The sequence below is a fragment of the Gossypium arboreum genome, chromosome 6 (assembly GCF_025698485.1).
Source record: "Gossypium arboreum isolate Shixiya-1 chromosome 6, ASM2569848v2, whole genome shotgun sequence".
NCBI classification, from domain to species: Eukaryota; Viridiplantae; Streptophyta; class Magnoliopsida; order Malvales; family Malvaceae; genus Gossypium; species Gossypium arboreum.
The window spans coordinates 16015400-16087488 of record NC_069075.1 but is presented as its reverse complement, the minus strand read 5'-3'; the positions used below and the strand labels follow the sequence as shown (position 1 = coordinate 16087488).

Sequence of the window (72089 nt, the reverse complement as noted above, 5' to 3'; positions counted from 1 at the left end):
AAAGATATTATATGCAAGTGAGGAAAATCCCATTTGAACCTTAGGAATAGTTTTGGATATAAGTGACATGTCACTAGGAATTTAGAAATTCGAGCTCGTTGAGTTAGTCCGAGTTCGTGATATATGTGAGAAATCTGAACTTATTGAGTTTGTCCAAGTTCATGATATATGTGAAGCATCTGAGCTCATTGAGTTGGTTCAAGCTCATTATAGATGCGAGCATCCGAGCTCGTTGAGTTGGTCCGAGTTCATTATGGATGCGATGCATCCGAGTTCATTATGGATGTGTACATATTATGAGGTAGCTTTTGGCTACGTATGTATATATGGCACTTAGGTGCAAGTTTTCGCATATCCAATAGTATTCCGAATGTTCAACAGGTAATAAAATGAATGAGATGAAAGTCCCGAGGAGGACATATGAAAGAGGTATGGTTATCGATACTTTACGACGGGTACAGATATGTATGCTAAACCTATGAGTAATGCCTTGGTAAAAATCGGTTTATAATGAGCAAGTATATATGTGCGTATGATGAATAAGCGAAAAGGTTTAAATGATGAATACTCTTATGTATATTTTGCTATGTATTGCATGTTGAATCTTTACTATCATTTCATATTATTTGTATGTGGACTTACTAAGTTTTAATGTTTACTCCCCTCTCTTTTCATTCTTTGGTTCTGCCAAGCTAGCTCAGGGATTAGAAGTTGTCGGAGTATTCGATCACACTATCAAAAGACTATTGGGTATAGTGAAATTATTAATTTGTGTATGGCATGTATAGGAAAGTTGGTGATTTTGGGGTATGTGTCATGCTATTTGGCCAAATTGTGAAGGCCTATGATAATGGTCATGTGATATGGCTCATATTTGATCATTTGGGTTGTAATCTAATTACCCATGCATGCATGGGCTAGTGTTTTGAGGGTAGGATATATTATTGCTTGGTGAGTGCATGATAATGATGTGATATGTTGTTGATTTATGAATGTATAGTAAACTATAAATTGGGTGCTAAAGGATAAGAGATGACCTAATGGCTTAAAATGACTATAAGTATGAATGCACAATTTGAAGTCATGATAACAAGTTTAGTAATGCATGAGATTGGTGTGGAATGCCTTTAAATGATGCAACAAATGAATGTGCAATAGGATGGTATTATAAAGATGTGAAAGTGCCATGGTGGGAATAATTGAATGTCTAAATATGTCATGTTGCATGTTATAAAGTATGTTTGAATGCATGAGTGATTGAGGGTGACTATTGGCTTGAAAAATAACCTTTAAATGGTATACACGGGTAGACACACGAGTATGTGTCTAGGCCGTGTGTGACATACGGTCTGCCCTATGGGCATGTTAAATGGCCATGTGTACCCTGCACCTAAATGTTTAAGTCAGTATGCATGATAGTAAACACACGCGTAGAGACACGGCCGTATGTCTCAACCGTGTGGAGGACACGGCCTAGCATATGAGGGTGTGTCTTGGCCGTGTGCCCTTAAATGAATGATGACATCATAAACAGAATGTCCAGATTTTTGGACACGGACGATGACATGAGCGTGTATAGGCTGTGTGAGGGACACGGGCGTGTGCTTGGCCGTGTGAAAACGTCTGTAGGTTCAAAATGAAAAATAAATTCTAGAAATTTCACACAGGTATGGGACACAGGCGTGTGAGGCTTAAACTTAGAAATTTTCTTAGGATTTTCCTAAGTTCTCGATTTAGTTCTGGATTACTTTTAATGTATGTTTTCGACCTCGTATGTCCATGATAAGGACAAAATGATTTCGTTTGATCGGTTTTAATTTGGAATGAAATTTTATGACCCCTATTTTTTAGAAATACCTTGTTTATGTTCGGTAATGCCTCGTACCTCGTCTCGGTCTAGGGTACGGGTAAGGGGTGTTACAAGTTCAAAATTTCTAGCTTGGATTGCTAACAACTCCCTATTGTAAGTCATCCATGATAGGTACTAGAAAATCTCGTATAGTCCAGTTTTGTATTTGAGCGTTTTGTGGCAACGGTGGGTCATTAGCATTTTGGTGCTGCATTGGGGGTATGACTTCATATTTTCTTGGTAAAGCCATATTCCTTTGTTCTCGAAGTCTCCTCTGAATGGGTTCTTTCAATTTCTGGATCAAAATCGGCAATAAACTCCAAATTGCTTGGGTCATACAACACCTAAAATAAAATGTGAAAATAGCAACAAAAAAAAAGTTAGTAACAACTAAATATTATGAAATAAAACAAACAGAAACAAACATCAAACAAACACCATCCTCGGCAACGGCGCCAAAACTTGATCGGCTGTTTAACATCATGGTAATAATGTGTAAAGGTACACTGTCAATGCAAGTGTAGTAGATAGATATGAGATTGGATATCAATCCCACGAGGATGGTTGCCTTTTGTCTATCAATGTCAGTGCAATAAATAGATAGAAATAAGATAAATTGTGAGAGTAGTTGTTGAAGCAATAACTTGAAAACAATAAGATAAAATATGATAATGATAAATTGGGATCCCTAATGTGAAAATTCAACAGAATACTAAGTGCTCACAAGTTATAAAAGGATAGCTGATTGTTGATGCATTAAATTGCAATGAATATCTTAGCAAGCTTAACTCTTATATTTAATCTAAGACTTAAACATGCACATTAACCACACCTTCCGATGATGAAAATGGATCACTATTAAGAACAAGTGGATTAAATTCCTCTAATCCTTAAGCAACTTCTGTTGTCATGCTTGTTAGCTTGAACTGTCGCTGCAATTTCTAGTGTCAGTGACCGCAATAACACTTCCATGCTAAAAACATTCAAACCCAAAGATTAAACAGTAGAAGTAAGATTGAATAAAATAACATTTAACCTAGAAATCATGTATACTTTCGTACAAACATGAAATAGAAAGTAATCACTATTGTTTAGATAAGAAATATAAAAGCAACAAGTAGATAGTACTATTCCTAGAAAATCTCGACTTGATCTCTCAATTCCCTCTTATGTAGCACTCAAGCTCTTCGTCAAGAGCTAATTTGAATCCTTTTCATGTCAATTTACCTATAGAATGCTTAAGCCGCCATAGTCGAAAAGCTTTAAAAGATAGGTTGAAAAAGATAATACCCCTCAAAAAGCCCTCATTTTTTCCTTTTTCACGTGAATATTTATCCAAATAGCACATGCGTCCTTTCATCAGAATCATACTGCCTCTGTGCGTACAAGTTGGTTGTACCAGATTGGACAGCTCACACCTTTTGTTATTATCCGGACAGTTGTCAGGTGCGGCGACAATTCTGGGCACTATTTGGAAATACTGATGCAGCAACATTGGTACCAAAACATGACAAAATTAAGGATAGATAGGTTAAGATCCACTGATTTGTAAAATGCAATTTACTGAATTGAAAATGCTAAAATATGTGCTAAAGATAACTAAATAGGGACAAATTAACCAATAAGTAGGAAGAAAACATATGTTCTTTCTAGTACTGTCAGTTGACTTTGTTTTTCTTTTGTCCTTTTACTTTCTTTTACCCAGTAGCTGTCATGGTGCTCCTTGAGCATGATCTAGCTTTTTCTCATTGGTCTTGAGGCTTGCAACGCTGCTGCGGCATTGTTGTGGCATTTCATGGACTTCAATAGCTACCTTCAAGGATAAATTGAATATTTTAGCATGAAAATTAACCAAAAATGTATTATTCAATTAAAACCCTTCAATATTGAATACTCAACAGAATTATAGTCAAAATAGCTACTAAATAGTCATCAACTCCTTTTAACTCAATTGAAATATAAGCTTAAAAGTACTAAAAATAACTCTATATACTAGAGTTGTTAGGTATAGACATTTGATCCAAGGGAAATGGGGTGAGGAAGATGAGACATGGAGACATGCATGGTCATTTAAAGGACCACAATGCGTAAGGCAGTTTTTGTGGTTGGTCTTTCATGGAAAAATTCTAACGAATGTGTAGAGATACAAGCGTAGCCGCTCAGACGATCCTTTGTGCAACATTTCTGACAATTCCCACGTCTTGAGGGATTTGTTACATTAATGATTTCTTCTAGCGCCCTATTACTGACTGGGTATTGGCAAATTTGAGAAACTACAGCCAAGCATCCTTCCAAAGCTTGGATTGCCATATTGTTTTAGGGGTCCTATGCTGGTCGCAACAAAACCATTATATTTTCAACATGGAGGCTATTCTAGTGGTTTGGTGATTTCTAAATCTATAGCTATGGCAAGATATATTACATAGTAACCGCATAATGACAATACTAAAGGAGGATAAAAGTATGTTAATCAATTTTCTTTGCAACATCCAACCTTAGAAATTGATTTGAAGCTTCGATTCTGCACTCTGTTATCTGTAGCCCCATATTCTATCTCAAACAAGTCAAATCTGAATGAAGTTTTAGGTTTATACATATACGGATAAAAACATTACCATTGTTTTATTAATAGCCCCCTTTAATTTTTGAATAAAATGATAATATCTCAAATCAAAGAAAACTCTAGAGTAACCTATGATGAAGTGAAATAAATAAAGTTACCATGGTTATTTATTTATTAAAAAGATTTGAATGGTTAAATAATTTTTCTTTATTTTTTTAAAATTTTGATGATAGATTTTTAGTTAATGTTTAATTTCCCACCGTGAGTAAAACGATTAAAGTTTTTTTATGTAAACTAATAATATTATCTATTAATAATATATTATAATATAAAATTTAAGACATAATGTCAAATTTATCTATCCACATTTACATATTTTTCAATTATACAATTATTAGAAGTAAAATCAAATACTTTATCATTTAAAAATATATAAATAAGTACAATATATACTCTACATCATATATATATTTTTGTAGGCGCACTATTATTAAAATTTATTATTATATATATATCACTTATTAATAATCGATCGATATTAAAATTTTAAAAATATATTTTATCATTTAAGGCAATATGTAAATAAGTAGAAAAATCATTCGCGAATGGGAATTGTATTGAAAAAAAGAAGGAAAAGTGACAAAGTCACCAAAAATAGAAAGACTCATTCATTAATGCACACAAGCTCGTGAGTTAGCCATAATTTTTGTATTATGCTGTGATTTCCTACGGAGAAATAAGAAAGGTTAGAGAAGGAGATATAAGACGGTGAAAGGGTAACGGTCGCTAAGAGGGGAGAATAGAGAAAAATACAATGTGCCTAACTATTTTCGTGCTTGAAACTATTTGATGCTTACTGTTCTTGAATTCCGTACATGCCCTAAGCCTCAGAATGTTACAAGTCGAAAAGCCCTATGTGATCTAGGTAGTGTGACAGCCCTAAAGTGACCCTAGTCGGAAAGCGATTTCGGGACCGCTAAACCGAGTCACCAAATTATTTGAATGTGATATTTATTGTTTAAAATATGTGAATATGAATGCCCGAAAATTTTTAAGCTTCGATTTAGTTAATTGCATGTGAATGGAGTACATAGGACTTATGTGAGAAAAATTAGAAATGTGCTAGGCAAATGTAAAGTGGCTTAATAATGCATGTTATAGAAATGGTGGGTTTGCATGTCAAATTGCCCAATATTTGAGCTAATGGCCGGCCATGCTATGAGTGGAAACATGTCACAAACATGTTATGTAGTGATATATGTTAGGAACAATTAAATAATGAGTATGGGTAATAAAGAAATGGAAAAAGGAAAAGAATGGAGAGATGGTTTCTCCCCCTCCCCATTGCCGTGAGTGTAAGAAAGAAAACAAAAAAAAAGTGTCCATCTTTCTTCATAGCTCTTGGCCGAATGTTCTAAGGAAGGGAGAAAAAAAAAAACAAGTTGTGTTCTTTGGTTTTCCTTGGCCGAATAAAGGAAAGAAAGGAAGGGGATGAGCTTGAAACAATCGGCTATGGTGATTTGCTAGACTAAGGTATGTTTGATGTTGTCCATGAGATGCATGCATGTTTTAGTTGGTAGCTTGAGTTCTACCTAGCCCATGGTCTAAATCTTGCTAGGTGATGGAAATGACACTCGGCCATGGATGCATCATTCTTGCTTGGTGTTGATGTCATTTACATGCTAAAAATGAAGCTTTGTAATGATGCATATGAAGGTGGATTGATGACTCTTAAATCTTCTTTTTAGCATTTTTTTTTGAGTGAGACATTAAGTTCTTTGTTTAACCATGACCAAAATCGAAATGGTATGGTGTTGTGATGCATTCGGCCACGGTAGAAAGTAGAGGAAAAATATGGTTGTTGTTAGATGAAGTAGAGTCTAACAAATGAGCACATATGTGCATTAGTTGCTAGATGGAGAAGAATCGGCTAGCAATTTGTGTGCTAAGGCCGAATATAATTTTGTATATTAATGGGTAATGCATGTGTTGAATTGATGGAAAGGGAGAGGATGCTTTAAAAGTGTATATATGTGTATTAGCCAAGTTTTGAACTTGAAACAAAATGGTGTTTAATCAATACAAGTGACCACACTTGTAGAATGTATTAAGTGTTGCAATCGGCCTTAGCATGGATATGTATGTTCGGCCATAGGTAAGCATATTGATGGCTTTACCTTGACTTAGAAAATTCGGCTAAGGGGAATATTAGCAAATATGTTGAATTCGATTCGTGATTTCGTACATATGGGACTTTAATGTCTAATGTATATATGGGCTAATACCTTGAGCTTCTCTTTTGATGTTCGAATGAATTGTATTAAATTGCTTGATGTGATTAAAAATGCGTATGATCATTGTGTATTTGAGCTAAAAGGTGGCCATATGACCTATCAAACTCCTTGTCATATTCGGCCATAAGCTAGCAAAATGAGACTTTAATAAGTTAAATTTGTTTGAATTAGCTCAAGAGCTTAGAGGACTACAGTTGGATAAGGGAAAGGAAAAAGTGATCGAATAGCTGTTGAAATCGCTCGACTACATCCGAGGTAAGTTTTCGAGTAATGGAACTTAGATTATGATTTGATTAGATCATGTTTTAAGCAAATCAAATTTATACTCTTTGTGTGTGGCTATTGAGCCGAAATTGCAAGTGTGATAAGTGCCTTGTGTTTGAGTTTTGCTAATGAAAATGAAATACGAATGTGTCATGATTTAGTGATAAATGTGCATGGTTATTCGAATGATGTCCTGCTAAGTCCCAAGGCTTTGTGCTAAGTGACTATATCCGGACTAAGATCCGAAGGCATATGTGCGACATACTAAATCCGGACTAAGATCCGAAGGCATTTGTGCGAGTTACTAATCCCGGGCTAAGCCCGAAGGCATTGGTGCGAGTTACTAAATTCGTTAAGTCTCAAGGCATTTGTGCGAGTTACTATAACCGGCTATGTCCCAAGGCATTTGAACGAGTAGCTATATCCGGTTAAATTTCGAAGGTACGTGATTCGGGAATGAATGATCTTGCTGTAAAATCCCAACAATGAGGTATGTTTCGTATGTGCTTTGAATTAGTTGAGCCCTTACAAATAAGTATTCGCTCAGTTGATAAATGAGCTACCGGCCTTTGGCTAAGTTGATCTTTGTGTATGAATATAAGGGTTGGTACTGTGCAAGTAAGTGGATTAAGCCCGTTAACCCCTCGTGTCTGACTCCGGCAACGGTCTCGAGTAAGGGGTGTTACAGTTTTATTGGTATCAGAGCCACGGTTTAGTCGATTCTAGGACTACCGTAATACGTTTGGGTCTAGCTATACATGCCATTTTGTGATTTTTTGATAGTGTGGTGATTTCTGACAATTGAAAATGTGTTTATTTATAGTAATGGATCCCGATCCCGACCGAGTGGTAGCTGATGATCTTGAGAGTGTAGCGCCTGCTCCCACACAAGGGACAACTCCGGCGGACTCTCAACCTATTGCTAGTAATCCGAATGATGAAGCTAGACAAGCTTTTTATAGCGTGATGAATGATTGGTTCAACCAATACATTCAAACTAATACGGCTGTTCCACAACCTCCATTCCCGACAAACACAACCCCCGCACCTACCATACCTTGATATCGACCAAATAAGGTCAAATAAGCCCCAGCTGATGAATTTGAAAACACGGGCTCTTCAATTTAAGGCTACGGATAGCGATGATGCCGAGCAAGCTAAATTTTGGTTGGACAACACTATTCGGGTACTCGATGAGCTATCTTGCACACCCGATGAGTGCCTAAAGTGTACTATCTCCTTGCTACGTGATTCTGCCTACTATTGGTGGAACACGTTGACTTCTGTCGTGCCCAGAGAGCAAGTAACTTGGGAGTTCTTCCAAACCGAGTTCTGTCAAAGATTCATTGACCAAAAACAGAAGGAATTTCTTGAACTCAAACAAGGTTCCATGTCGGTTACCGACTATGAACGAAAATTTGTAAGGCTTAGCCGGTACGCACGAGAATGCATTTCCTTAGAAGCCGTAATGTGTAAACGTTTCGAGGATGGACTAAATGATGATATAAAGCTGTATGTTGGCATTTTGGAAATCCGAGAATTTATGGTACTTGTTGAGCGAGCTTGCAAAGCCGAGGAGCTCAGTATGGAGAAAAGAAAAGCTGATATGGGAGCAAGGGAGTTTCGTAAGAGGTCTTCGAGGAAGCCCTTCCCACAGTCATCGAAGAAATTTAGAGATGGCTTAGGCCGATCTAGAGACACTACGGGCCTTTCTAGACGAGATCGCGATCGACCCCTATGAGCACACGAGTCACTTGATCGCCGGTGTTGGAAATGACCGTCGAACAGAGCGGAATGCCGATTGTGGTAAATGGCATTCGGGAGTTGTAGGTTCCATGACCACTTCATTACAAGTGCGGTCACCACCACTTTATCAAAGATTGCCCGAGATTGTCCGAGCAGAATGTAAATCGAGTGGGAAACCGGTGCTACCACGCTGGTAGACCATCTAGGAATACGGCAATGCTAGCGCGATCGAGAGGATCTAGAGATGCTACCACCAGATCTGAGGCTCGTGCTCCTGCTAGGGCTTATGCCATACGCGCACACGAGGATGCTTCCTCGCCAGATGTTATTACCGGTACTTTTACTCTCTTTGATACTAATGTGATTGCTTTGATTGACCCTAGTTCTACTCATTCTTATATATGCGAAACCTTAGCATCCAGTAAGACTTTACCTATTGAGTCTACTGAGTTCGTAATTCGGGTGTCAAATCCCTTGGGTCGTTACGTGCTTGTTGACAAAGTGTGTAAGAAATGCCCCCTAGCAATTCGAGGCTTGATGCTTTTGCCGTTCGATGAATTTGATGTTATTCTTGGTTTGGATTGGTTAACCGTGCATAATGCGGTTGTGAATTGCAAAAGCAAGACTATTGATTTGAGGTGCGCAAATAACGAGATAATCCGAGTTGAGTCTACGGACTTAAAGCGGTTGCCAGCTGTAATATCAGCAATGTTGGCCCAGAAATATGTAAGAAAGGGGTGCGAAGCATACCTTGCGTATGTACTTGATGACAAGGAATTTGAAAATAAACCCGAATCTGTGCCGGTGGTTTGTGAATACCCGGATGTTTTTCCCGAAGAATTACCGGGTTTACCACCTGTTCGGGGAGTAGAGTTTGGTATTGAGCTTGTACCTGGGACTACGCCAATTTCGATAGCTCCATATCATATAGCACCAACCGAGTTAAAAGAATTGAAAGCCCAGTTGCAAGAGTTGACGGATAGAGGTTTCGCTCGACCAAGTTTCTCACCTTGGGGTGCACCAGTATTGTTTGTGAAAAAGAAGGACGGAACCATGAGGATGTGCATTGACTATCGTCAGCTGAATAGAGTGACGATAAAGAATAAATATCCGTTACCGCGTATTGATGATTTGTTTGATCAACTAAAGGGAGCCTCAGTGTTTTCAAAGATAGATTTGAGATCGGGGTATTACCAGTTGCGAATTCGAGATTCGGATATACCCAAAACTACTTTCAAAACGAGGTACGGTCATTACGAATTCTTAGTGATGCCGTTTGGGCTCACTAATGCCCCTGCGGTATTTATGGATTTGATGAATCTGGTCTTTAGACCGTATTTGGATCGGTTTGTAGTTGTGTTTATCGATGATATTTTGGTCTATTCGAAAAATGAAACCGATCATGCTGAGCACCTGAGATTAGAATTGCAAATTTTACGGGATAAGCAATTATATGCTAAGTTCAGTAAGTGTGAGTTCTGGTTAAGAGAGGTTAGCTTCTTGGGTCAAGTGGTATCCGCGACGGTATTCGAGTTGACCCAAGCAAAATTTCAGCCATACTTAACGGAAGCCTCGAGAAATATTACGAGGTTCGAGCTTTTTGGGACTTGCTTACACTACCGACGGTTTGTAAAGGTTTCTCGATGATAGCCACACCCATGACGGCTTACTTCAAAAGATGTTAAGTTCGAATGGACGGAAAAATGTCGAAAAGTTTTGATCAATCGAAAACTTATTTGATTGAAGCTCAATTTTAGTGCGGCCGAATCGGGCAAAGAGTTTGTCATCTATAGTGACGCCTCCTACTTGGGTTAGGTTGCGTATTGATGCAAGAAGGTCTAGTTGTGGCCTATGAGTCGAGACAATTAAAGCCACATGAGAAAAATTATCCGACCCATGATCTCGAATTAGTCGCCATCGTATTCGCCTTGAAAATATGGCGACATTACTTATTTGGTGAGAAGTGCCATGTATTTTCGGATCACAAAAGTCTCAAATATTTGATGACTCAAAGAGACTTGAATCTGCGACAAAGGCGTTGGCTTGAGTTGTTGAAAGATTATGAGCTGGTCATTGATTATCACCCGAGAAAGGCTAATGTGGTTGCGACGCCTTAAGCCGGAAATCACTTTATTTGCTTACTTTAGAGCGATGAATGTACACTTGTCCGTTCTACCCGACAATGCGTTAGTAGCGAATTAAAGGCCAAACCATTATTGATTCATCAAATTCGTGAAGCTCGTAAAGTCGACGATGAGTTGGTTGCAAAAGGGTGAATGTGTTCCAAATGTGGAATCGGAGTTTCAAATTGATGATGACGATTGTTTGAGGTACGTAAATCGGTTGTGTGTTCCAAGAAATTCGAACTCATTTCGATGATTCTCGAACGAAGCTCATTGTAGCCGAATGTCAATTCACCCGGGGAGTACGAAAATGTACCACGACCTAAGACGTCAATTTTGGTGGCATGGTATGAAACGAGACATTTCCGATTTTGTTTCGAAGTGTTTAATATGTCGCAAGTGAAGGCGAACATCAAGTGCCTCGAGTTTACTCCAACCGATCATGATACCGAATGGAAATGGGATCGAGTAACGATGGATTTTGTATCCGGTTGCCGCTTTGGAAAGTAAGAAAGATGCGATTTGGGTCGTTGTTGATAGATTGACTAAGTCGGCTCACTTTATCCCCGACGCATCGGATTTTTCAATGGATAAATTAGTTGAATTGTGTGTTTCTCAGATTGTGAGATTACACGGGGTACCTATTTCTATCGTGTCGGATAGAGATCCGAGATTCACCTCACGATTTTGGAAGAAATTGCAAGAAGCTTTGGGTTCCAAGCTACATTTTAGCACCGCTTTTCATCCACAAACCGATGGTCAATCCGAGCTGATAATTCAGATACTTGAGGATATGTTGAGATGTTGCATCCTCGAGTTTAGTGGTTCATGGGAACGGTATTTACCTTTGATTGAATTCGCTTACAACAATAGTTTTCAGTCAAGTATTAAGATGGCACCTTACGAGGCTTTGTATGGTCGAAAATACCGTACGCCATTGTTTTGGACCGAGCTCGGTGAAAGTAAAATTTTGAGTGGATTTGATTAAAGATGCTTTGAATGAAAGTCGAATAATCTGTGAAAGTCTGAAGGCAGCTACAGATCGTCAGAAATCGTATGCGGATTTGAAACGAAAAGACATTGAATATCAGGTGGGAGATAAAGTGTTTCTTAAAGTTTCGCCTTGGAAAAAGATACTCAGATTTGGCCGTAAGGGCAAGTTGAACCCAAGATTCATTAGGCCGCATTTAAATCTCCGAACGAGTTGGTCCAGATTCGTATAGATTAATTTTGCCCCCTGAACTTGAAAAGATTCACGACGTCTTTCATGTTTCGATGCTTCGACGTTATAGATCCGATCCGTCACACGTAATTAATCCATCAGAATTTGAAATTCAATCTGACTTGAGTTATGAAGAGGAACCGATTCGTATCCTAGCTCGTGAAGTGAAAGAGTTGCGAAACAAAAGGGTTCCGTTGGTAAAAGTGTTATGGCTCAAACACGGAATCGAAGAAGCAACTTGGGAAACCGAGAACTCTATGAAAGAACGATACCCAAACTCATTTCTGGTAAGATTTTCGAGGACGAAAATTTCTTAAGTGGGGAGAGTTGTGACACCCTAAAGTGACCCTAGTCGGAAGCGATTTGGGACCGCTAAACCGAGTCACCAAATTATTTGAATGTGATATTTATTGTTTAAAATATGTGAATATGAATGCCCAAAAATTTTTAAGCTTCGATTTAGTTAATTGCATGTGAATGGGGTACATAGGACTTATGTGAGAAAAATTAGAAATGTGCTAGGCAAATGTAAAGTGGCTTAATAATGCATGTTATAGAAATGGTGGGTTTGCATGTCAAATTGCCCAATATTTGAGCTAATGGCCTGCCATGCTATGAGTGGAAACATGTCACAAACATGTTATGTAGTGATGTATGTTAGGAACAATTAAATAATGAGTATGGGTAATAAAGAAATGGAAAAAGGAAAAGAATGGAGAGATGGTTTCTCCCCCTCCCCATTGCCGTGAGTGTAAGAAAGAAAACAAAAAAAAAGTGTCCATCTTTCTTCATAGCTCTTGGCCGAATGTTCTAAGGAAGGGAAAAAAAAAAAACAAGTTGTGTTCTTTGGTTTTCCTTGGCCGAATAGAGGAAAGAAAGGAAGGGGAGGAGCTTGAAACAATCGGCTATGGTGATTTACTAGACTAAGGTATGTTTGATGTTGTCCATGAGATGCATGCATGTTTTAGTTGGTAGCTTGAGTTTTACCTAGCCCATGGTCTAAATCTTGCTAGGTGATGGAAATGACACTCGGCCATGGATGCATCATTCTTGCTTGGTGTTGATGTCATTTACATGCTAAAAATGAAGCTTTGTAATGATGCATGTGAAGGTGGATTGATGACTCTTAAATCTTCTTTTTAGCATTTTTTTTTGAGTGAGACATTAAGTTCTTTGTTTAACCATGACCAAAATCGAAATGGTATGGTGTCGTGATGCATTCGGCCACGGTAGAAAGTAGAGGAAAAATATGGTTGTTGTTAGATGAAGTAGAGTCTAACAAATGAGCACATATGTGCATTAGTTGCTAGATGGAGAAGAATCGGCTAGCAAGTTGTGTGCTAAGGCCGAATATAATTTTGTATATTAATGGGTAATGCATGTGTTGAATTGATGGAAAGGGAGAGGATGCTTTAAAAGTGTATATATGTGTATTAGCCAAGTTTTGAACTTGAAACAAAATGGTGTTTAATCAATACAAGTGACCACACTTGTAGAATGTATTAAGTGTTGCAATCGGCCTTAGCATGGATGTGTATGTTCGACCATAGGTAAGCATATTGATGGCTTTATCTTGACTTAGAAAATTCGGCTAAGGGGAATATTAGCAAATATGTTGAATTCGATTCGTGATTTCGTACATATGGGACTTTAATGTCTAATGTATATATGGGCTAATACCTTGAGCTTCTCTTTTGATGTTCGAATGAATTGTATTAAATTGCTTGATGTGATTAAAAATGCGTATGATCATTGTGTATTTGAGCTAAAAGGTGGCCATATGACCTATCAAACTCCTTGTCATATTCGGCCATAAGCTAGCAAAATGAGACTTTAATAAGTTAAATTTGTTTGAATTAGCTCAAGAGCTTAGAGGACCACAATTGGATAAGGGAAAGGAAAAAGTGATCGAATAGCTGTTGAAATCGCTCGACCACATTCGAGGTAAGTTTTCGAGTAATGGAACTTAGATTATGATTTGATTAGATCATGTTTTAAGTAAATCAAATTTATGCTCTTTGTGTGTGGCTATTGAGCCGAAATTGCAAGTGTGATAAGTGCCTTGTGTTTGAGTTTTGCTAATGAAAATGAAATACGAATGTGTCATGATTTAGTGATAAATGTGCATGGTTATTCGAATGATGTCCGCTAAGTCCCAAGGCTTTGTGCTAAGTGACTATATCCGGACTAAGATTCAAGGCATTTGTGCGAAGTTACTAAATCCGGACTAAGATCCGAAGGCATTTGTGCGAGTTACTAATCCGGGCTAAGCCCAAGGCATTGGTGCGAGTTACTAAATTCGGGTTAAGTCCCGATGGCATTTGTGCGAAGTTACTATAATCGGGCTATGTCCCAAGGCATTTGAACAGTAGCTATATCCGGTTAAATTCAAGGTACGTGATTCGGAATGAATGATCTTCTGTAAAATCCCAACAATGAGGTATGTTTCAGATGTGCTTTGAATTAGTTGAGCCCTTACAAATAAGTATTCGCTCAGTTGATAAATGAGCTACCGGCCTTTGGCTAAGTTGATCTTTGTGTATGAATATAAGGGTTGGTACTGTGCAAGTAAGTGGATTAAGGCCGTTAACCCCTCGTGTCTGACTCCGGCAACGGTCTCGGGTACGGGGTGTTACAGGTAGACTTATTTATGAATTGACATCATATTAAATAATTGCATTTAAGATTGTTTTATTCTGCTAGGATAATCAAATTACCTATATAACTTGTTGATGGATCCCTACATTTGAAACCCTTAATGTTTCCAAGCTTCATAATATATCAAACTCAGGTGCTTAATATCAAAAGTGGTAAGTCAACTATATATCATGCCAAGATTACGTGTAAATATGAAATGCCTAGTCATGTGCTCCAAAACTAACATTTGTACCATATTTACTCAACTGTCGTCTTTTAATTATTGCTTTTGTTTACTTTGCTTAGGACAAACAATGACTTAAGTATGGGGGAGTTTGGTCTGTCGTAATTCAGTGTAGTTGATTAAACTAGTTTTCGTACTTGAGGAGCTTGAATACAAGCACTTTTACTATGTTTTAATTAAGTTTTCCTAGTTTCGTTTACATTTAATAAAAGCTGTAATTTGAGTCTTTTATTGACTTGAGGAGTCGAATGAGGCCTAAGGGTGAGCTAATATACTTTGTGAGTGTGTAAGAGACTATTAGAATGCGTCCCAACTCAGTACTAGTCGTTGTGTTGCAACACGGGGAGTTTGATGTCGCAACATAGGGAGTAAAGAGCAAGAATTTCAAAACTGCCTTCAGTGTCACGACACAACTAAGGGATGTCGCGACAAAACTTTGAAGCTAACCTGAGTACGAGCATATTGCCTTCGATGTCGTGACACTAGCACTAGGGTGTTGCGACACAGGTCATATATGTGAAATACTTACAAGCTAATGGTGTTTTGGTCTGCACAATTAAATATTAAAAACGAGAGTGTCAGTTGACCTAGGGTTGAGGATGACGACAACCTAACTTTATAAATAGGCACAATTAACACTTGTTGGGGGCAACTTTTCATATTGTGTAAGTTTTTTTTTATAGTTTTAGATTTTAGTTTTTTCATTTTCTTAATCTTTAAGTTATTTTTAGTTTTGCGTTTGTCGGGAGATTTGATTTGCAGAATTTGATCAACTCTTTATAGATTTTGTGCTTTAATTAACTACAATTCAGGATTCTCTTAAACCTTTGTCTCTTGATTTATTATTAATGTTCATATTTTACATCAAGTATATTATGTTTTTGAGATCCATGAGGAACTAATCCTCTTATGAGGGGTTAGTGAGTGGAGGTATGATTAATTGATTGTTATAAGAGGCTTTCTTAGTGGATCAGCTGTTTGGGAGAGGAAGAATTTAAAACCTAGGCTTGACGACCCTACGAAGTCATCTAGGCAGGAATTAACCCAAAATTGGTATGGCCTATCTGTGAACACCTTAACCCCAAACTGATCTGGACTGTGAGGTCGAGAGATAAGTAGTTCTTGCTGACTTGTTATTCTAGTGGAAGATCTAGAGATCCTGCTAGGATAATGACTAGTTGATTGAATAGGGAACCCCAAGCAACAGTTAGTTATGATTACCGAAGTGAGCTAGTCACCCATGCTCAGATCTGATTCAGTTTCCATATCACATTTCCAAAAGTTTTTCCATTTATATTATTTTATTATTTATTTATAAAAATTACCAAAAATCTTTCTTTATGTTTAGTCGTAATATAATTTATTTTAAGTGCTAATTAGCTCTATTTGTGCTTAGGTTAGGTTTAATTTAGTGCTCGCCTCCCTTGGGTACGATCCTCGGAGTACTCACCTACTTCGTTGTAACAATAATCTTTAGTCTGAACTGTCTTTAAGGCTTTCTTTTTTTCCTATAGGAAGTTGCTTTTTTCTATTTGTAATTTTCCCTTGCTTTTTTCAAATCCATGTTCTTAGCTTTAAAGATAGAAGATGAATTGTTTGACAGAGACATCTGAAATTGAATTTTTGCTCTTAATTTTCATAAATACATTACTATTTTATACAATAGAAGCCTTCAGATTCTTTTCTAGGATAGCTTCGACCTGGTTTAGTGAAAGCCAGTATTATCAAATTTTATTGTGTTTTAGATCTTAGACTTTTATTTTCTGGTTTGATTGCATTGAAATTATAGTTATCGCATATGGAGATTCAGAAGAGTGAAGAATACAGAGGTAGGAAAAAGGAAAAGAAAAGAAAGAAAAGAAAAGAAAAGAATAACAAAAAGAAAAAGAAAGATGTATGAACATTGGAAAAATTTTGGGAGGTTTTGACAAAAGAAAGAAAGGAGAAAGATGAAGTATAGGAGCAACCCGAAAAAAGTAAAAGAAAAATAAGAAAAGAAAAGAAAAAGGGGAGATAAGGGAAAATAAAAAGAAAAAAGAAAAAAAGAGGTACAAGAGGACACCAAATGGAAGCGTTCGATTGGTCAGTGTTGCCACATCAGCAAAAATTTAATGTCGTTAGTCTCGAGCATCAATATAGTGGACGGAAAAAAAAGTTTGGGTAGCAATCTGGGACAAAGGAAAATCATAAGTACCAATATGGGAGAAGTGGACAAGTTCGGGTACCGATTTTATATGTAGTCCTTTTTTATAAGTTTTTTTTTTGAAACTAAATCGTCCCTATATTCGTTTTATAACTTATGGATACTAATTGTTTCGAGATTTATAACTATCCTCCAAAGTTTAAACTCTCTCAAGTTCTTCCATTTGGAGTATTATGTGACTTACCATTACATTCAAGGTTTGTGCGTAACTATTTCTTTGCCCTCTCGCACACCGTCATCTTTAATGGACCCTCCACCACATCTTAAGCTCATCAATACACATTTCCTCATCGATCAAAGTTGCGCTCATGTTGTCTAAACATTCTTCATTTGGAATCTAAAAGGTTCGCTGATTAGCTTTGTATCAATTTCTCAAGTGAAGTTGGAGATATAAGTTGCTAATTTAACTGTGTTAATATAAATGATCTATTTGAAAAGTTGAGATTTAGTTAATAATATATGTTGTAAGTTGCCCCAGTTTTTTTCAATGCAAAACTTTTCACCACACAAATTTTTATTTAATAAGATAGGTTCTTGATAGTCGATTTACATAGCATAACATAACTTGCCATCTTTCCTACTTTTTCACGCGCAACAAACACTCATTGGAATGGTTGTTTAAAAGTCCTAGAAATAGAAAGGGATGAGAAAGGGGTATCACAACCAAAAAAAGAGGAGAGGTTCGTTTGTTTGCTAAAAAGTAAAAATGTATAGAAAGGAAAGGATATGCCGACCATATGCGTCTGGGTAGGTGGCTTTGCTTTGCATTGCATTGGATATGGTAAAATATGAATATTTATTAGCATTATTATTAAATTGGAGTGGGTGACAACAAAGACAAGAAAACCCAAGTCAAAAGGTTGTCGGTGTCATTAAAAACAAAAAGAGAAATATGTTACTTTATTTATTATTATAATAATACTAAATTAATAAATATGTCTTCCACAAGGAAAAGATTGTATGAATACGATGACGCCACGTCATACATATCACTTTCAATAGTTTTATCCACATCAATCTTTATCACGAATTTCGATTTTATCCTAAAAAATTAAATTTATATTAAAATATTAAAATTCAAGATAAAATCCTCAAATTCAGGATAAGAATACTGATGTGGCATAAAACTATTGAAAAGAGATACAGATGACGTGGCGTCACTGTTTCATACAATCCTTTCTCCTTCCACAAACCCTAACAAATCATCACGTCATGGACAAAAGAAAACATTAATAGATATTATTAAATGAATTATTTAAGATAATGCTTGCATTATTAAATAAGGAAAATAGTACTAATACATTCTTTACATATTAACTAACATCGCTAAATAGTAATTAATATTTTCATAAATAAATATAATCAACTAAGAACTAAATTCTAAAATTTTAAATTTCAAAATGTCTCAATTCAATCTTCAAATTAACATATCGTTTTGATAAAATCTTTTTATTATTTTGGTAATCATGTTAAATACAAAAGTCAAAGTTAGTGATGATGGCTCGACTGATGAAAAAATAGAAACTATGACAGTTTAGTTTGAAAGTTCAATTATAACATTTTAAAAGCTTAAAATCAATTTGAATTTAACACATAGTTTGAGTATGTTAGTGCAATGCTGTAACAATTGATTCTTTGAAAAATTAGTTTTTTAAGGTGTTTTTTCTTCATTTTAAATTTTTTATAATTTCATTATTATTATTCACTCAAATATTAAATTTCAAACACAATTAACTGTATATATCATATCATCTTCACCGATAATCCATATTAGTTAAATAATTTTCACCAAATAATTTTAGTTTGTTGTTAATATTTTCTTCTTGTTCTTTTACTATATTTATTGTAAACAAGAAGCATAAAATTTAGCATCATTTGCATTTCATCTCTTTTTTTGAATGCTCACCTCAGCGATGGGAGAAAAGGGAAAGAAGCTCAAGGTCAACGACAGCATTGGATGGACCTAATGTAATCCCATTATGCTATTGCGGATTTCCAGCTTCCTTATGTACTTTTTGGTCAAATAATAATCCTAGTACAAGATCTTTTAGGTGAAAAAACTATGGGGATTGATTTAGGACTTCTTGCTAATTCTTTAGCATGTTTGATCCTCCACTAAGTCCATATTCAAGAGCTCTTCTTATTTTTAGAAGGAAAATTGGAACAACAGAGAGGGAAAGAAAGAATGAACAAACGAAGTGGCTATTTTGTTTGTTGGTTTGCTTCTTCTTTGTTTGGGTAACGAAGTAATGAAAAAAAATTGAATTTACTTTGGGTGCTCTTCGTTTGGGTATTTTTTTTTTGTTTGCAATATATATAAAATTTGGGTTAGGTTTTTTGGAAATATTTGTTAATGTTTGCATTGTGTTAACTTATTTGAGTGTACGAATAAGAGTTGCAAGTTTGAACAGAAAATTGTCAACGTTATAATTAGAGTATTTTATATGAAATCCATTTCTTTGAATTGAAAATTTGAATCCCAATTGTCAATGTAAAAAATTGAAATTTCAAATTTCAAATCTCAATTTTAATATCAATGATATTCAAGAAGAATAAATGGGAATAAGTAAATTAAAAATAATGTATTTTTATATGTATTTCATTTCTTTAATTTATCATCAAAGTATTCAACATGAAAATGGTAGAAGTTATAAAATAGGTTAAAAGTTTGTATTTTCTACCATTTCACATTACATATATGACCAAATTGTTAACTATGAATGGTAACTTGACTGCAAACAATAACTAACCAATTTCATAGGTAATGTACATATACCTTTACCTTTATTGGACCACAAAATGGCTAACTAAATGGTACTTGTACCTATAATAATTCATGAACCAATGTGTAGTACCAGTGCATATACCATCACAAAAAATAACAAATAATACGTGTATTGCCAAAAAAAAATATTTAGCTGCAATTCATGACCAAATGGTACCTATACCTATGCCACAAAAAAGTAATTGCTCAATAAGCACATCTGTGTCCAGCCTTCAATCCATACTTGGTCTTTTTGAAGTAATTGGTTCTTGTGTATAAATGTGCTGTTTCAACATGAAGTTAACTGAAGCAAGAACTGAAAAATGAGAAGGATAATTAAAATCCATTAACCAAGCAATGCTTATATACATGACTTAAGCTAACAAACTCTAACAAATTTAGTTTCCTACTCCTACTAATAAGCTAATAATGTAGCAGTCCGATTTTGACCCTAGTCGGAATAGTGGTTTCAGGACCACATATCTGAGTCAAAAAATAATTTAATATTATTTTTTGTGCCTATTATAAGTGAATTGACATGTGTGAAAGTCTCATGTGAAAATTTAACTGTTTGTGTGTTTAATTTGCAAAAAGGACCTAATCGCGTAAAGTGTAAAAGCTGTGTGCTAGATGTTAAAAGTACCTATTTGATTTGGCTTATTTAAGTGAGGGTCCTTGCATGTTAATTATACCATTAATGTTAATGGCGGACAATTATGGACATGTTAGGTAAATTTTAATGATTTATAACTAAAGGGTATTATGGTCATTTGCATATTAAACATATGTTAAATAAAACATAACATAAAATAATGGCCATTTTATCATTTTCATGGCCGAATGAAGCAAGCAAAAGACCTAAAACAGGGTTTTGATATTTGGCACTTGTAATCCTTGATTAAGGTATGTGTTTTGATCGGTTTTTGATAATTTCTATGTTTTTGTAATCGTTGCTTCGTATACTATCGAACTCATGCTTCAATTTCTAATTTTGGTGATGATTTTGAAATGTGCCATCGATGAAATTATGAGTTTTGTGATGTTAGTAGATGAATTATGGAAGCTTGATGTTGGGTTTAAATGTGTTGTCTTTGAATTTTTGATGAAATTGAGTAATTTGGGCTAAATTGTAAAAATATTATTTTGAGGGACTAAAATGTGAAATAAATGAAATGTGCGGACTAGTCTGAGTACTAGGAGAATTCGGCTAAGCTTGTGAATATCAAATTATGTGTATTTTGTGATTTTGTGAAATAGGGACTAAAATGTTAAAATGTGAAAATGTGAGGGATAGTTTGGAAAATGCCCTAAATATGTGTTTACGAATTTAATTGAATTATTTGGTGAATAAATGGGTTAATTTTGAATACATATAGATCAAGAAAAGAGGAATTCGGATTTAGATCGAGGGAAGTCGAAGGTTATCGAGTAGACGAATCAAATCGATAATTTCGAGTACGAGGTAAGTTCGTACGTGATAAACGATGCTAAAGTTATGTTTTAATGCGATGATAATGCTTAAATTGTATAGATATTTGATTACGGTTTGTGTATGCTGATATTCGATTATGCTTGGCACTAAGTGTGCGGTTTAATATAGCTTCGACTACAAATGGCACTAAGTGTCCGAGTTTGAATAGCTTCAACTATATAAGGCACTAAGTGTGTGATACCGACTTAGCTTTGGTTAATTGAAATAGCACTAAGTGTGCGGAATAATTTTAGCTTCTGTTAACTTTTACAGCACTAAGTGTGAGAATGTAAAAGAAGGAATAAGTTACGGAAAGTCTTGAAATACTCAAACAAGAGGTGACAATGAAATTGAATAAGTATGGGAAAATCTAGGTATTTACGATACCTTTGTGGTAGATGAAATTATGTAGGTGAAGTTCATTGAATTGTTATGAACATATAGATTGGGTTGGTATAGATTTGATAGATGATTTGAGAATTATAAATATTTAAGTGTTGATGATTTATGTTTCATATAATATTGATGATTTTAGTACGAGCTTACTAAGCTTTTGAAAGCTTACTTTGTGTGTGTTTGCATTGTTTTATAGATATCAAAGCTACTACAAGCTCGGGGATCGTCAAGGATCGTCAGCACACTATCAAACTTCTTTTTGGTACTTTTTAAAATTTTATTTTGGAAGTATGGCATGTATAGGCTAGTAGTTGTGGAATGATGTTTTGTGATGTTTATACTTAGTCATGTGAATTAGCTCTTTTGTGTTTGAGCTCATAGTTGACAATGGTTGAAATGTTGGGGTAATTATGCTTATTTCTTTTATTATAAGTTAACCTAAGTTTGGGGTGGCAAATTGGCTATTTAAATGGCTTATTTTTGTCCACACGGGTAGAGACACGGGCGTGTGTCTCAGCCGTGTACGACACATAGCCATGTTGCACGGTCGTGTGTCCCCTAGGGTATCCTTCAATTGTACGTCAGTATTGCACACGAGCTAGACACACAGGCGTGTGGTCTGGCCATGTGACCCTAATTGGTATGCTGACGTCACAAACAAAGTGCATGCTAGTTTTGGCACGACCGAGCACACGACCTGGACGCGGGCGTGTGCAAGGGGTACACGGGCTGGACACACGGGCGTGTGGTCTGGCCATGTGAGGAAGTCAGTATGTTTTCCCTGTATTCACACGGCCTGAGCCACGGGTATGTCTCTTGACCGTGTGAGTAACACGGGTTGGGCACACAAGCGTGTGACCTATGCAATGAGGAAAATTTTCTAAGTTTTGCAAAATTTTCTCGAGTTATCGGTTTAGCCCAGAACCCTTTTTAAGCATGTTTTATGATACTGTAGGACCTTACAAGGGACAATGTGGAAGAATGTATAAAAAATTTAAATTGTATCCAACTTTATGTTGTGAAGTGTGACTGAATGATTTTATGTAAGTCCGGTAATGCCTCGTACCCTGTTACGGTGTCGGTTCCGGTTAAGGGGTGTTACATTTTGTTGGTATCAGAGCTATGGTTTAGTTGGTTCTAGGACTACCATAGCGTATGTGAGTCTAGCTATACATGCCATATTTATGAACTGTGATAGTGTGATGAATCCTGACATTGAAATGTGCTTTTATATAGCAAATGGATCCCAATAGAGCTGTAGTAGACGATGTTGAAAGTAATGTGTTTGCTCCCGCGCAAGGGACGGTGCAAGCTGAATCTCGACTGGCTACGAATAGCCGTGATGGTGAGTCTAAACAAACCTACTATCAGATGATGAATGATTGGTTCACTCAGTATATTAGAACCAATCCGGCTATACAACAACCTCCACCCTCGGTTAGTTCTCCTCAAACTCCTAATATGGCACCAGTGAATCCGGTACAGTTGAATAGAACACCAGTTGATAAGATTAGAAAATATGGGGCTGAAGAGTTTCGAGCTACAACAAATGATGATACTGAAAAAGCCAAATTCTGGTTAGAGAACACAATAAGAGTGTTTGATGAGTTGTCCTTTAGTCTAGAAGAATGCATAAAGTGTGCCGTTTCTCTTCTAAGAGACACGACGTATCATTGGTGGAAAACCTTGACATCTGTGGTTTCGAGTGAACGAGTTACTTGGGATTTCTTTCAAATTGAATTCCGGAAGAAATATATCAGTAAGAGATTTATTGATCAGAAGCGCAAAGAGTTTCTCGAGCTTAAACAAGGCCGTATGTCTGTTACAAAATACGAGCGGGAATTTGTAAGGTTGAGTCAGTATGCTCGTGAATGTGTATCTTCGGAAGCAATAATGTGCAAAAGTTTTGAAGATGGTTTGAATGAGGATATTCGGTTACTAGTTGGGATCTTGGATGTCAAAGAATTTGTGGTGCTTGTTGAACGAGCATGTAAAGCTGAAGATCTTGGGAAAGAGAAGAGAAAGGCTGATTTTGAAGTTAGAGAAGTATGAAAAAGATCAGCAGGTAAATTATTTCAATCTGGATCCAAGAAGCTTAGAGATGATAGCAGTTGTTCAAGGGCTAGTGTGGGACATTCAAACAGAGATCGTGTTAGATCGTTATCGAATTTTAAATCTCCAGCTACGTCTGTTGCCAGTGTTGATAATGCAAAGAATGAAATGCCTGAGTGTGATCAATGTTGAAGACGACGTTTCGGAGAATGCTGGGGAAAAATTAATAACCGAGCTTGTTATAGTTGTGGTTTAAGAAATCATTTTATAAAAGATTGTCCAGATTTACCTGAAAAAGATAATGTTCAGAATCCTAGGCAGAGTGGTAATGTTTCTCGTGGTAGACCTCCCAGAAATTTAGGAAATGTAAGTGGTAGTCAGAGAGGAACGAAAGACACAGTTGTTAGATCTGAGTCTCGTGCACCTGCCAGAGCCTATGCTATCCGAGCTTGCGAGGAAGCTTCATCACCAGATATGATTACGGGTACATTTACTCTCTATGATACTTCTGTGATTGCTTTGATAGATCCAGGATCAACACATTCGTATATATGCATGAATTTAGTAAATAGTAAGACTTTGCCTGTAGAGTCTACTGAATTTGTAGTTAGAGTTTCGAACCCCCTAGGCAGGTGTGTTTTGGTTGATAAAGTCTGCAAGAATTGTCCGTTAATGTTTCGAGACAATTATTTTCCGGCTGATCTGATGCTGTTACCTTTTGATGAGTTTGATATAATTTTGGGAATGGATTGGTTAACTTTGCATGATGCTGTGGTGAATTGCAAACGAAAGATTATTGATTTGAAATGTAAGAACGATGAAATAGTTAGAATTGAATCTAGTGATTTGAATGGATTATCTATTGTAATATCTTCAATGAAAGCTTTGAGTATGGTGAGAAATGGTTGTGAAGCTTATTTTGCGTATGTGATTGATTCGAGAGTGTGAGAAAAGAAAGTTGAATTAGTGCCTGTTGTATGCGAATTCCCTGAAGTGTTTCCTGAAGAACTTCCGGGATTACCTCCAGTTAGAGAAGTAGAATTCGGCATTGAATTGGAACCTGGTACTACTTCGATTTCGATAGCTCCGTACCAAAACTAAAAGAATTAAAGTCTCAGTTGAAAGAATTGACCGATCGAGGATTTAATAGACTGAGTTTCTCACCTTGGGGTGCTCCGGTTCTATTTGTGAAAAAGAAAGAAGGTACGATGAGAATGTATATTGACTATCATTAGTTGAACAAGGTGATTGTCAAGAATAAGTATCCCCTGGCCCAAATTGATGATTTGTTTGATCAGTTGATATGAGCTGTTGTGTTTTCGAAAATAGATTTGAGATTAGGCTATTATCAGTTGCGAGTAAAAGACTCAGATATTTCGAAGACTGCTTTCAGAACAAGGTACGATCACTATGGATTTTTAGTTATGCCTTTTGGATTGACTAACGCACTTGCTATAATTATGGATTTGATGAATAGAAATTTTAGACCGTATTTAGACCAAGTTGTTTTGGTATTCATTGATGACATATTGATTTATTCACGTGATGAATCCGGACATGCTGAGCATTTGAGGATAGTGTTGCAGACTCTACGAGACAAACAGTTGTATGCAAAGTTCAGAAAATGTGAGGTCTGGTTGCGGGAAGTTGGTTTTCTAGGTCATATTGTATCAGCCTCTGGTATCCGAGTTGATCCAAATAAAATTTTAGCTATTTTGGATTGGAAACCTCTGAGAAATGTCTCTGAAGTCCGTAGTTTCCTGGGACTTGCTGCTTATTATAGAAGATTCTTAAAAGGTTTCTTGATGATTGCGACTCCATTGACAAAACTACTTCAGAAAGATGTGAAATTTGAGTGGTCTGAAAAATGTCAGAACAACTTTGATCAGTTGAAAGTCTTGATGACTGAAGCTCTGGTATTGCTACAACTTGAATCGGGTAAAGCATTTGTGATTTACAGCGATGCTTCATTGATCGGTTTAGGATGTGTTTTAATGCAAGAAGGAAAAGTCATTGCTTATGCTTCGAGACAGTTGAAGCCGCACGAAAAAAACTATACGACGCACGATAGCTGCGATTGTGTTTTCCCTAAAGATTTGACGCCATTACTTGTTTGGAGAGAAATTTCATGTGTATTCTGATCATAAGAGTTTGAAGTATTTGATGACTTAGAAGAATTTGAATTTACGACAAAGGAGATGGTTAGAACTGTTGAAAGACTATGAATTTGTGATTGATTATCATCTGGGAAAAGGAAATGTTGTTGCCAATGCTTTAAGTCAGAAATCGTTGTTTGCTTTGCGTACAATTAATGCTCATTTGGTTCTGTCCGATGATAGTTTAGTTTTAGCTGAATTAAAAGCGAAACCTTTGTATTTACAACAGATTATTAAAGCCCAGATGATGGATAATGTGATTTTAGCTAATCGAGCTCAGTGTGATGTAGAGTCTGTTTCAGAATTCAAAGTTGATAAAGATAATTATTTGAGATTTCAAGATCGAATTTGTGTTCTGAGAAATCCAGAGTTAATTCAAATGATTCTGAGTAAAGCTCACAGTAGTCGTTTATCCATGCATCCGGGTAGTAAAAAAATGTATAATGATTTGAAATAACATTATTGGTGGTCAGGAATGAAAAGAGATATCTCTGATTTTGTTTCTAAGTGTTTGATCTGTCAGCAAGTTAAAGCTGAACATCAAGTGTCATCTAGATTGTTACAACCGATTATGGTTTCGGAGTGGAAATGGGATCGAGTGACCATGAATTTTGTTACGGGTTTGCCCTTGTCTCCGAGAAAGAAAGATGCAATTTGGATTGTAATCGATAGATTGACGAAATCGGCTCATTTTATTCTGGTTTGATCTGATTACTCACTTGATACATTAGCTGAGTTATATATTTCTGATATTGTGAGATTGCATGGTGTGCCATTGTCTATAGTGTCAGACAGAGATCCGAGATTCACATCACGATTTTGGAGGAAGTTGCAAGATGCTCTGGGTACTAAATTGCACTTTAGCACTGCTTTTAATCTGTAAATAGACGGTCAATCTAATCGGATTATTCAAATAGTCGAGGATATGTTGAGATGTTGCATTCTTGAGTTTGAAGGTACCTAGGAACAATATCTACCTTTGATTGAATTTGTGTATAACAACAGTTTTCAGTCGAGCATTAAAATGGCATCGTATGAAGCTTTATATGGTCGCAAATGGCGTACACCTTTTTATTGGACAGAGCTTAGCGAAAATAAGATTCATGGGGTTGATTTGATAAAAGAAATGAAACAGAAAGTGAAAGTGATTCGAAATAGTTTGAAAGCAACTTTTGATCGTTAGAAATCATATGCAGATTTGAAAAGAAAAGACATTGAGTTTGAGATCGGTGAAAAAGTGTTTCTGAAAGTATCTCCATGGACGAAAGTGCTTTGGTTTAGTAGAAAAGGAAAATTGAGTTCGAGGTTCATCGGGCCATATGAAATTATCAAGCGTATTGGGTCGGTAGCATATAGATTATTTTTGCCACCAGAGTTAGAAAAGATTCACAATGTGTTTCATGTATCGATGCTTCGACGATACAGATCCGATTCTTCGCATGTAATTCCTCTGCCTGAGATCGAAATTCAGTCTGATATGACTTACAAAGAAAAACCGATCCGAATCTTAGCTCGAAAGGTTAAAGAGTTACGAAATAAGAAAATTTTGTTAGTTAAAGTGATGTGGCATTGACATGGTGTTGAAGAGGCCACGTGGGGGCCTGAAGATATCATGAGACAGCAATATCCAAATCTGTTTAACGGTAAGATTTTCGTGATGAAAATCCTAAGGGGAGAGAATTGTAAAAGTTCAGTTTTGACCCTAGTCGAAATAGTGGTTTCGAGACCACATATCTGAGTCAAAAATAATTTAATATTATTTTTCGTGCCTATTATGAGTTAATTGACATGTGTGAAAGTCTCGTGTGAAAATTTAACTGTTTGTGTGTTTAATTTGCAAAAAGGACCTAATCGCGTAAAGTGTAAAAGCTGTGTGCTAGATGTTAAAAGTACCTATTTAATTTGGCTTTTTTAAGTGAGGGTCCTTGCATGTTAATTATACCATTAATGATAATGGTGGACAATTATGGACATGTTAGGTAAATTTTAATGATTTATAACTAAAGGGTATTATGGTCATTTGCATATTAAACATATGTTAAATAAAACATAACATAAAATAATGGCCATTTTATCATTTTCATGGCCGAATGAAGCAAGCAAAAGACCTAAAACAGGGTTTTGATATTTGGCACTTGTAATCCTTGATTAAGGTATGTGTTTTGATCGGTTTTTGATAATTTCTATGTTTTTGTAATCGTTGCTTCGTATACTATCGAACTCATGCTTCAATTTCTAATTTTAGTGATGATTTTGAAATGTGCCATCGATGAAATTATGAGTTTTGTGATGTTAGTAGATGAATTATGGAAGCTTGATGTTGGGTTTAAATGTGTTGTCTTTGAATTTTTGATGAAATTGAGTAATTTGGGCTAAATTGTAAAAATATTATTTTGAGGGACTAAAATGTGAAATAAATGAAATGTGCGGACTAGTCTGAGTACTAGGAGAATTCGGCTAAGCTTGTGAATATCAAATTATGTGTATTTTGTGATTTTGTGAAATAGGGACTAAAATGTTAAAATGTGAAAATGTGAGGGATAGTTTGCAAAATGCCCTTTTTAAGCATGTTTTATGATACTGTAGGACCTTACAAGGGAAAATGTGGTGAATGTATAAAAAATTTAAATTTTATGCAAGTTTATGTTGTGAAGTGTGATTGAATGATTCGATGTAAGTCCGGCAATGCCTCTTACCTTGTTACGATGTCGGTTACGAGTAAGGGCTGTTACAAATAAACTTAGCTTCCTACTCATACAAACAAGCTAACAATCTTCCTAGGACTTTGACTAAGACTATCTTAATAACAAAAAAGACTTTGCAGCCTTTGAGACACTACCATTCTCCACCTAACTCAAGTGCTACAGACATCAAGTTTGTTCCTAAGAAACTCAAATCGACTGATAAACGCCAAATTATACATAGTTTTACCAATAATACTTAGCATATTTATGGATGTTTACTACTAGATTTGTGGATTTTGGTGCTCTTAATCCAGTTATTTCATGTTTTGTACTCAGGAGAGCACCAAGAGTTAAAAAGAGCCAAAAATGCTCCAAAAACGAGCTAAAAAGGGACAAAACAAACCAAATCGAGAAGTTCACATGGCCTAAGCCTTGCCACACAGGCTACTCACACGCCCCTGTCCTCCGAGGGTGTCGACCAAGGCTCTCACGATTCACGCGGCCTGGCCATTGACCCACACGACCGTGTGCAATTTAATGGAGCGAACACGGCCTGGCAAACACGTCACACGGCTGTGGCACACGGGCGGGTCCCTTTTTCAAAGAGTTGTATTTTACACGGAAAACGGTACTTAGGGAGCAAGAAAGCCAATCCAAAGCCTATATAAACACCCTAAGTATGACCTTGAAAGGGGGCCTCCTCTAGAACTTTTCTGGAATACAGAATCACACGCCAGGAATTACTTGAAGGAAGCCAGACGATCCATCCCAAAAGCCGGAGCTGCTTCAAGACTGAAGATCTCTCTTAGAATTCCTTTAGGGGTTTTAGAGTTTTCTTCATGTTTTGTTATTTTTATACTTTTGAGATGTACTCTTATTTTATTATGAACTAAACCCCTTAGATACCTAAGGGGGATAAAACCTATGATGGATCTTTTATTATTATCTGAACTGTATGATAAATACTTGATTTGTCCTTAATTATGTGTTCTTAATGCTTGAGTTAATATTTCGGGTATTAATTCATGATTTGATGTGCTTAAGCAGAGGAGGAATAGACCTTGCCTAAGAGTAGATTTGTCATAATTAAGCGGAGTTGATCAAACGCCTAGAAATAGGGTTACGAGATTTTGCCGGATTGGGGTGAAACCTAATATGGGAGTCCATAGAGATTTACTGCTTCCCTAGGGGTTTTAATTAAGAAATAAATTTTGATTAATTCAACTGAGGGTTAGATGTTATTAGTCTCAAAAGGGATAATAACATAGGTTAAGGAATCTCACGGATCAAGTCAATTGAATAAATCATTTGGTCCAGAGTCAGATAACAAGTGATATCTAGGTGGATTCCTCCTTGGGTGTCGTCTTTATCAATTGCTTTTCTTCAAGTCTTTTTCCAAATTTTCTCTTTGCTTTAATTAAATTAGTTAATTAGTTTAGATAATTAGTTTAATAAACAAACCCTTTTATTCTTAGGCTAGATAATAAAAAGATAGTTATTACTAGTACTTTTGGTTCCCTTGGGTACGATATCTCGGTCTTTCCATTACTATACTATTGTTCGATAAGTGCGTTTGCCTTTTCGTCGTGATAATAGTTAGTCTAGGTTTGATCTTCATTAAAAATATTTATTACTTGTTACAAATCACGCGATTAAGCTTTTGGCGCCATTGTCGGGGATTCTAAATATTAGGAACGCTAAATTTTTATTACTTTAGCCATTTTTTTTCTTGCAATTTAATTTTAGTTTATCATGATTATTATTATTTATTAATTTACTTATTTTTTCTCTTGGCAGGTTCTTATAGTTTATGTCTAGAAGAAACCCGTCAAGACCATTACTTTTTGACGAAGAAATCGATCGCACAGTTTGTAGAAATCAAAGAGAAATAAGGCGTAGCTTATGGTACACGGAGAACGAGCGAGAAGACGATACTCAACCCCTAACTGATGAGATGGCTGAAAACCAAGGCAATCAGCTACCTCCTGCAATTGCGGCTAATCAAAATCCTTCTCCACGTACTATGTATGATTATGCTAAACCTTTTTTAACAGGAACTGAATCTAGCATAGTTAGACCTGCTGTAGTTGCAAATACTTTTGAATTAAAACCTAACACTATTTAGATGATACAGTAGTTTGTTCAGTTTGATGGTTTGTAGGATGAAGATCCCAATGCTCACTTAGCGAACTTTCTGGAATTTTGCGATACATTTAAAATCAATGGCGTTTCTGATGATGCCATACGTCTTTGGTTGTTTCCCTTTTCACTGTGAAACAAAGCTAAACTGTGGTTGAACCCGTTACCACGGGGGTCTATCACTACTTGGGAATAAATGACCGAGAAATTTTTACCAAAATATTTTCCGCCGGCTAAAATGGCTAAATTACTTAATGATATCTTTTTTTTTCTGCAGATGGATTTAGAAACACTTTACGATGCATGGGAGAGATGCAAGGACTTACTGAGAAGGTGCCCTCACCATGGGTTACCGCTTTGGCTTCAAGTACAAACATTCCACAATGGCCTGAATCCCTCGATTCGGCAAATGGTTGACGCAGCTGCTGGTGGAACCATCACCAAAAAAAAAACCAGAAGATGCCTATGAATTTATAGAGGAGATGTCACTAAATAACTATCAGTGGCAAGTTATGAGGACAAAGCCAACAAAAATAGCTGGCATTGATAACATCGATTTAGTCACCATGCTCTTTAATCAGGTAGAACTTCTCAATAAAAAGATTGACAGTTTACTTGGTTCTACGCAGGTACATCCAGTAATAAGGTGTGACTCAAGTGGCGGAGGTGTGCATACAGAATACCAATCCTTCAATCCTACAACTGAAGAAGAACAAGTCAACTATATGGGTAAAAATAACTTTCGATCTCAAAATAACCCATACAGTAATACTTATAATGCAGGTTGGAGGAACCACCCAAATTTCTCCTGAGGTGGTCAAGGGAATCAAAAGCCACAAAATCCTCAGGGTTTTCAGCAGCCACCTTATTAACAAGAGAAGAAACCAAACCTTGAAGAGATGCTTTCTAAATTCATCTCGGTGTCAGAAACTCGTTTCCAAAATACCGAGACAACACTTAAGAATCAACAAGCATCGATCCAAGGACTCGAAACTCAGATAGGCCAGTTATCCAAACTAATCTCTGAACGACCACAAGGTAGCTTACCAAGTAATACTGAACCTAATCTGAGGGAACACCTCAATGTAATTAGTACTCAAAATAAGGAAGGATTCATTGCATCGGAGCCAGAATTACAGCAAGACAACGCGATGAACAAAGGTCGAGAAAAGGTAAACGATAATGATCCTAAACAGGTAAGTACGAATCATGAACTACGTGTGCCATATCCTAAAGCGATGACGAAAGACAAAACAAAAGAACAATTCGGTAAGTTTGTCAAACTCTTAAAGAAATTACATATTAACTTACCCTTTAATGAAGTTCTGTCCCAGATGCCCAACTCAGCAAAATTCTTAAAGGAACTTCTGAGCAATAAAAGAAAATTAGACGCTACATCGCCTGTGGAATTCAATGCAGTCTGCTCAGCTATTCTAAAGAATAAGCTACCTAACAAATTGAAAGATCCAGGGAGTTTTACAATTCCTTGTTTAATTGGTAGTTTATCTATGAATAATGCTTTAGCTGATCTAGGGGCAAGTATAAATGTTATGCCTATAAAATGTTTAAATGACTAGGTCTCGGTAAACCCAAACAGACTAGGATGAGCATACAATTGGCTAACAAAACAGTTAGATTTCCTAAAAGTTTTGTTGAAGATGTTCTCGTTAAAATTGATAAATTTATTTACCCAGTAGACTTTGTCGTCTTAGATATGGATGAGGATAACGAGGTACCTTTAATTTTAGGACAACCCTTTTTAGCAACTGCCAAAACCATTATTAATGTAGGCACATGAGAGCTAACACTTCGTGCAAGAGACGACGCAGTAACACTCTAAGCACGCGATTAAGCCAAAACTTCTAAGACTCAAGATAACGTTATGAAACTTGTCGATGATAAAACTAATATTTAATCGTCCTTACAGGAACCTCCTCGAACCAAGACAACAGAGGCAGTGCACTATTATCAAGTAGCGAACAAAGACACGTATGAGGAACGAAGGCTTCAAATAGAGGAGCTAGATGAATGGCGAGCACACAAACTGAGAACACATGATAAACCGAAACTATGCCAAAACAAGCCCGATACCTCTCCTAATCAACTTAAGGTTGGCAATAAAGTCTTACTAGATGCCGCAGATCCCCACATTGTCATTACCACACCAAATGAGGAAAACCCTCTTACGGTACTCAGTATTTTTCCATTCGGTAAGGTGGAGGTCAGTCATCCCAAGTTCGGCACTTTTAAGGTAAACAACACCCGATTAAAGCCTTATTTTAAGATTGACAGTAGGAATGAGGAGTATGAACTCCTCAAACCACCATGATCATTCAATGGAGAGGTAAGTCGAGCTTAGACTATAAATAAGCGCTTCTCGGTGGGCAATCCGAGCACTAACATATTTTGATTTCTTTATTCTGTATTTCTAGCACTTTGAATCATTAATGTAATCTTTAAATTGCAAAGTGTTTCGGCACACACGGCCAGGCACACGGGCATGCCTAAAGCCGTGGCCAAACATGGGGAGAGTCACGGCCGTGCGATACAGCCGTGTTGAAGCGGAACATGATTTCCCCAAAACATGGGGTGCAATAAATCCCCACGGCCGTGCGACATGCCCGTGGGTGAACATGATAGGAGACCACGGGTGTGGGAATGGAAAACCACGGGTGTGCCAGGGACAAGGCTCGATTCTGTTTTTTCAACATGGGCGTGAGACACGCCCGTGCCGTTCAGCAGTGTACAATAATAAACGGGCATGGAAGAAGCGAACAAAGTTAGGCACCCCGTGTGACATGACTGTGTTCGACACACGCCCAAGACACACAGGCGTGGGATTGTAGCTGGGCACGACCTAAATCACAAAATTCAAAAAACACGAGCTCACCCTTAAAGTACACGAGCATGACCCTAGGCCGTGTGAACCTCCCCTATATAAGCAAACAACTGTTCATCTTCTTCCCGTTTTCAAAACCCTAGCTGAAATCTACCCTGCCCCATTCCCTAATCCCTATTCCGGCCACCATTCCCTAGATTCTCACTTCTGCTACCCCCAAACCACTCTCAAATCCACTCTCCTTGCATTAATCCCCATTTTTGCCTCTCTATACCCTCTATTTTACCTCCATACGGCTATATCCCCACGTCACACGCTCGTGCTCGCCACCAAGACGCCCGTTCACCGCCCTCCAGCAGCCTTTGGTTCACTTTCTCAACCTTATTTTTCCAATTTGTATTGCTACATTAGTATTCTACATGCTTTACATAGATATTGTTACTATTACAAATATGTTTTAGACAAGTTAGGAATTTTCTTTAGAATTTTCTATATTTGAATTGTTTAAGCTACTAAATAGCATATACTAGTTTTAGGCCTCTTGCTTAACTACTGATGTATCTTGGATTCTATCAATGCTCATGTATTTTCAGGAACATTATCTAGTCATCGAGAGACAAGCAGGCCACGGTACTATCCTCAAAGAGACGTAGGGGACCGAGTTCTTCCTCGGTACGTGCTACAGCTGAAGTTTGGCACCCGTTCCTTGAATTTCCACAAGCTTCGCAGGAAGAGCTATTTCAGATACTACGCGCATGACCCCTCACTACAGGTCGCTGCATTGACTGGGCTACCATCGAGCAGGTTCAGCTAGCTGATGCCATCCGCGCCCTCCTGTCCACAAACCCAAGGGAACGGTTCTTCGCTATTACCGAGCCCACTTATTTAGAGCTAACTTTAGAATTATGCCCTACTTTTCATTTACAGGTGGTGATGACGAATAATGACGACCCAGGCTATTCGAATTAAGCCTATACGAATATTTTTCATACTAGGAGCAGCCCAAAATTCTCATTATTTCTCACATTTATCAATTATTTTACAACTTATGCAAAATGGTCCTTTTTAGGGTTTTCATGAGAAATCCCTTCACAAAAGTTGTTTATTACACAACCATGATTCATTTTATTCCATAAAATTTTAGAAAAAACATGTCTAATATCATGGAAAAACCCTATACTTTTAACTATTTTGCAAAATAGTCCCCTTGTTAGAAAGCTCAAGATACAAGGATCTCAAAAGTACAAAAATATTCAAGAAAAGCCCTCAAAATCACTTACTTGTAGAGAGATTAAGTGGCTGAAATTTCAAGCTTCAAAAACTCCTCTAATGGCTGATATTTTTGGTCAAGAAGAAAGGATGGAGGAAAAAGATGAAGGCTAAGCTTTTTAGTATTATTTTATCACATATTAGGTCATCAAATACCTAACACTTTGACCATTTAATTTCTTTGTCTCATGGCTGGGAAAGCCTCTATCTAAGGGTCTATTTTCCCTTTAAATACCCCCAATTTAAGATATATGGCAATTTAACACCCTTAACTATCAAATTAAAACTTTTGCACTTTATGCGATTTAGTCCTTTTTCGCAATTAAGCTCGCAAACGCTAAAATTACTTCACCAAATTTTTCATGCACTAATATAAACATTCTATAACTCTATAATAATAATAAAATACTTTCTCCAACTTCGGATTGGTGGTCTCAAAACCACCGTTTCGACTAAGCCCAAAATCGGGTTGTTACACTTGCTAAGCATTTTATGCTTACTTAGTTTTATTTCCCTGTTTTATAGCAAATCAGAAGCTCGTTGCATTGGAAGCTTGGTAGAGATCACTCACACTATCCATCAGCCCATGTCTGTACAATATGGTAAATCAATTATGGTTGTAATGGCATGTATAGGAGAACTTGGCCAATAGTGGCTTGAAAATGATGTTTTGTAACCTAGCCATTGGAATGGCTAGTAATGGTTTATTATGATTAAGTTGGTTTACGATATGTCACATATGTTATGTTAAGTATATGTGATCAAATGTTGTTAATACCTAAGTTAAACCAAGGTAAGTTTATAAACACATATGCATGTAGTAAAATGCCTTGTTGAATGATGGAGTTTGTTTAATTTGAATGCTTGAAATGGTTGGTATTGGATGTGTTTTTCAAGTGCAGGTCATGGGTGTGACTTGGGTGAGAAGTGAAGCTAGAAATGGCTTTATTTTGACTAGAAGGGCATGTGTCTAGACCGTGTATGAAACACGGCTAGTACACGAGTGTGTGGTTAGGCTGTGTGTCCCCTGCATCTAAATTTTGAGAAACAGAATGCTCAGAATTGAGCACACGGGTGTGTGTCTTGGCCGTGTGAAACCTGCACAAAATTTTAAATGAATTAATTGACCACACGGCCTAGTACACGGGTATGTGGCATGGCCGTGTGCACAAGTCAGAGACTTACACGTGGTCGAACATGGCCTACAGCATGGGCGTGTCCCAGGGTCACACAAGCGTGTCTTTTGGACCACACGGGTGTGTGAGCCCTACACCTTGGAAAATTTTTGAAAATTCGCAAAAAAATTTTAGAGGTTCCGATTAAGTCTCGACTTGATTCTAATGCTCGTATTGGACGTTGAGGGTCCATTTAAGGGACGTTATGAATAATCTCAGAAAAAGAACAATGATTGGTATAATTTATTTGTAAAATGTTCTGAAAGTTTTGGAAATGCTCTGAAACCCTTTTCCAACGACGGATATGGGTTAGGGGTGTTACATTTAGTGATATCAGAGTTACGATTTAGTTAGTTTTGGACTGAACGTAGCATATGTAAAGTCTAGAAATACATGCCATTATATAACCTGTGATAGTGTGATATCTCTCGACTCTGATGAGAATTATTTTATTAATAGACAAAGATGCTTTCCAACTATGCTAATTCCAATAATGCTGAAAACAATACTCAAGTGTCTGAGTAAAAATGTTACTTTTGATGAAACATAACTCATAAAGGTATGAAATAAATGTTTTATGATGGACATGTTAATGATAAATGTTAAGTGATATGTGTGTATTTATGAAAGTTGGATTTTGAGGCTTATGATCTCCACCTCTTGACCAGTATAGTGTTATATAATGAAATTTACAAGATTTATATGGATTAAGCTCATGAATGTGGAACTAAAGAGTTCAAAGGTTGAATGTTTAGTGATGTAGTCAGAATGAGAATGGGTTAGTAAGTAAAGACGGTATTAAAAGAGATATCAGACTTTTCTGAGGATTATTCTGAATATGTGATGTCATTGTTAAGGAAGAAGTTATTCATGAGTAAACGACTTATCTAGATATGATATTTACAGAATGGATTAGCTGAAAATTATTTCGAATTGACTCTTTTAGTGAACTGAATAATGCATGATTATTGATGACTTTATTAGTCAGTGGAATAGAAATGAAATTGCAAATGTAACACCTCTTATCCATATCTGACACTGGAACAGGGTACAAGGCATTACCAGACTTAAACTCAAACAAACATTTAGAACTGGGACACAAAATTGCCATTTAGATGTAAAACTTTTCAAATACATTCATATTGTCCCTTAAACGAGCCTACGAGGCTTAAAACATGCATTGGGAGTAGTTCGGGACTAAACCGAGAACCTTGGGAACTTTTCCAACACTTAGAAATTCTTTCGCCAAAACAGGGGTCACACGCCCGCTGGTGTGGGTAGGCCTTGTGAGCACACACACCCGTGTCCTTAACCAGTGTAACTCTCTGTTTATGATGTCATCAATAAGTTGAAGTCACACGGTCAAGTCATATGCCCGTGTGCTTAAGCCGTGTGGGCAATTTAATTTTCATAATTTTTTTATAAAGGTGCAGACTTCACATGTGCTGGGCACATGCCTGTGCCTTAGGCCGTGCCGTCCACACGGCTGAGACACATGCCCGTGTCTCTGCCTGTGTGCTCATTACTGAGCATTCTGGTTGACAACAATTAAGGTGTAAGGGACACATGGCCAAAACACAAGCCTATGGAGCTAGCCGTGTGTCACACACGGCCTAGACACATGCCCGTGTGTCTACCCATGTGGATAGAAATAAGGCTATTTACCAAGCCATTTTGCCACCCTTACTTGCACCAACCTACACAACAACAAGCAACACCAATCCAAGCATATACATTTAGCCAATTCAGCCAAATCAAGATATCCACACATCATTTACATATTAACATTTCACACATACAATATCGCATGCTTATCAACTTCAATCATGCATACTTCCACAAACATCATCGTATGAATATATATACTTAAATCAACATTAGCCAATACCATATGGCCATTTAAAAAATGAATTATCAACCAATATAGGCCAACACATTAGGCCAATTCAATTATGACACATAACAAAATAACCAAGTCCCTATACATGCCATAACTCAAAATGTCAAATTCATTGGTACCCAAAATAATTAGTTGATAGCTTGATGGAGCCTTCGACGATCCCTAATTTTGAGCTAGCTTGGCGACACTATAAGAAAAGGGAAAAAGAAAGGGAAGTAACCTTTAAAGCTTAGTAAGTTCCTATGTAAATAATATGCATCATAAACAGACTTTAACATATACTTAACATGAAGTAAATTAACATAAGTGTCATTGTAAATCTCTTAATCAAACTTGGCATAGATGATATTAAAACTTTAACATCATAGCTTACTCAATAAAATCTTACTGAGGGTTTATCACATACCGAGCTCATTAAGCATGATTCTTGTATACATACCTGTACCAACTTGCAATTTACCATAATCTTTCATCACATACCATAGTTATTCACAACTTAAACTATGTCGTTAGGATTCCAGTTGAACCACTTGGAATACTAAAGGATACTCGGGAAATCTCATATACATAGTACCATACCAATGCCATATCCCAGATATGGTCTTACACGAAATTTCATATCGATGCCAATAGCCCAGCTATGGTCTTACGCGAAATCTCATATTGATGCCATATCCCAGATATGGTCTTATACGTAATCTCAACTAACCCTAATGTCATGACATTTGTATCTTATCTATTCCTAAGGTTCAACTGGGATATTTCTCACTTGTCAAAACTTTGTCGAATTCATTCAAAGAGTAAATCACAATTCATACAATAAGAACACAATTAAAGCATAAATAGTAATGCATTATTTACATACAAAATTACTTCGGTACAAAAATAGGAGAAATGGATCTAATCATCGATAACCTTGTTTTTCCCTCGATCAAGGTTTGAACTTTGTTTTTCTTGATCTATAATAGAAAATTTGGCTTATTTATTTTTCACATGATTCAATTCAGTCCAATAATCATACTATGGAAAAATTACACTTTTGCCCCTAAACTTTGACATATTAACACTTTTGTCCCTAGGCTCGTAAATTAAAATGTATTCAATTTCCTTGTTACCCAAGCCTAGACGAACCACATACATGCTCATATCAGCCCATATTTTTCATCAAATTAGACTTTTACTACCTATTTTATAACTTTTTACAAATAGGTCATTTTTTAGTGTTTTCATGGAAAATCACTTAGTAAAAGTTGTTTATTACACATCAAACTTTCATTTTCTACCATTAAACATCAAAAAACATACATGTCACACATGGGTAATTTTTAAACATGAGCTCTACTTCAAAACAATAGTAGAAATGGAAAGATTGGGTGAATGCGACTTCAAAAACGAAAAGAACATTAAAAATGGGGCTAGGATGCACTTACTATCAAGCTTGAAAGATGAAAAAACCCTAGCTATGGAGGACTTGAAAATTTCAGCCAAGTTTGAAGAAACATGGGCAAAATTTAGCTTGATTTTCCCATTTGTATTCTTTTATTTACCAAATGACCAAAAAGCCCTTTTCACCTTTCTTTAAAATTTTATCTTTCCTTGTCCATTTTTGTCCACTAACTTAAAAATTGGTCTAATTATAAAACAAGGACCTCTAATTTTAAATCTCATAGCAATTGGACACCTTTAGCATGTAGAACTCAACTTTTGCACTTTTTATAATTTAGTCCTTTTGACTAAATTGCGTGCCCAAACGTCAAAATTTTCGAACAAAACTTTCAAGAAAAAATTTATTGAAACTATAGATCATAAAAATCTAATAAAAATAAATTTTACTGCATCGGATTTGTTGTCCCGAAACCACTGTTCCAACTAGGCCTAAAATTGGGATGTTACAACTCTCTGCCCTTTAGGGATTTTCGTCCCCCAAAATCTTACCAGAAAAGAGGTGTAGGTACTATTTTCTCATAACCTCCTCAGGTTCCCACTTAGCTTCTTCAAATCCATGTCTTTACCATAACACTTTCACAAGAGCTATACTTTTATTCCTCAACTATTTTACTTCCCGGGCTAATATCTTGATCGGTTCCTCACTATACATCACATGTGAAGAATCAGAACGATATCGTCGCAACATCGACACATGAAATACATTATGAATTTTTTACAACTTCATCGGTAAAGCTAACTGTTACGCCACTAGCCCTATTCTTTCAACAATCTAATATGGCCCAATGAAACATGAACTCAACTTGCCCTTACGGTCAAATCCGAGAATTTTCTTCCACGTAGATACTTTCAAAAATACTTTATCCCCAACTTGAAACTCGATCTCTTTCTTTTTTAAATCTGCGTTTGATTTCTATTTATCGGAAGTAGCTTTCAAACAATATCGAATTACTTTTACTTTCTCTTTGGTTTCCTTAACCAAGTCGACCCCGTGAATCTGTTTCTCACTAAGTTCGGTCCAATACAAAGGTGTTCGTGTAACAATCCAATTTGGACCCTAGTAGAACAGTGGTTTCCGGACCACAAATCCAAGTCAGAAAAATATTTTAATATTATTTTCTGTGCTTATTATATGTAAATTGATATCTGTGAAAGTTCCGTATGAAAATTTAATTGTTTTTGTGCTTAAATAGAAGGACTTAATCGCATAAATTGCAAATGTGGCTTTCTATTTGATTAAGTGCTGAATTGATGTGTCTTATTAAATGTGAGGTCGTTAAGATGCAATTAGACCTTTGGATTTATGAATGGACAATATTGGACATTACTTAGTGGATTTTAAATGAAATGAAAAAAGTTATATTAGTAAATTATGTATTAATGTTATTATAATTAAAATCAAAGTTAAATTTTAGTTTATTTCTTTCTTGTTGGTTGATTATATCAAAAGAAAAAGAGAGAATAAATCAAGCTAGGGTTCGACACAAATTTGGCTATTTGAGGTATGGTTTTTGATCGGTTTTTGATAATTTCTACGTTTTTGTGATTGTTGCTTAGAAATCTACCAAGCCCATGTCTCAAGTTTTGATTTTGATGATGAATTTGAATTATGCCATTGATGAAATTGTGAGCTTTATGATGTTAGTTGATGGAAAATGAAAGATATGTGTTGGGTTAATATCTTTTGTCTTTGAATTTTTGATAAATTTGAGTATTTTGGACTAATTAGTGAAAATATAAAATTAAAGGACTAAACTAAAAATTAAATGAAATATATGGGCTTATATGAGTTAAGTGAATATTCGGCCAAGTGTATGTATAAAGAAATTATGTGTATTTTGTGATTTTATGAATTAGGGACTAAATTGTTAAAATGTGAAAATGTGAGGGCTAATTTGTAAAATACCCTAAATATGTGTATATAGATTGATTTGAATGAATTTTAGATTGAATAAGTCAAATTTGAATGTGTTTAGATCAATAACCAAAGAAAACGGAATTAGATTGGGGAAAGTTGAAAATGGTTGAGTAGTCAGTTAAATCCGTTCATTTCCATACGAGATAAGTCGATATACAAATAAATGTGTTAAATTGGATTATTATTTCTTATATGATATTTGAATTGTGATGAATGGAATCGAGATCGAAATATGTGAAATCCAAGAAAGTTCCAATAATGCAAAAACGTCTGAAAAGTCCCGTACTAACCATAGGAATAGTTAGGATACATATGTCATGACATAGGATTTCCGATATGAGATTTCGTGTAAGACCAAGTTTGGGATGTTGGCATCAATTTAAGATTTACGTGTAAGACCATGTCTGGGACATCAGCATCGTATTTGATTTCGTGTAAGACCTTGTCTAGGATAGTGGCATCAATATTTGATCACATGTAAGACCACATTTGGGATATTGGCATTGTATGAGCTTTCGGAGCTATCTGCATATCCTTTGATTTCAAATAGTTCAATGGGCATACCGAGAAAATGAATGACTATGTGAACTTGTACCCGATTCAGGTACGTTTGAAATGTATATTAAGATTGAGAATGAAAGGTAAGCATATGTATATATGTGGACATATGAAATATGTATGAATTATTTGAGAATCAGATGTGCATATGTAGTTGAATTATAAACAATTGAGCTATATAAGAATTATAGATATGTGGCTATTTTTTGTCTTGAACTACATGAATGAAATGGTTTAGAAATGTGTTATATAATAAGTTTATTTGTATATGGCTTACTAAGCTTTTGAAAGCTTACTTTGTGTGTGTTTTCAATTATTTTATAGATATCGAAGCTACTAGAGGCTTGGGGATTGTCGAGGATCATCACCACACTATCAAACTTAATTTTGGTACCTTATGAAAATGTATATATCAAAGTATGGCATGTATAGGCTAGAGAACTTTGAATGTGTTTTGAGATGTGTATATCTGGCCATGTGACATGGCTTGGTTTTGGTTGTGTTTATAAATGACTTTTGAGTATAAGCTATATGATGCAATATGGTCAATATAATGTGTTCATGAATGGCTATTAGAATTGGTCATTTTGATAAGTTTTGGTATGTACCTATTTTGGAATTTGGTAAGATTTTGGCATGTGAATGAATGAAGTAAATTGAGATTATGAATCATATGTTTTGGTATGACTTTGATTTATGATTTGGTATGTTTTTGTTTGGATACAAGTACAAAATTGGTTTGATGAATACATGACATGAAGAATGTATGTTATGTGATTGAAATTGGTTGAATTTTTGATGCAATTGTTACCTATTTGTTGTTTGTAGGGAGGACCTTTAGTAGGTGGCAATTTGGCTTTGCAAATAGCCTATTTTTGTCCACATGGGTAGAGACACGAGCGTGTGTCTCAGCCGTGAGTGACACACGGTTATGTTACACGACCATGTGTCCCATGGGGTACCCTACGATTTAAAGTCAGTATACCCTACAGTTTTGACGCGGCCTAGAGATACAGGCGTGTCTATTGGTCGTGTGTGGTACACGGGTTGGCACATGGGCATGTGGTCGGCCGTGTGATCCAAGTTAGTAGCCTCCCTAATTTCCACACGGCTTGGGACACAAGCGTGTCATGTGGCCATGTGAACAAGTCAGTATGTATGCCCTGTTTTGCCACGGCCTAGACACATGGGCGTGTCTAATGCCCTGTGAGGCACATGGCTTGTTCACACGGACGTGTGACCATTGTAACTTAGAAAAAATGTGTAAGTTTTGAAAAAATTTGTATCTATCCGGTTTAGTCCCGATTTCTTTCTAAAGCATGTTTAAGGTCTCGTTGACCTAACAAAGGGACTGATGATAGTTTTATGAATCACTAAACTAGACTACAATCACGACTAAGGCAACCGCACCTATCGAATGGTAGTATAGTGGAACGATGGAAAAATGTGCAGGTGTACACAATCGCAACAACTAATAAAGTGACAAGTAAATGTTGAGTTATCGTACCCACAGGGACTGTAAAAGAATTATCTATGAAATTAATTGTAAAACACTTAGGTGAGGTAAAAAAAAATTGATTTTAAAAGGTGGTGAAAAATTGTTTAAAAACAAAGTAAATAATTAAAAATAACAAAGGAGTTCCGATGCACGATTTCAAAATAAGATTTAATTAATATAACATACTTGTGTTGGATTAATTATATTTCTTGAACTCAGAATTATTAAACTCATGTTTATACTGTTGCGAATAAATTCATAGGAACCCGGTAATTTGCTAACTTATGAACAAACTTACATACAAAAATCCATTCATCTCTTGACATATCCCTATGTCAATTCAACCGACTAAACAGATTCTAGCAAGCAAACATGCTATTGCACATACATACTCATTAAATTGAACCAGTCTCTTGCATATCCCTATGTCAATTCAAACGATTAATTAAATCTAATAAGCATATAAAAAACTTTGTGAAGTAACAAGGCATCCCTACCTTGAGACAATTTAATCACAATAATATTGCAAGTTATGCAAGACAATAATATCTCCAGATACATTGCTAATTTACCCTTCAGCTACCTTAGAAGAATAAATATGCACTGATTAAGTACTGTGTCAACTAATTACAATTTCAATCCGTTTAAATAATTAATTCATTAGTTACCTCACAGTCGTAATGCAAGAATAACTTAGGCATGGTTTTACTTAATCAAGCATCTTACCGAGGCTTATAACAACATAAACATCATTTTAACAATTTAAGCAGGCAGAATATAATCAAACCAACACAAACATAATTTAAGCTGAATTGATTAAATTAACCATTTCAATAGCATAAATATTCATAAACATGTTCGTCAAAACAACAACAGAAATTAAAGAGTTAGGGAACAAAAGGCAAATCCGGTGTTTCTCCGTGGCTTGACTAGTTGCTCCATTCTTCGTTCTTCATTGGCCTTGGCTATCAAGGTGGCTTATGAACACCTAATTGCTGCTCCAAAATGGTTGATAGAAGCCTCTTTCCCAAGAGAAGAAATCGACACTTGAACAAGAGGGAATGGAATGGAAAAAAAAATGAGAGAAAAGTGAGAGAGGGAATGAGAGAATGATGTGAAGTGAGTGATGCTTTGAATGATCAGCAATGGGTGGATTTTATAGCTGATTGTGGCTGCTAAAAATATAAAATTCCAGCAGGCAAAGAGACCTCCCTTGGCCGGCCACACACATGGCAAAGTTGAGAGTTTCAACTTTGCTATTTTAAGCTTGGGGAAAATTTACAAAGCCATAATTTAAGGTGGGGTTTGAATTCAATTTAGAAGTCTTTTGAGGGCCTTTTTAAAAGCATATTTAATCAGTTAAAATTCTGGTTTGGGTCAGCATATGGACGGTTCTGGGCTGCCCATTTCGTGGCTGGTTCGATTCACTCAATTTGGCTCGACCAGTGCGGTTCAACTGGACCCTTTCTCCATAATTAATTAAAAACAATTTATTTAACCCACATTAAATGGGGAATAAATTAAAATTAATTAAATTATGAATTAATACACATTTCTGGACCGTCTTAGGCTGGAAATTAAGGTGCCTCGATACTTCAAATTGCTTCTCGGTTTTGTGCTTTCAGTAGTGTCAGCCGAGCCAATTTTTGACCTTTGCTCGAATCTGTCAAAAATAGTCAAAATTAATCAAAATTAAGTATAAAATTAATAAATTCACCATTTTCATATTTTTAACATGATTTAATTATTTTATAATATTTAATTAATTTTTGACAAGAATTTAACCGGATTTGCATGGATTTAACTAAAATTGGGTATGAAAAGTATATAAATTTTTGTGTTTCCACACCCCAAAACTTAATTCATTGTGTAACGCCCCCACGCCCAAGACCATCACCGGAGTCGAGCTTGAGGGGTTACCGAACATAATTTATCAATTTAAGAACTTCAAATCATTTGTTTCTACATTCACAGCTTTCTAGCTACTCGCATCACAGTTACAAGAAAAATCATATCTCTAGTTATGAAACTCGAAATCAAGATCCGTAAATTTTCCCTAAATATAGACTCATATATATATTTACTAATTTTTTTCTAGAATTTTTGGTTGTACCAATTAGTACAGTTTATTAGTTAAAGTCTCCCCTATTTTAGGGTTCGACTGCTCTGACATATGTGTATTATGAATCAGATATCTCTCTATACAAAATTTAAATGACTACAAGGTTTGTTTTTCTTAACACTAGACTCAATAAGGAATCTGTACATATAAAGAACAACTTCTAATTGTTTTTTTAAAATTTACTATGAATTTTTAAAGTCATAACAGGGGATCCAGAAATCACTCTGGCCCTGTTTCACAAAAGTTCAAATATCTCATAAAATATAATTTATATGCCTTTTTTGTTCAATCCACATGAAAATAGACTCATTAAGCTTCAATTTCATAACTTACTAATTATTTAGTTCCATTTTTACTATTTTTTAGTGATTTTTCAAATTCATGTCATTGCTGCAGCAATATTCTGTTTTAAGGCAAGTTTCATCTTTCCATGAATTTTTATGAACTAGATAACCTATTAAACTTCCATAATATCAAACATGATCTAAATTAGCCATCACCATGACTTATCAATATCAAACATTTTCTCAATCAAACATGGCCATATCATAAAATTATTTACACAAAATAGGTATATTGCTATACATGCCATACTTAAGTAGTTGTACAAGCCATTTACCAAGATAAAAGTCCTTTGGATAGTGTGATCGAACTTTCGACCGTCCCGATTCTGAGCCAAACTTGTTTAAAACCACAAGAAATGAAAAGGAAGGAGTAAGCATAAATGCTTAGTAAGTTCATATGTAAATAACAAGTAACATAACAATACAAATATACCAAACAACTTTAGCATGGTATCACCAAAACATATATCACATTTCTAAACATCATTCATCATCTTACCACCTTATCGTTGTTGTATCTATTTTCAACCCGAGGGTTAAGAACATACCTGTCCAAAGTGTCCATTTCACAACACTTACCAAAACGTCACTTGCATCTTAAGTGTTCTTCCATTTCACTAGAAATTTCACTCGTTGAACACATCGGAATACAACTCGGATACACGGATAATTTGCACATAAGTGCCTCATATGTAATCAAGAAATCATGTAACCCGCCCCTAAGTGAACTCGGACTCAACTCAATGAGTTCGGATGCTCAACCATCCTAGTGACATGTCACTTGTATCCTAATCTATTCCTAAGGTTTAAACGGGCTTTTTCCCTCGATCTCATATTTGTCGTCTTCCATGGAATATCGGAACCGATACTTGGTAGCAATTCATATTTATCAAGTAGTAAACATAATTTGCATATTACTCAACATTAACCACAAAGCATAATATTTCACGATTAAAAATCAGCGTATCATATAATTAACATCAATAACTTAAAAATAACAATTATGCTACATTATTTACACATGAACTTACCTTGGTACCAAAATATAAAGATTTTGCAATTTAGTCCACAATCTTTTCTTTTCCTCGATCGCGACTTGAATCTCGTTTCTCTTGATCTATAATGCCAAATTAATCTTATTTAATCATACATTCATCAAAACAGCATTTAATACGAACTTTGGAAAATTACACTTTTGCCCCTAAACTTTTGCATAATTACACTTTTGCCCCTAGGCTCTGAATTAAACTTTATTCCTTATTCTTATGTTTTATAACATGCTGATCACTTTTCCCTTCTATGGCAACATCAAATTCTCTCTCTAACATATACTTGTGACTATTAGGTATTTTTGCCGATTAAGCCCTTTTACTCGTTTTCACTCAAAACCGAGTAGCACATGTTGTCTAACATAATTTAAAACCTCATATTCTATCATAAAACATCAAAATACACAAATTTCACCTATGGGTATTTTTCCAAATATAAACCCTAGGTTGAATTATTGCTAACATAAGCTTAATTGAGCTACCGGGATTCCAAAAACGTAAAGAACATTAAAAACGGGGCTTGGAATCACTTACTATGGAGCTTGGAAGCTTGAAACAAACCCTAGCTATGGAGAACCCTTGAAATTTCGGCCTAATGAAGAAGATGGACAAAAATTGGCTTTTAATTTTGTTTTTAATTCATTTTAATAACTAAATGACCAAAATACCCTTACTACTAAACTTTCCAAAAATTCCTTCCATGTCCTAATTTTGTCCATGAACTTAAAATTGGTCAAATTTCTATTTAAGACCTCCTCATTAATATTCCAAAACAATTTCATACTAAAAACTTCTAGAATGCAAGTTTTACAACTTATTCGATTTAGTCCCTACATTCAATTTAAGCACTTTAGGCATAGAATTTCATCACGAAATTTTCACACAATCATGCAATCATATCATAATCATCAAAATAATTATAAAATAATTATTTCTATCTCATATTTGTGGTCACGAAACCACTATTCCGATTAAGCCCTAATTCAGGATATTACAACTCTCCCCCTCTTTTAAGGATTTTCGTCCTCGAAAATCTTACCCAGAAAGTGTGGATATTGGTTTCTCATAGTTTCTTCAGGTTCCCATGTAGTCTCTTCTACCCCATGCTTTTGCCACAACACTTTCACAAGTGCAACACTTTTATTTCTTAGTTGTTTGACTTCTCGAGCTAAAATCTTAATCGGTTCTTCTTCATAAGTCATATCCGGTTGCGCTTCAATTTCGCGCTCGGTGAAATTATATGTGAAGGATCCGAACGATACCAGCGAAGCATAGATACGTGAAACACATCATGAATCTTCTCTAATTCGGGTGGTAACGCTAGCCGATATGCTACCGTCCAACTTTTTCAATTATTTCATACGGTCCAATAAAACGCGGACTTAACTTGCCCTTTCGTCCAAATCTAAGGACTTTCTTCCATGGAGACACTTTCAAAATACCTTATCACCAACTTGAAACTCCATTTCTTTTCGTTTCAAATCCGCATAAGATTTCGCTTATCCGAAGCGCTTTCAAACAATCTCGAATCACTTTCACCTTTTCTTCGGTTTCTTTTATTAAATCAACTCCATAAATCTGATTTTCCTTGAGTTCACCCAATACAATGGCGTCGACTTTTACGACCATATAATGCTTCATAAGGTGCCATCTTCAAACTCGTCTGATAACTATTATTATAAGTAAATTCTACCAATGGTAAGTACCTTTCCCAACTATCTTGAAATTCCAATACGCAACATCTGACCGTGTCTTCAAGAATCTGAATTACTCTATCTGATTGTCCATCAGTTTGTGGATGAAAGGCGGTCTGAAATTTAACTTTGTACCTAATGCCTCTTGCAACTTTTGCCAAAACCGTGAGGTAAACCTCGGATCTCTATCCGAAATGATTGACAAAGGTATCCCATGAAGTCTAACAATCTCTGGATATACAATTCAGCCAACTTATTAAGAGAATAATCAGACGCATCTTAGGAATAAAATGAGCCGATTTAGTCGGTCATCAACTATTGCCCGGATGGCATTTTTCTTCCCGAGTTAACGGCAACCCTGATATAAAATCCATAGTAATCCTATCCCATTTCCATTCAGGAACCATAATAGGCTGAAGTAATCCCGAAGGTACCTGGTGTTCAGCTTTCACTTGTTGACAAACTAAGCACTTTGATACAAACTCGAAAATATCTCTTTTCATTCCACTCCACCAGTACATTTTCTTTAAGTCATTATACATCTTCGTACTGCCCGGATGAACCGCCAAACAACTATTATGTGCTTCATGCAAAATCTTTTGAATCAACTCATCATTTTTCGGTACACAAATCCGATTTTTAAACATCAAACAACCATCAGAACCGATTCTGAAATCTGATCCCATATCAGCTTCACACTGTTTTCTTTTGGCTAGCAAATCTTGATCATTTTTTTAAGCTTCAGAAATCTCTTGTAAAAACATCGGTCTTGCTCTTAACTCGCTAGAATCGAACCGTCATCTGAAATTTTCAATCGAGCGCTCATAACTCTCAAAGCAAACAACAACTTTCGCTTAAAGCATCGGCATCCACATTCGCTTTTCCCGGATGATAATCAATAACAAGCTCGTAATCTTTCAATAACTATAACCATCTTCGCTATCTCAAATTCAAGTCTTTTTGTGACATCAAGTATTTAAGACTTTTGTGATCGGTATATACTCGCACTTTTCACCATACAAATAATGTCGCCAAATCTTCAAAGCAAACACCACCGCATCCAATTCCAAATCGTGAGTAGGATAATTCCTCTCATGAGGTTTTAACGCCTCAAGCATAAGCCACCACTTTTCCTTCTTGCATGAGTACACACCCCAAACCATTTAGAGAAGCATCACTATACACCACAAATTCTTTACCTGATTCGGGTTGTATGAACACTGGTGCTTCAGTTAATAACTTTTTCAATTCTTCGAAACTCTGTTGACATTCTTCCGTCCATTCAAATTTAACATCATTTCGAGTAGTCTAGTCATAGGAGCAGCAATTATAGAAAATTCATTTACGAACCATGATAATACCCATTAGCCCCAAGAAACTCCTAACTTCGCTTACATTTTTCTGGTTTCCAATCAACAATGGCTGAAATTTTACTAGGATCAACCCGTATACCATCACCAAACAATATGACCCAAAAATCCAACTTCCGGAGCCAAAATTCACTTTTAATAAACTTAGCATACAAATGCTTATCTCTCAAAGTTTGCAAAACTATCCTCAAATGCTCAAGATCCTCTGTCTCATCTTTTGAATAAATTAAAATATCATCTATAAACACCACAACAAATCTGTCCAAGTATGGCGAAATATGCGATTCATTAAATCCATAAACACAAAGAGAGCATTTGTCAACCCGAATGGCATAACTAAAATTCATAATGACCGTACCTTGTTCTAAAAGCGCTTTAGGCACATCGACTCTTTTACTCGTGGTGATAATACCCGGATCTCAAGTCAATCTCTGAAAACCATATCGCTCCTTTTAGTGATCAAACAAATCATCAATTCTCGCAATGGATACTTGTTTTGATTGTCACCTTGTTTAACCGCCGATAATCAACACATAATCTCATAGAACCATCCTTCTTTTCACAAATAACACGGAGCACCCCAAGGTGAAAAACTTGGTCTCACAAAGCCTTTATCACCAACTCTTGCAATCGCGACTTTAATTCTTTCAACTCTGTTGGTGCCATTCTATATGGAGCAATCGAGATCGGAGTGTTCCGTATCAAATCTATACCAAATTCTACTTCGACCGGAGGCAAACCCGACAATTCTTCCGAAATACGTCGCAAATTCACACACAACCCAAGACTGATTCAACTTTCTTTTCAACTTCTTTTGTATTAATTACATACGCCAAATAAGCTTCATAACCCTTTCTCAAATATCTCTGAGCCGACATCGAAGAAATCATACTAAATATTGCCTCTGATTTGTCTGGTTCAACCCGCAAGATTTCACCACTTTCATATTTTAATTCTATAACCTTTTCTTTGCAATTTACTATAGCATCATGCAATGTCAACCAATCCATACCCAAAATAACATCAAATTCATCAAACGGAAACAACATCAAGTCGGCCGAAAAGTAATGACCCCGAATCATTAAAGGGCATTTCTTGCATACTTTATCAACTATCATGCATTTGCCTAACGGGTTCGACACTCTAATCATAAATTTTGTGTTCTCAACAGTATATTCATACTAGACACCGGTTTCATGCATACATATGAATGAGTAGAACCGGATCAATCAAAGCAATAACATTAGTATCATAAAGAGAAAATGTACCAGTAATCACATCGGTAAGGAAGCATCTTCACGCTTTAATAGCATAGGTTCTAGCCGAGCTCTTCCTTCAGATCTAACTCGCTGCATCTCTGGCTACATTCTTACCGCTTGTTTCACTTCCACTTTTCTCGGATACCTTCCCTCGAGTCTCGCACCACTAGATTTTACACTCAAATTTTTCTTTCTCAACTCTCTCAGGCGCCTCTAATAAAATGATCTGAGAACCACATCGAAAACATTCATTTACTCTTGACGGACCAAAATGATTTCTACCACACACGGCACTCGGGTTTAACAAATCTCGTATTTCCCACACTAGCCGCAGATCCGAGATTTAGGACCCACATTTCGCTTCTTAAAATTTCCATATGATTGCCCAAATGAAACTTGGGAACGAGGATTCATATTTCTTGACTTTCGGTTTGTTTGTGAGGTGCATTACTCATTGGTCTTTTCTTCCAATTTCGTGTTTGATTCTACCTTTTCTTTTCCTTCAAGAATTCTTCACCTTGCAAGCTCGATCGACAAGTACCACCATTTCTTTTAGTTCAAGGATCCCAACAAATACCTTAATGTCTTCGTTAAGCCCGTCTTCAAATCGTCGGCACATCTTGGCTTCAGAGGAACATATTCCCGGCATACTTACTTAATCGAACAAACTCTCTTTCATATTCGAGACTGTCATATTACCTTGCTTCACTCAAGAAACTCTTTACATTTCGATCAATAAATCTTTCACTAATATATTTCTTCCAAACTCTTCTTGAAAGAATTCCTGTTTACCCTCTCTTTCGGTACCACTTGAAATCAAAGTCTTCCACCAATTATAGGCTAAATCTCTCAACAAAGATGTAACACATTTTAAACATTCTTCGTGTACAAGATAATTCATCAAATACCGGATAGAATTTTCAAGCCGAACTCGCTTTCTCTGCATCATCATCAATATTTGCTTTAAATTCTTCAGCCCTTGTTTACTTAATTCTATCAACGGGGTTCTGTGAAATTTTATCATATCCACTCCTTGAGGCATTGGAGGCATAGGTTGAGGAATTGGGGAGGTGGGGAGGTCGTACATTTGGGTTCGTATGAACGAACTCAAGGTACCATGCACTCATCATTTGGAGAAAGGCTTCCGATCCCTTTCTCCTCCTCCCCGACCAACAATGGGAGGTGGGTTTTCGACGGCCACGCTGCCCTTCAAATGAGTGGCGCATTACTCTCTACTTCATCTCCACAACTGGATCGGGATCCATTTACTATATAAAATTCATTTAAAAGGTCAAGTCGTCACACTATCACAATTCATACATATGGCATGTATAGCAAAATCCGTACATACAACACGTAGTCCGAGAACCGACTAAACCTGCTCGATACCACCAAATGTAATGCCCCACGCCGAGACCATCACCGAGTCGAGCTTGAGGGGTTACCAACATAATTTATCAATTTAAGAACTTCAAATCATTTGTTTCTACATTCACAGCTTTCTAGCTACTCGCGTCATAGTTACAAGAAAAATCATATCTCGAGTTATGAAACTCGAAATCAAGATCCGTAAATTTTCCCTAAATATAGACTCATATATATATTTACTAATTTGTTTCTAAAATTTTTGGTTGGGCCAATTAGTACAGTTTATTAGTTAAAGTCTCCCCTATTTTAGGGTTCGACTACTTTGACATATGTGTATTACGAATTAGATATATCTCTATACAGAATTTAAATGACTACAAGATTTGTTTTTCTTAAAACTAGACTCTCTAAGGAATCTGTAAATATAAAGAACAAATTCTAATTGTTTTTTTAAAATTTATTATGAATTTTTAAAGTCATAATAGGGGATCCAGAAATCACTCTGGCCCTGTTTCACAAAAGTTCAAATATCTCATAAAATATAATTTATATGCCTTTTTGTTCAATCCACATGAAAATAGACTCATTAAGCTTCAATTTCATAACTTACTAATTATTTAGTTCCATTTATACTATTTTTAGTGATTTTTCAAATTCATGTCATTGCTGCAGACAATATTCTGCTTTTAAGGCAAGTTTCATCTTTCCATGAATTTTTATGAACTAGATAACCTATTAAACTTCCATAATATCAAACATGATCTAAATTAGCCATCACCATGACTTATCAATATCAAACATTTTCTCAATCAAACATGGCCATATCATAAAATTATTTACACAAAATAGGTATATTGCTATACATGCCATACTTAAGTAGTTGTACAAGCCATTTACCAAGATAAAAGTCCTTTGGATAGTGTGATCGAACTTTCGACCTGTCCCGATTCCTGAGCCGGCTTGTTTAAAACCACAGTGAATGAAAAGGAAGGAGTAAGCATAAATGCTTAGTAAGTTCATATGTAAATAACAAGTAACATAACAATACAAATATACCAAACAACTTTAGCATGGTATCACCAAAACATATATCACATTTCTAAACATCATTCATCATCTTACCACCTTATCGTTGTTGTATCTATTTTCAACCCGAGGGTTAAGAACATACCTGTCCAAAGTGTCCATTTCACAACACTTACCAAAACGTCACTTGCATCTTAAGTGTTCTTCCATTTCACTAGAAATTTCACCCGTTGAACACATCGAATACAACTCGGATACATGGATAATTTGCACATAAGTGCCTCATATGTAATCAAGAAATCATGTAACCCGCCCTAAGTGAACTCGGACTCAACTCAACGAGCTCGGCGTTCGCATCCATAAGTGAACTCGGACTCAACTCAACGAGTTCGGATGCCTAGTTACATCTCACGAACTCGGACTAAACTCAACGAGTTCGGACATTCGCATCCATAGGTGAACTCGGACTCAACTCAACGAGTTCGGATGCTCAACCATCCTAGTGACATGTCACTTGTATCCTAATCTATTCCTAAGGTTCAAACGGGCTTTTCCCTCGATCTCATATTTGTCGTCTTCCATGGAATATCTAACCGATACTTGGTAGCAATTCATATTTATCAAGTAGTAAACATAATTTGCATATTACTCAACATTAACCACAAAGCATAATATTTCACGATTAAAATCAGCGTATCATATAATTAACATCAATAACTTAAAAATAACAATTATGCTACATTATTTACACATGAACTTACCTTGGTACCAAAATATAAAGATTTTGCAATTTAGTCCACAATCTTTTCTTTTCCTCGATCGCGACTTGAATCTCGTTTCTCTTGATCTATAATGCCAAATTAATCTTATTTAATCATACATTCATCAAAACAGCATTTAATACGAACTTTGGAAAAATTACACTTTTGCCCCTAAACTTTTGCATAATTACACTTTTGCCCCTAGGCTCGGGAATTAAACTTTATTCCTTATTCTTATGTTTTATAACACGCTGATCACTTTTCCCTTCTATGGCAACATCAAATTCTCTCTCTAACATATACTTTTGACTATTAGGTATTTTTGCCGATTAAGCCCTTTTACTTGTTTTCACTCAAAACTGAGTAGCACAAGTTGTCTAACATAATTTAAAACCTCATATTCTATCATAAAACATCAAAATACACAAATTTCACCTATGGGTATTTTTCCAAATATAAACCCTAGGTTGAATTATTGCTAACATAAGCTTAATCGAGCTACCGGATTCCAAAACGTAAAGAACATTAAAAGCGGGCTTGGAATCACTTACTATGGAGCTTGGAAGCTTGAAACAAACCCTAGCTATGGAGAACCCTTGAAATTTCGGCCTAATGAAGAAGATGGACAAAAGTTGGCTTTTGATTTTGTTTTTAATTCATTTTAATAACTAAATGACCAAAATACCCTTACTACTAAACTTTCCAAAAATTCCTTCCATGTCCTAATTTTGTCCATGAACTTAAAATTGGTCAAATTGCTATTTAAGACCTCCTCATTAATATTCCAAAACAATTTCATACTAAAAACTTCTAGAATGCAAGTTTTGCAACTTATTCGATTTAGTCCCTACTTTCAATTTAAGCACTTTAGGCATAGAATTTCATCACGAAATTTTCACACAATCATGCAATCATATCATAATCATCAAAATAATTATAAAATAATTATTTCTATCTCAGATTTTTGGTCACGAAACCACTATTCCGATTAAGCCCTAATTCAGGATATTACACATTGCTCGTTTCGAGTAATGCACAAATTTTGAAAAGAATCTCTTGGAAACACCTTTGAAAAATTCCTTCAGAACAACATTTTTCCAAAAATTATGAGTTTAAAATACTTATGCTCAAAGACAAGAAATCTAATAGTTATGCTACTGAAGTATACATATTGTTCTAATTGAATTCAACAACTTATTATAATAGCACAATTTAGACTAAATGCTTTTGTAACAAAGACATGTTAACCCTTACCAATTTGATTTTTATTCCTTTATTTAAGACTAAGCTGCAATCATTAACTTATGTCTTCATATGTTGATCGTAGCAATTTCTCTCCACTAATGTAGATAGGATGAGGACTTTGAATCAATAGGTCTTTATCAAGGTTGTAACGTGGCTAGGCTAGGGGTAGGTGAAAGGTGGATAAATTTTGGATTAAGAAACCCTAGACTCAGTGTCAATTGAACCTTCAGAATTTTTACCTTCACTACACCAACTTGACTTTCATATGCTCTTGTGTACATCTTTTTCAAATGCATGTGCTCTTTTTTTTTTTTAACACTAGCACTTACTTTGTGTACTGCAATTCTCGAGCAATTGATACTTCTTTTCAACTCCCCTAAACTTATTTTTGAAGTACATCTTGAATATTACTGAGTCTAGTGTTTGGGACAATTTTAAGATCATTAAGCGAAAAGTAATGGCTAATTATTGTAAGGGTTGAAATAAAAATAGCCCATATAGTCTCAAAGTTGGGTTTCAAAGGATAAAATTTTACCATGGTAGGCTTGAAAGGCTCAATCGGTCCAAACAATAGTTGCCTAAATAATTTCCAAAGTTCCATGCTCCCTAGGATTTCGCGTCAAGATACTACGAAGTCAATTCTAAATACTAAAACTTTCATGCATGCCTAACTTTCCTAAAGAACTAAAAATTTTATAGTACGAATTTACATGCTTTATTAAAAATACATTTATGTCATTATTAAACTATCATAATAATTTATTGAAATAATAGAACTTTATTCATACTCAAATTGAGCATACTTAACAAAATTCAAAGTTTTGAACAAAATATATCCTAATCATAATTAAAATAAAAATTTTATTCTGAGTGGGAATAATTCAAATTTTTGGTCCCCCCAACTTAAAATGAACAATGTCCTCATTGTTTAAAGTGAACAGATATTATACACCAGGTAGGATTTTAGAAAAGAGGAGGTGAGTCAATTTGACTGCTTAAGTACCAAGCTCTTTCTAAATCCAATCCTAGACATGTATATATCCATTGCCACACTTTATACTTTGTGACTTGTTCATATTTTATTAGTGATTTTCCTCTCTTTTTTTTATTATGCAAAATAAAATAAAAGATTCCTAATTAAACTTAATCCTAAAATGACCTAAGAAAAGAAATAAAATAAAGTCAAGATCCCTCCTTTATCTATTTGCAGACCCTTTCGAATTTGACTCATCTTTTGCTCCATCACTATTGCCTTTGCATGAATCGCTTCGCTCCTTTTTTGATAATGGACTCCATGGTTCAAATATGAAATCTGGAAACTCAGGCACAAAAATAAATGGGTCATTGTATATTTTCTTAAAAGCACTGCTCATCGAGTCATCCCTTATTTTTGAGTATCTCTAGTAGGCTTGTTGCTGCCATTGCATATGTTGCATTAAGTCCATCAATTTTGATAGCTCATCTCGAAGGTCTGGGCTAGGCGGTTGAGCTCTAAACATTGAAGTTTCAGTATCAGGTTTTGCTTCTAGCTCCACTGATTCTACCTTGTCAGGGACTTCAAATGATTGCATCGTGGGATCTTTTTCTTCATCAGGGTCCTTCGGTTCCTCACTTACTTCAACTCGTTGCTGTAGAACTGAGTCCCAGCTACTCGGTAGAGGTCCCAATCTATGATTATGCCTTGGCTATACCCTGTCTTCCTTACATTTGTGAGAATTTTAGCTTTCAAGCATAGAATTGTTATTGTAAAGGGGAAATGAACAGGGCCAGAGCGTTTAACGGCACAATTCTGTATCTCCCTCAAGATGATCTTCCCCACATCAATGGTCTTACCAATTAGGATCGAGTACAATAAGACCATTCGCTCTAATGATATTGTAGTCCCATGTGAGCTAGGCATAAGGCTGAATCGGATGAAGTAAAACCATACCTTCGCGAGTGGCGTCAAATATTCTCTTCGACAAGTGTGGATTCCTTGTTTTGACACAGTCCATGTAGAACCCTGAACTGTCAGTTCCTCGAGAATTTCTTGCAAAATTTCAGGCTTGATATTGCTCATCAATGTGGAATATTCGTCATTTTTGATAATTCAATGAATTAAAAAAATAATTAATTGAATAAAATTAAAAATTAAGAGAAAACTAGGTCTTACCACCTTTTTTTGTAAAAATATAAGAACTCTAGAAAAATAATAATAATAATGAAGGGAAAAAATGGCAATTTAATAGGAGGGTTGGAGGGTTTGTGGCTTAGGGTGGACGAAAGAGGAATGTCATACAAGCAGCTAGGGCGTGCGGGCGTAGTGCGTGTGGGAGCAGTGATACGCAGCAGGGCTGGAAGCAATCAGCAACACAGACGTTCGGCAGCAGGTAGGACTTGGGCGCGCGCAGGATGGTGCTAGGGCAGGTATCGCGCGCGGGGTGAATGCCTTGCGTGAGCTGAGGCTGGGACAGCTCGAGGAAACGTGCACATTGTGTGCACGGGATGTGCGTACGATGGAGCTGGGCGTGTGCTGGCCGACTGCTTGGTGCTGCTGTTGCTAGGGGCTTCGGCACTTTGGTGTTTTGGTGCTTTGGGTTTTAAGTGTTAGATGAATGGAGAGATGGGCGGTATTTATAGAGGAGAAATAGAAATTAGAGTAGAATTCTTAAAACAATTTAGTTAATAAAAATTCTAAGTTCTAATCTCAGATAAAGATAACAACAATTAATAATTAGATATGTGCATATTAAATTATTAATTGCTATTTAATTTATTTTAAACAAAGATAAAATAAAATTAATCCTAATTCTATGCTAAGTTGATAAAGATTAATATATAAATTATAATAAATATAATTATCTATTAAAGATTATCATCTTATTATCTTTATTAAAAGCTTACCAAATAAAATCCTAAAATTGATAATAATTAATATATATTATAACGGTATAATTATATATTAATAATTATCAATTTTTAACTAAAACATTTATTCTAGAAGCCTTTTGCAAATATTTACAAAAAGAGGCATCTAGTTTTTATTATTCAGAAAAGAGCAACCAAATTTTAAAAAACTTCAATTAAGTCCCTAGATTTAATGAAAATTCGAAATTGAGTCGCAATTTAAAACTCGGGTCAAAATTGACCTTTTTATTTGAAAAATTAAGGATTAAAATCTCTATTTAGAGAATAATTTTTAGGAAAATTATGTTAAAATCAATTCCCAGGAAAGATTGGAGGGGTCACAAGCGGTCCCGCTTAAGTTCCAATCTCCTAGACATAATTTATTTAAGCATACTAATCCCGGAAATATACCTAAATCATTTATTAAAAAGGAACATAGGAAAATTTTAAACATCCAATAAAATGAACAAAATTTCATTCCGTTCAATCTTATCTCCCCAATAATGTTTCAGGCACTGAGCATTAACTCGAAAATTATCTCTCTTACCTTGGAGCTCAACAACTCCGGATGGATAGACATGATGAATCGTAAATGGACCGGACCAACGTGATTTTAGCTTACCTGGGAAGAATTTTAGTCTGGAATTAAATAACAAGACTCGCTGACCTACTTCAAATTCTCGAACTCGAATGTGCTTGTCATGCCATTTCTTAAGTCTTTCCTTGAGTAATTTGGCATTTTCATAGGAGAATAGCCGGAGTTCCCCTAGCTCATTGAGTTGGAGCATCCGTTTCTCTTTAGCAAGCTTAGGATCCAAGTTGAGTTGTCGAAGAGCCTAGTAAGCCTTGTGCTCTAACTCTAAGGGTAGATGACATGTTTTCCCAAAGACCAACCTGTAAGGTGACATCCCTAAAGGTGTCTTGTATGCTGTTCTGTAAGCCCATAAAGCATCATCCAACCTTTTGGACCAATCACGTCAGTTTGAGCAAACTACTTTCTCAAGTATGCCCTTGATTTCCTTATTTGCCAGTTCAGCTTGCCCATTCGTCTACGAATGGTAAGCTGTTGCAACCTTGTGTTTCACTCCGTGCTTGTCTAATAACCATTTTAACCACTTGTTCACAAAGTGGGACCCTTCATCACTAATGATAGCTCTTGGGGTTCCAAACCTTGTGAACACGTGTTTCTACAAGAACTTAATTACAACCCTAGCATCGCTTGTCAGATAGGCTTCAACCTCGACCCACTTGGACACATAATCTACTACTACCAATATATACTTGTGACCAAAAGACGGAGGAAAAGGACCAAGAAAATCAATACCCTATACGTTGAACAGTTCTACCTCAATGATGTTTGTTCGAGGTATCTCATTTCTGTTAGTGACATTTACGATCCTTTGACATTGGTCACAGCTCTTTACGTACGCATATGCATCCTTGAATAGTGTTGGCTAAAAGAATCCGGCTTGCAATACTTTGGCCGTCGTACGAGTACCTCCGAAATGTCTTCCACTAGGATCTGAGTGACAATGGTATAAAATCTTTTGTACTTCATCTTCTTCCAGGCATCTCTTGATCATCTGATCTGCACACTTTTTAAACAAATATGGCTCTTCCCAGAAGTAGTACTTCACATCGTGAAAGAACTTTCTCCTTTGTTGATACGTCTTATCGATTGGCATCAAACCACAAACTAAATAGTTAGCAATATCAGCAAACCAAGGGGTACTGTGGCCATGACTTACCTTCAGTATGTGTTCATCTGGAAATGTTTTCTGAATTGGTATACTAGGTGAATTCCCTTCTTGCGGCTCCAATCTAGACAAGTGATTTGTTACTTGGTTTTCTACTCCCTTTCGATCTTGAATTTCTAAATCGAACTCTTGAAGTAGAAGCACCCACCGGACCAGTCTCGGTTAGCATCTTTCTTGGCAAGTAAGTACTTAATTGCCTAGTGGTCCGTATGAACAGTTACTTTTGTACTTACAAGATAAGATCGAAACTTGTCAAAAGTAAATACAATCGCAAGTAGCTCTTTTTATGTTGCCATTTAGTTCAATTGAGCTCCTATAAGAGTCCGGCTTGCATAGTAGATGGGATGAAAAACTTTGTTCCTTCGCTGGCCCATGACAGCCCCTATTGCGAAGACGCTTGCATCACACATTAATTTAAATGGCAAATCCCAGTCTGGTGTGATGATTATGGGTGCCGTAACTAATCGACTCTTCAAATCTTTGAAAGCCTTTAAGCATTCATCATCGAACTTGAACGTCGTGTCCTTCTCCAATAATATTCATAAGGGTTTAACAATTTTGGAAAAGTCCTTGATAAATCTTCGATAGAACTCGACGTGGCCTAAAAAGCACCTAACACCCTTTATAGATGTTAGAGGTGGGAGTTTCTCGATAACATCTACCTTTGCTTTATCTATCTCAATTCCATGTCTCGTTATTCGATGCCCTAGAACAATTCCTTCTCGTACCATGAAATGGCACTTTTCCCAGTTAAGTACTAGGTTCGTTTCTTCGCATCGCCTTAGTACCTTAGCTAGATTGGCTAAGCAATCATCATAATTATCACCGAATACTGAAAAGTCATCCATAAAAACTTCCAAGTACTTCTCAACCATGTCAGTAAAAATAGACATCATACATCTTTGAAATATAGCAGGTGCATTACATAAACCAAATGGCATGCGTCTAAATGCAAATGTACCATACGGGCAGGTGAACATTGTCTTGTGCTGATCTTTTGGTGCTACTATAATCTGATTATACCCTGAGTATCCATCAAGAAAACAGTAATAGTCTCACCCCGCGAGTTTATCCAACATCTGATCCAAGAATGGCAAAAGAAAGTGATCTTTCCTAGTCGCCTTGTTCAGTTTTCGGTAATCAATGCAAATCCTCCATTTCGTAACTATTCTAGTTGGTATCAACATGTTATTCTCACTCTCTACGACTGTGATACCTCCCTTCTTTGGCATACACTGGACCAGACTTACTCATGAACTGTCTGAGATGGGATAAATGATACCCGCATCTAACCACTTGATAATCTCCTTTTTCACCATGTCCTTCATGATGGGGTTCAGTCTTCATTGTCCATAAATTTTCCCTTTTTTGCCATCTTCCAAGATAATCTTGTGCATGCATACAGATGGGCTAATACCACGGATATTGGTTATGGTCCATCCAATAACCTTTTTGAATTGTTTCTACACCAAGGTAAGTTTCTCTTCTTGCACAGTAATTAATTCTGCTGAAACAATCACAGGTAAAGTAGAAGCGTTACCTAAATAAATGTATTTTAAATGTGAAGGTAATACCTTAAGTTCTAATTTAGGTGGTTCCTCGATTGACGCTTTTGGTTGGGCATACTCCCTCTTCTTTAACTCTAAAGATTCAAAGCGGGATTGTGGATTAAATCCCCTTTGATTAGCTTCTAACAAAGCTAAGTATTCATCCTCCTCTTTATCATTTGGAGGATCTGATCTCAAAATTTGTTCCAACAGATCCTCAACATAGTTGAGCTCCTTTTCCACTAATGAATCCTCTAAGTCGGATACTGTAGAACAATCATCAATTGTGTCAGGAAATCATATAGACTTAAAAACATTAAATGTTACTTGATCATCCTGAACACGCATCGTAAGTTCACCCTTCTGCACATCAATAAGGATCCTTTCGGTTGCTAAGAACGATCTTTCTAGGATAATTGGCACTTCTTTGTCTGCTTCAAAGTCTAAGATAACAAAATCAGTAGGGAAGATAAATTTATCTACACGTACCAATACGTCCTCAATTGTTCCTTCTGGATGTGTTAAAGATCGATCTGCTAGCTGAAGTGTAACCGTAGTAGGTCTAACTTCACCTATCCCCAACTTTTTAAATATTGACATAGGCATCAAGTTAATACTCGCACCTAAGTCACATAAAGCCTTACCACAATATGTTGCTCCAATGTTGCAAGGTATGGTAAAACATCCAGGATCCTTCAGCTTTGAGGGTTGTTTGTCTTGAAGATATGCGCTGCATTCCTTTGTCAGAGCTACAGTCTCAAATTCTCCAAGTCTTCGTTTTTTGGACAGGATATCCTTCATAAACTTGATCGTAGTTCAGCATTTTGTCAAGTGCTTCAACCAACGGGATGTTGATGTGAAGTTGCTTGAGTACGTCTAGAAATTTCTTGAATTGAATTTTCTGCTTCTGCTTCTAAAGTCTTTGAGGGTAGGGTGGTGGTGGTTTCTTTATTGGAATTGGTTGATTCAATTTCTGTGGTAATTTAGCATCTAACGGAGTTGTTAGTTGATCAAAATTAATTGGTTCTGGAATTACCTTATCGGGTTTTTTAGATTCTGGTTCTTGTGCAACTGGAATTTCAACACTCGGTTGAACTTCCTCTGGGTCTTGAGCATCAGATGGCTCATTTTTAGCTTTGATAGTGTTGGGCTCTATTGTCTTTCTGCTCTTCAATGTCAACGCTTTGCAATGCTCCTTTCTCGAATTCCTTGGATTCTCCGTATCACTAGGTAAAGCACCTTGTGGTCGGTTCCTGAGTTTAGTAGCCAGCTGGCCCACTTGATTCTCCAAATTCATTAGAATGGCATCGTTTTTTGCCATGTATGCCTTCAATAAATTCTCTAATCTATTGGATGATTCGGCTTGAGCTGGTTTCTGAACTTGTTGGGAAAAACTAGGCAGCTGAGTCAGTCTAGGTTGAGCGTAGTTGTTACTGGTTCTAGCCCTTTGGTTGCTCCAGGAAAAATTTGGGTGGTTTCACCATGATGGGTTATAAAAGTTGGATTGCAGTCGTTGCCTTCCTTGGTTTTGGTTCTGGTTACCCATGTAATATACGGATTCAGGGTTTGATGGACATTCTTCAAACAAATGTCCCTCCCCACAATAAACACAGGCTATACATATTCAAATAATTTAGACAATAGATATCATATTCAAATAATTTGGTGACTCGGTTTAGCGGTCTCGAAACCACTTTCCGACTAGCGTCACTTTAGGGCTGTCACAACTCTCCCCCACTTAAGAAATTTTCGTCCCCGAAAATCTTACCGGTAAATAGGTTTGGGTATCGCTCTTTCATAGAGTTCTCGGGTTCCCAAGTAGCTTCTTCTATCCCGTGTTTGAGCCATAACACTTTCACTAGCGGAACCCTTTTGTTTCGCAACTCTTTCACTTCACGTGCTAGGATACGAATCGGTTCTTCTTCATAACTCATATTGGCTTGAATTTCAACCTCTGATGGACTAATTACGTGCGACGGATCAGATCTATAATGTCGAAGCATCGAAACATGAAAGACGTCGTGAATCTTTTCGAGTTTAGGGGGCAAAATCAAACGATACGCAACTGGACCGACTCGTTCGGATATCTCATATGGCCCGATGAATCTCGGACTCAGTTTGCCCTTACGGCCAAATCGGAGTATCTTTCTCCAAGGCAAAACTTTAAGCAACACTTTATCTCCCACCTGATATTCAATGTCTTTTTGTTTCAAATCCGCGTACGATTTCTGACGATCTGCGGCTGCCTTTAGACTTTCACGGATTACTTTTACTTTCGCTCAAAGATCTTTAATCAAATCAACTCCAAAATTTTACTTTCATCGAGTTCGGTCCAAAACAATGGTGTACGGCATTTACGCCCGTACAAGGCCTCGTAAGGTGCCATCTTAATGCTTGATTGAAAACTATTATTAAACTCGAGGATGCAACATCTCAACATATCCTCGAGTATCTGAATTATCCGCTCGGATTGACCATCGGTTTGGGGATGAAAAGCAGTGCTAAAATGCAGTTTGGTACCCAAAGCTTCTTTCAATTTCTTCTAAAATTGCGAGGTGAATCTCGGATCTCTATCCGACACAATAGAAATCGGTACCCCGTGTAATCTCACAATCTGAGAAACATACAATTCAGCTAGTTTATCCAATGAAAAATCCGTACGTACGGGGATAAAGTGAGCTGACTTAGTCAGTCTATCGACAGCGACCCAAATCGCATCTTTCTTACTTGCCGACATTGGTAACCCAGACACAAAATCCATCATGACTCGTTCCCATTTCCATTCAGGTATCATGATCGGCTGAAGTAAACCCGTAGGTACTTGATGTTCCGCCTTTACTTGCTGACATATTAAACACTTCGAAACAAAATCGGAAATGTCTCGTTTCATACCATGCCACCAAAACTGACGTCTCAGATCGTTGTACATTTTTGTACTCTCCGGGTGAATTGACATTCGACTACAATGAGCTTCGTTCAGAATCATCGAAATGAGTTCTGAATTTCTTGGAACACACAACCGATTTCTGTACCTCAAACAATCGCCATCATCAATTTGAAACTCCGATTCCACATTCGGAACACATTCAGCCCGTTTTGCAACCAACTCATCGTCGACTTTCTGAGCTTCACAAATTTGATGAATCAATAATGGTTTGGCCTTTAATTCGGCTACTAACACATTGTCGGGTAGAATAGACAAGTGTACATTCATTGCTCGTAAAGCAAACAGTGATTTCCGGCTTAAGGCGTCCGCAACCACATTAGCCTTTCCCGGGTGATAATCAATGACCAGCTCATAATCTTTCAACAACTCAAGCCAACGCCTTTGTCGCAGATTCAAGTCTCTTTGGGTCATCAAATATTTGAGACTTTTGTGATCCGAAAATACATGGCACTTCTCACCAAATAAGTAATGTCGCCATATTTTCAAGGCGAATACGATGGCAGCTAATTCGAGATCATGGGTCGGATAATTTTTCTCATGTGGCTTTAATTGTCTCGACGCATAGGCCACAACTCGACCTTCTTGCATCAATACTCAACCTAACCCAAGTAGGGAGGCGTCGCTATACATGACAAACTCTTTGCACGATTCGGTTTGCACTAAAATTGAGCTTCACAAATAAGTTTTCATTGATCATAACTTTTCCGACATTTTTCCGTCCATTTGAGCTTAACATGTTTTTGAAGTAGCCGTCATGGGTGTGGCTATCATCGAGAAACCTTTTACAAATCGTCGGTAGTAACCGCAAGTCCCAAAAAGCTCGAACCTCGAAATATTTCTGAGGCTTCCGCTAAGTATGGCTGAAATTTTGCTCGGGTCAACTCGAATACCGATCGCGGATACCACATGACCCAAGAAGCTAACCTCTCTTAACCGAACTCACACTTCTTGAACTTAGCATATAACCGCTTATCCGTAAAATTTGCAATACTAATCTCGGTGCTTAGCATGTTCGGTCTCATCTCTTGAATAGACCAAGATGTCATCAATGAACACAACTACTAATCACCCAAATATCGCTCAAGATCCGATTCATCAAATCCATAAATACCGTAGGGCATTAGTGAGCCCGAACAGCATCACTAAGAACTCGTAGTGACCGTACCTCGCTCAAAGCGCCTTGGGTACATCCGAATCTCGAATCCATGAATCGATAATAACCCGATCTTAAATCTATCTTTGAAAACACCGAGGCTCCTTTAGTTGATCAAACAAATCATCAATACGCGGTAATGGATATTTATTCTTTATCGTCACTTTATTCAGCTGACGATAGTCAATGCACAACCTTATGGTTCCGTCCTGCTTTTTCACAAACAATACTGGTGCACCCCAAGGTGAGAAACTTGGTCGAGCGAAACCTCTATCCGTCAATTCTTTCAACTGAGCTTTCAACTCTTTTAACTCGGTTGGTGCCATACGATACGGAGCTATCGAAATCGGCATAGTCCCAGGTACAAGCTCAATACCAAACTCTATCTCCCGAACAGGTGGCAAACCCGGTAATTCCTCGGGAAAAACATCTGGGTATTCACAAACTACCGGCACCGATTCGGGTTTTATTTCTAACTCCTTATCATCAAGTACATACGCAAGGTATGCTTCGCACCCCTTTCTTACATATTTCTGGGCCAACATTGATGATATTACAAATTGGCAACCCTTTAAGTCCGTAGACTCAACTCGGATCATCTCGTTATTTGCGCACCTCAAATCAATAGTCTTGCTTTTGCAATTCACAACCGCATCATGCACGGTCAACCAATCCAAACCAAGAATAACATCAAATTCATCGAACGGCAAAAGCATCAAGTCCGCGGAAAAGCAGAACCTCGAATTACTAGGGGCATTTCTTACACACTTTGTCGACAAGCACGTAATGACCCAAGGGATTTGACACCCGAATTACAAACTCAGCAGACTCAATAGGTAAAGTCTTCTTTGGATGCTAAGGTTTCAGTATATATAAGAATGAGTAGAACCGGGTCAATCAAAGCAATCACATTAGTATCAAAGAGAGTGAAAGTACCGTAATAACATCCGGCGAGGAAGCATCCTCGCGTGCGGCGATAGCATAAGCCCTAGCAGAGCGCGAGCCTTGGATCTGGTCGTAGCATCTCTAGATCCTCTCGACCACCACTAGCATTGCCCGTATTTCTAGATGGTCTACCTCGGCGATGGTAGCACCGGTTTCCCACTCGATTTACATTCATTCAGCAACCTCGGGCAATCTTTAATGAAGTGGTCAACCGATCCGCACTTGTAACAGAGCGGTCATGGAATCTACAACTTCGAATGCCATTTGCCACAATCGGCACTCCGTTCTATTTCGACGATCATTTCCAACATGGCGATCGAAGTGACTCGTGTGCTCACAGGGGTCGATCGCGATCTCGTCTAGAAAAGCCCGAAGTGTCCCTAGACCGCCCAAGCCATCTCTAAATTTCTTCGATGATATGGGAAGGGCTTCCCAAGACCTCTTCTGAAACTCCCTTGCTCCCACCTCACTTTTCTTTTCTCCATCTTGAGCTCCTCGGCCTTGCAAGCTCGCTCAACAAGTACTACAAATTCTAGGATTTCCAAGATGCCAACATACAGCTTTATATCATCATTTAGTCCATCCTCGAAACGTTTACACATTACAGCTTCTGAGGAAATGCATTCTCGTGCGTACCGGCTAAGCCTCACAAATTTTCGTTCATAGTTGGTAACCGACATGGAACCTTGTTTGAGTTTAAGAAATTCCTTCCGTTTTTGGTCAATGAATCTCTGACTGATATACTTCTTTCGAAACTCGATTTGGAAGAACTCCCAAGTTACTTGCTCTCTAGGCACAACAAAAGTCAACGTATTCCACCAATAGTAGGCAGAATCATGTAGCAAGGAGATAGTACACTTTAGGCACTCATCGGGTGTGCAAGATAGTTCATCGACTACCCGAATAGTGTTGTCCAACCAAAATTCAGCTTGCTCGGCATCATCACTATCCGTAGCCTTAAATTCAGTAGCCCCGTGTTTTCGGATTCTATCAAGCTGGGGCTTATTTGACCTTATTTGGTCGATTCTGGAGGCATTGTAGGTCTTGGGTTGTGTTTGTTGGGAATGGAGGTTGTGGAACAGTAGTATTAGTTCGAATGTATTGGTTGAACCAATCATTCATCACGTTATAGAAAGCTTGTCTAGCTTCATCATTTGGATTACTAGCATTAGGTTGAGAGTCCGCGGTCTTTGTCCCTTGTCTTGAGCAGCGCTACACTCTCAAGATCATCACTACCGCTTCGGTCGGGATCGGGATCCATTACTATAAATAAACACATTTGCAAATGTCGAAATCACCACACTATCAAATAATCACATAAAATGACATGTATAGCTAGACCCAAACGCATTACGGTAGTCCTAGAATCGACTAAACCGTAGCTCTGATACCAATTTAATTGTAACACCCCGTACCCGAGTCCGTTACCGGAGTCGAACACAAGGTGCGTACAGACTTAACTTTAATTATTTTCACAGTCCATTTAAAAATTTCTAGACAAGCTGGTTACTACATCACTGTCGACTTAAAAATCATATCTTGAGTTTCAAAACTCGAAAATCAGTTTTGTAATTTTTCCCTGAAACTAGACTCATATTTCCATCAACAGATTTTTTTCTAGAATTTTTGGTCAAGCCATTTAGTATATTTTATTAGTTAAAGTCTCCCCTGTTTCAGGGTTCGACTACACTGACCTTCATGCATTACGACTTGGATATCTCCCTGTGCAGGGATTCAATACTGATGCCATTTGTTTCTATAGAAACTAGACTCAAAGAGGAATCTATACATATATGGCATGACTCCTAATTATCTCTGGTTAATTTATAATGAATTTCCAAATTCGGAACAGGGATTCCAGAAACCGTTCTGGCCCTGTTTCACGAAAACCTAAATATCTCTTAACATACAACTCATATGACAGTTTCGTTTCTTCCATATGAAAGTAGATTCATCAAGGTTCATTTACATAATTTATTCACTATTTAATTCCATTCTTACTATTTTTAGTGATTTTTCACATCCACATCACTGCTGCTGTCAGCATCTGCCTTTGAGGTAGACTTTACCTATTTCATAATTTCCATGATTCAATTAGCCCTTTTTGCATACATAGCACAAAGTATGATCATGATTAACCATTCCAATGGCTAATCGTTTCCAAACATTTCCATTCCTCTTAATGATCAACATACAAAACGATTATCGTACTATGCTAAAACATATATAAGCCATTTTCGCATGGCTATCCAAATTTACACAAAATCCATGGGTACATGACCAACAACAAAAAGGGTAGTCCTATACATGCCATTTCAAAGTTCAACCAAAATTGTACCAAAGGGGCTTTGATAGTGTGGGAGACTTGACTTCCAAAAATCCCGAGTCCGATAGCTGACGAGCCAAAATCTATAAAACAGAGAAACAAAGAAACGAAGTAAGCAATTTATGCTTAGTAAGTTTTGAGCAAGGGATTCCAGCACAACAAAAGTATAGCATTAATATAGCTAAACGGATAATTTCATATGCACAAATTCTCAATATCATACTTACTTCACATTACCAGCCCTTATGTTCATACACAAAAGATCAACTTAGCCAAAGGCCGGTAGCTCATTTATTGACTGAGCGAATGCTTATTTGTAAGGGCTCAACTAATTCAAAGCACATATGAAAACATACCTCGTTGTTGGGATTTCACAAGCGTATTAACTGAAATTTTTACAGCAAATTCATTCATTTCTGAATCACGTACCTTTGGAGTTTAACCGGATATAGCTACTCATTCAAATGCCTTCGGGACATAGCCCGGTTATAGTAACTCCCACAAATGCCTTCGGGACTTAACCCGGATTTAGTAACTCGCACAAATGCCTTCGGGACTTAACCCGGATTTAGTAACTCGCACAAATGCCTTCGGATCTTAGTGCGGATTTAGTAACTCGCACAAATGCCTTGGATCTTAGTCCGGATATAGTCACTTAGCACAAAGCCTTGAGGACTTAGCAGGACATCATTCAAATAACCAAGCACAATTATCAATAAATCATGACACATTAGTATTTCATTTTCATTAGCAAAACTCAACACAAGACACTTATCACACTTGCAATTTCGGCTCAATAGCCACACACAAAGAGCATGATTTTGATTTGCTTAAGACATGATCTAATCAAATCATAATCCAAGTTCCATTACTCGAAAACTTACCTCGGATGTTGTCGAGCGATTAGATGGCTATTCGACCACTTTTTCCTTCCTTTATCGGATTTAGTTCCCTTTGCTCTTGAGCTTAATTTAACAAATAAATTGATTTAATCATTTGAGCATCGAAAAGAGGAACTCAAGGTACTTAGCCCACATATATTCATAAGACATTAAAGTCACATATGCACGGAATCATGAATCAAACTCAACACATTAGTTAATACTCTCCTTAGCGAATTTTCTAAGTCAAGATAAAGCCTTCAATATGCTTACCTATGGCGAACAACACATCAACCTATGTACTCATTCATGTGGCCGATTATGCATGTCTATGTTGAGGCCAATTATATACTCAATACCACACACAAATGGCATACCTTTTACTAACTAATGCATTACATATTATAACTCAATACGCATCCATCATGTACTCCATAACCGAAACACCATCATATGTAAATATATACCTTGAGATATTGTATATGTCATACCAATTCATTATGTGCAAACATATATATATACATATATATATGTGCAAGAGCCGAATCTCAAAGTTGATTATAACTAAACATGAATATAAATCCAAAACACAAATCTTACCTACCATGCAATAAGCATCAATCATACTTATGAATATACCATGGCCGAATACATCACAACACCATACCATTTCAATTTTGGTCATGGTTAAACAAAGAACTTAATGTCTCACTCAAAAATGCTAAAAAGAAAATCCAAGAGTCATCAATCCACCATCACATGTATCATTAACAAGCTTCATATTTAGCATGCAATGGCATTAACACAAAATCCACCTTGGTCGAATATCATCCCCATGACATAGCAAAGTTTTGAACCATGGGCTAATTAGGACTCAAGCTAGCAACTAAAAACATGCATGAATCTCATGGCACAACCTCAAACATACCTTAATCTAGATACAAGTATGGCCAAACCTCCTCCTAATCCTCTTCCAAACCAAACATGAAGCAAGAACTCCTTCCTTCTTCCTTAGAATTTTCGGCCCAAAGAAATGGAAAATGATGAACAAATTTTTTTTCCTTTTCTTTCCCTCAACTCACTGACAAGGGGGGAACACTCACACCATTCTTTTTTTTCTTCCATTTCTTTATTACCCATACTCCTTATTTTATTTTTCCTAACATACACCATTGTCACAACATGTTTTATGACATGTTTTGCCCATCATCCTTTGTCATGGCCGGCCACTAGCAAATAAAAAGGGGGAAATTGACATGCAAGTCCACCCCTTTGATTACATGCACTAATAGATCCTTATAGATTTACCTATTACATTTCGAAAGTGTCACACATAAGTCCTATCGACTAATTTCACATGCAATTTACTAAATCAAAGCTTAAAACTTTCACACATTCATAATCACATATTTTAGACAATAGATATCATATTCAAATAATTTGGTGACTCGGTTTAGTGGTCCCGAAACCGCTTTCTGACTAGGGTCACTTTAGGGCTGTCACAATACTTGTGTTGGATTAATTATTTTTCTTGAACTGAGAATTATTAAACTCATGTTTATACTGTTACGAATAAATTCATAGCAACCCGGTAATTTGCTAACTTATGAACAAACTTACATACAAAAATCCATTCATCTCTTGACATATCCCTATGTCAATTCAACCGACTAAACAGATTCTAGCAAGCAAACATGCTGTTGCACATATATACTCATTAAATTGAACCAATCTCTTGCATATCCCTATGTCAATTCAAATGATTAATTAAATCTAATAAGCATATAAAAGACTTTGTGAAGCAACAAGGCATCCTTACCTTGAAACAATTTAATCACAATAATCTTGCAAGTTATGCAAGACAATAATATCACCAGATACATTGCTAATTTACCCTTCAGCTACCTTAGAAGAATAAACATGCACTGATTAAGTACTGTGTCAAGTAATTACAATTTCAATCCGTTTAAATAATTAATTCATTAGTTACCCCACAATC

General features: G+C 36.5%; 1 non-coding gene across 1 annotated transcript; it reads right to left on the bottom strand.

Moving 5' to 3' along the window:
* Positions 1-31051: 31051 nt before the first annotated feature.
* Positions 31052-31158, bottom strand: LOC128294330 (small nucleolar RNA R71). The gene has a single exon (XR_008284642.1). It is a non-coding gene; the product is annotated as a small nucleolar RNA R71 (small nucleolar RNA).
* Between the last annotated feature and the right edge of the window lie 40931 nt (positions 31159-72089).